The 63,884-nt window shown below is 32.3% G+C and overlaps 5 protein-coding genes across 15 annotated transcripts; 3 read left to right on the top strand and 2 right to left on the bottom strand.

Annotated features, from left to right (window-relative positions):
• The first annotated feature begins 1,105 nt into the window (after positions 1-1,105).
• LOC18108236 (putative H/ACA ribonucleoprotein complex subunit 1-like protein 1) lies at positions 1,106-3,263 on the top strand. The gene is made up of 4 exons (XM_006371098.3): positions 1,106-1,371; positions 1,627-1,775; positions 1,875-1,990; positions 2,839-3,263. The coding sequence occupies exons 1-4, from the start codon at positions 1,200-1,202 to the stop codon at positions 2,990-2,992; spliced, it is 591 nt and encodes a 196-aa protein (XP_006371160.3). The 5' UTR covers positions 1,106-1,199; the 3' UTR covers positions 2,993-3,263.
• Positions 3,264-4,007: 744 nt separating this feature from the next.
• On the bottom strand, positions 4,008-9,608 carry LOC7469881 (glutamate dehydrogenase 1). 9 transcript variants are annotated; one of them, XM_024591828.2, is made up of 11 exons: positions 9,447-9,608; positions 9,031-9,108; positions 6,944-7,069; positions 6,727-6,840; positions 6,287-6,508; positions 6,073-6,147; positions 5,646-5,762; positions 5,282-5,532; positions 5,022-5,097; positions 4,855-4,941; positions 4,008-4,554 (listed from the first exon to the last, which is right to left on the bottom strand). In XM_024591828.2, exons 3-11 carry the CDS (start codon positions 7,049-7,051, stop codon positions 4,369-4,371), a joined length of 1,236 nt encoding a protein of 411 aa, XP_024447596.1. In that variant the 5' UTR covers positions 7,052-7,069; positions 9,031-9,108; positions 9,447-9,608; the 3' UTR covers positions 4,008-4,368. The 9 variants fall into 9 exon arrangements, with proteins under 9 accessions (XP_024447596.1, XP_024447594.1, XP_052305497.1 ...); XM_024591826.2 differs by having other exon boundaries at positions 6,944-7,077; XM_052449537.1 differs by lacking the exons at positions 9,031-9,108; positions 9,447-9,608 and adding exons at positions 7,947-8,091; positions 8,222-8,410.
• A 31,113-nt stretch (positions 9,609-40,721) lies between these two features.
• On the top strand, positions 40,722-41,573 carry LOC7491039 (uncharacterized). The gene is made up of 2 exons (XM_024591178.2): positions 40,722-41,126; positions 41,263-41,573. Exons 1-2 carry the CDS (start codon positions 40,962-40,964, stop codon positions 41,365-41,367), a joined length of 270 nt encoding a protein of 89 aa, XP_024446946.1. The 5' UTR covers positions 40,722-40,961; the 3' UTR covers positions 41,368-41,573.
• Positions 41,574-42,369: 796 nt separating this feature from the next.
• Positions 42,370-45,374, bottom strand: LOC7469882 (uncharacterized). The gene is made up of 3 exons (XM_002325803.3): positions 44,891-45,374; positions 43,739-43,807; positions 42,370-43,259 (listed from the first exon to the last, which is right to left on the bottom strand). The coding sequence occupies exons 1-3, from the start codon at positions 45,281-45,283 to the stop codon at positions 42,645-42,647; spliced, it is 1,077 nt and encodes a 358-aa protein (XP_002325839.2). The 5' UTR covers positions 45,284-45,374; the 3' UTR covers positions 42,370-42,644.
• Positions 45,375-51,018: 5,644 nt separating this feature from the next.
• On the top strand, positions 51,019-57,178 carry LOC7491040 (uncharacterized). Of its 3 annotated transcripts, none has more exons than XR_002979232.2 (14): positions 51,019-51,410; positions 51,614-51,676; positions 51,838-51,924; positions 53,192-53,290; positions 53,839-53,934; positions 54,080-54,145; positions 54,251-54,341; positions 54,597-54,664; positions 54,765-54,830; positions 55,447-55,497; positions 55,660-55,724; positions 56,090-56,163; positions 56,256-56,338; positions 56,920-57,178. XR_002979232.2 is itself a non-coding variant. In XM_024590917.2 (14 exons), the coding sequence occupies exons 1-13, from the start codon at positions 51,225-51,227 to the stop codon at positions 56,311-56,313; spliced, it is 1,083 nt and encodes a 360-aa protein (XP_024446685.1). In that variant the 5' UTR covers positions 51,019-51,224; the 3' UTR covers positions 56,314-56,338; positions 56,920-57,178. The 3 variants fall into 3 exon arrangements, 2 of the variants coding, with proteins under 2 accessions (XP_024446685.1, XP_002325420.3); XM_024590917.2 differs by having other exon boundaries at positions 56,090-56,176; XM_002325384.4 differs by lacking the exon at positions 56,090-56,163 and having other exon boundaries at positions 51,021-51,410.
• Positions 57,179-63,884: the final 6,706 nt, after the last annotated feature.

Here is a 63,884-nt window from a genome sequence, read left to right on the forward strand (position 1 = left end):
ATAAAAAACCCACAAAAGTCACAAAAAAGCCTAAAAAAACCAAAAAAAATTAAACTGTTTTTTTTTTGTTTTTCCCTTCAATTAATCGAACCAAACCGAACTGAAACTGGTCAGTTTGAATCGGTTTCGATTTTGATTTTTTTTTTAAAATTGTTTGGTTATTTTTTTAGATAAAAATCGGACCGAACCGAAAATGCTCACCCTTACTCATTCTCGCTTGGTTCCAGAAAGAGAGAGGGCAAGGGGTGGGGAGATGCGGTTCCATTTATACTTTGTGTTTTAGTTAGTTTAAATTTGGTTAAACCGGTACTAATTCAATCAATTTCAGATTTTATATCTAAAATTGAACTAAATCAAGTAATTTTTATGGTTTTTAAATCGGTTTCTTCTGTTTTCTTCTCTTAGTTTGAGTTTTTAGCTAATTTATTTTTAGTTATTTTTGTTTTCTCGATTCTTCAGTTATTTTGAACACCTTTAAAAAAATCATGAGAAAAAAAAAAATCCTTGAAAGCAAGTTAAAGAATTTGTTTAAAGTTAATTTAGTAATTTTATCATGCTTTGAAAAAGTAAAAATACTAAGATGCCCATGATCTCTAATTAATTAAATATTATTTCTAAGAGTAATTTAATAATCTTATCATGCTAAAAAACTAACTAGAAAACACCTCTATACGTCTTGTTAATATAATAATAACAAATGAATCCTTTAAAAGTTCATTTTACTTTTTTAATAATTTTTTTAGTAGAAAGGATAATAAAATAATTTTATTGGATTAATTCACAGTTTTTTTTTTAATATAAAATAAAAGGTTACAATTTTTAGTGTATCGAATATTTACTCCATCTCTTAAATGCACTTTTTGCAACGAAAAGTTATTATTAAATAGTTTACTACCTATTATGGGCTGGGCTTGGACATTCAACGTCTTGGCAGTTATCGGGCCATATTTGGGCTTCTTCAAAAGGCTCGTAAGGTGAAAGGCATGGCCCGTGGTCACCTCTACCCATTAACCCCCACTTAATTACTATTGGATAATTACTAGCACAGTAGAGGGGTGATTTCGTCGTTTGCACTACATAAACGAGAACCCCCTAAAACCCTAGCTCTTAACCCCTAGACCATAAAGCCCAAAACCTCACTTTCCCCACCCTGTTAGAAAAAAACCCTCTACTTCTTTTCACGTAAAAAACAGCAAAAAATGAGGCCACCAAGAGGCGGCGGATTTAGAGGAGGGAGAGACGGCGGATTTAGAGGAGGGAGAGACGGCGGTTTCAGGGGTGGACGTGGTGGACGCGGTGGTCCTGGCCGTGGTGGACGTGGTTTTGGTGGTGGTGGGTTTCGTGATGAAGGCCCTCCTTCTGAAGTAGTAGGTGTGTTCCTTTTCATTCTTTTCCTTTAGTGAATTTGTTTTTTTTTTTTCTGTATTTGATTTCTTGTTTGTGTCAGCAAAAATGATGCATAAATGTGTTTTAAAGTTTTGAATTTTGAAAGCTAATGGTTGGAATTTATCTGTAAATGTACGGGATGGTAGTTGGTGAGTGAGTAAAAGATTACAACTTTTGATAGTATCACATTAAGGAGGGATTGGTTGTTGTTGATTGATTGATGGGTTTTGTGTTTTGTAGAGGTCTCATCGTTTCTTCATGCCTGTGAGGGTGATGCAGTGACAAAGCTAACCAATGAGAAAATACCATACTTCAATGCACCAATATTTTTGCAGAATAAGACCCAGATAGGGAAAGTTGATGAAATCTTTGGCCCCATTAATGAATCTGTGAGCTCACTAACTTATCTTTCTGTTATTAATATCTTGTAGTAGCTTTCTTAGCTTTTTAGTCTAATAATTTGATTTTTTGGGTGCGTATGATTGCAGCATTTTTCTATAAAAATGATGGAAGGAATTGTGGCAACTTCGTATGCACCAGGGGAGAAGTTCTATATTGACCCGAATAAACTCCTGCCTCTTGCAAGATTCCTTTCACAGCCTAAGTATGATTCTTGTTCTTTTCAACAATATCAGTAAAACTCCTTTGGTTTGCTTAATTTAGATGGATTCTAGTTTCCATTTTCTGATTACTTGTATTTTTGTTGGTTTCTGTGGTTATTTAGTCAGCTGACTTGGACAACGTGAAATTTCAATCTATATCTCATTGTCATTAGCTCATTAAGAGTCATTTCTCTACACAATTTTGCTTGTGAAATTATTTAGAAACATACATGACATGCTTTGGCATGACTTTGTTATATATATATCTCGGTTAAGGAATCCGTATAAGAGAATATAACTGCAGAGATAAACTGACCAAAGTTGTGGAATAATCTGACTATTACAGGTAGCTTTTTTAATTCTTTAGCAAGTATAATTATCGTTGGTTTGTTCAGGTGTTATTCTTTGTTTGTGTTAGCTGGTAAACCTGCTATACCCAAGTGTCAGAACCCCTCTAGTTTTGGTCAGGACAACATATAAACTTTGGTCTTATTAATGAGGATAACTAATTCTATGCATGGTTCTACCTCAGACCTTAAGGGGCTTTGGTCAGAAAGCGAAAGATGATTGTCATTCTACTATACTCCTGTTGTAGCTACATTTACTATTTACGATGATTCTTTTGCAAATTAATATGTTAACCGTTGAAAAAATTAATGGGAATTGGTTAAATACTTTAATATTTTGCTCAATGCTGACTCATTGAGTTTCTGATTCTATTGTTCAAATCATATTCCTTTGGTGGATATTTGCATATCACCTGTCCTGTTATCTGGTCTGGCTATTCTTTGTGTTAAGAATCTTGTGTTTGTTTCGATCAAATTATAACGGTTGTGTTTTATTAATGCAGGGGACAGGCACAAGCAGCTGGAAGAGGTGGCCGTGGTGGTGGAAGAGGAGGCAGAGGTGGTAGAGGCGGTTTCAGCGGAAGGGGAAGGGGCAGAGGTCCACCTAGAGGTGGTGGTTTTGGTCGTGGTGGTTTTAGGGGGAGAGGGAGAGGATAGAACAACTTTGTGTAATAATTTTGGTGCTCATGCTTTTTAAGTTGTAATTTTAAGATGCAATGGCCAAACAACAATCAACATTTGGATGCTTCCTTGAAGATTTTAGGCTTTTATGCAGCACTAGTTATCTCATATGTATTTTAGTTTAAACTAGTTTTTACTTGTTTGGAGTTACGGGTTGGATCAAAAAAATTTGTAATGTGAAAAAATGGTTAGTTTGTGAGGAACTATTAAATTTGTTTAGAGAATTAATCGTGAAACTTAAATTTCACTCTTTTCTTGGTCAATGTTTAAAATTAATTGATGTAAAAGTTATTTTTACGTGGCCAAGTTAATTAGATGATAAGTAAATTTTAATGATAAGTAAAAAATGTATTTTAGTTTTAAAAAAATTAAAATGAAATATTTTTTTAAATATTTAAATGTTGATATATAAGGTGATGAGTTTCATAATTTACTCTATTAAACTCATAATTAATTTAATATTTTTTTTATTTTAGAATATGCTCATAAAATTAAATAATAATTAAAATTTTAAAATAAATTATAAAGATCAATTATAAATTAATTAAATATTAAAAAATTAAATTGAAAAAAAAATCAATTCAAAAATAAATAAATTAAAAAATGATTTTAAAAAAAAAGTATAAAAAGAGAGCCTAAATTAGTGGGTCAATCTTGAACCATCATAACCTGATTTCTTACTTAATCCATGTTTAAAATTAATTAACATGAGAGTTACTTGGATATAACCTAGTCAACTTAACAGGTTCAGAGATAATTTAAATGATCGGTAAAAAACATGATTTGATTTAAAAAATTTAAACTGATTTTTGCTGTCTGGAGGCGCCATACATATTACCTGAAAGGCGCGGGATATTAGTGTGAAGGGTAAAGATATTATTATTACATTGTTCAGTGGAACAAAGCAAATATATTTGTGCCTAATTCTTGTGAACAAGTTGAATGATACCAACATAGGATCTTAAAATTGAAAGATATTTGAAAACTGGAATTATGAATAGGAAGTTTAAATTATTAAGAACCCATGACGCAATTTCCAACTTACAATGAACTTTGCCAACGAGGTATTGGGCAGTGATAAATGCCTCGAGGGTATCCAAGATCAAATCTTTCCACCTCAAAAGAAACTAAAAAGCTAAAAGAAAACACTTATTAGACCATAAAACCTCAGCAATTCCTCCCTACTTTCTGTAAGAGAATTTGCAGTTCATACGAGAAACACCTTAAGAGGTGGAAATTAAGGCAATACACATGAAAAGAAGTTGTTTAAACTTCCATAAGCAAGAGAGATCTCGACAAGTATGAGCGAGGGGCCTCGTTGAAGCCTATCTTTATTCAGAGCAGCCAACATCTCAGGCTCCCCAACCTCTCAGAACGGTAGCTCGTGCAACGCGGTTAACACCTAGAGTGAAGGCTCCCATACGCAGATCACAGTTGTGGGTTTTGCACATCTCTTTCACATCTTTGAAACCTCTGGTCATGTAATTCTTTAGTTCATTGTTCACCTTCTCTTCATCCCACATGAATCCTTGGATGTTCTGCAATGCGCAAGCAGCAAAAAAAGAAAAAAAATTATTACTTTTACCAAGCCCATATGGAAAAGGTACCAGTATTGGTATTTGCAGGAAGTCCCGATTCAATGTTACTTGTAAGAAGCAAAATAATGTCAGAAAATAGGGAAAACAATCCTAGAATTTCGAGTTCCTGTTTTCTCCTCTTGATCTTTCAGACATGCAAGCTTGAAGGCATCACAGCAGAAAATGCGAGTAGAACGATTAGCAGGTGCCATGCTGAAAGAAGGGCTAGTGGTTATCACAGAGCAATTTGGCATTTCATACCTGAACCCACTCAAAGTAGCTAACAGTGACTCCTCCTGAGTTAGCAAATATATCTGGAAGAATAACAACACCTTTCTTTGTCAAAATCTGTAGAAAGACAACAAAAAAGCAATTATTATTTCACAAAATCTTAGGTGGGCATCTATAACTCTAAACCTCGCACTAACCTCGTCAGCCTCAGGATCAGTTGGATGGTTGGCAGCTTCAATAATAAATTTGGATTTAATATCACTTGCATTCTCCCTTCAATCAGACAAGAGAACATTTAGTTCAGGATTTCAAGATCAATAATGTAAAGGAAATGGAATGTATCTTATTATTATCCAAGAAATATTATTTCATTTGCAGTTAAAATATATTTTAGAGGAAAGATCCTTGAGATTGAATATTTTGATGAGAAGAGAAGCTCCTGTTATGAAAAATAAACCTGTTGATGACACCTCCAAGGGCTGCTGGAATGAGAATGTCACAGTCCTCAACTAGTATTGATTTGGGATCGATCGGATCCCCGCCATGGAATCCTTTCACACCTTTGTGTTCATTGGCATGTTTGAGTAGGCTTGGAATATCAAGCCCTTTGTTGTTCTTTATAGCTCCAGTGATGTCACTTACGGCAACGATCTTCCCTCCCTGCTCACTGATTAGTTGGGCGGCCCAGGCACCCACATTTCCAAAACCCTGAGACATGCACCTCCATTTAGATCAGGTGAACTTTTATGTGTGAAACAATACCAAGACAAGCACTCTCTGCGCGAATGATCTGCTAAGCTGAAATAGAGTTCAGAGTGCACCTGTATGACGAATCGTTGCCCTGATATGGTCTTCCCGTGCTCCTTAAGCAAGGCTTCTGTAGCGAAGAGCACTCCTCGTCCAGTGGCGGCATCTCTGCCTAGAGATCCACCGAGATCCTAGATTTAAAACAGACAAGAAGAAAAACCAAAAGGACTGTGATATTACTGCTAGAATTTACAAGATAGACTGTGAGGAACTCAGCAGTAAGAAATATTTCAATGCTAAAACCTTGTGTCTCCCTCCCATCGAAACAAGAACATAGATTATTTAATGCATTAGATTAAATGCGAAAAACCATGAGCAAAGCAGAAGGAACTCCGGAATTTGCTGGCAAACAGCAGGAATGTGAGTTCAAGAAATTAGAAAAAGCTAGCGGAAGGTAACAGGAAATGACATTTATTACAATGAAGAGTTTAGTATACTTACAATTGGTTTTCCAGTAACAACAGCAGGTGAGTAGCCATGAAACTTGGAGTATTCATCCAGTATCCATGCCATAGTCTGCTTAACCAAAACACAAGCATATCTTAATATATTCAGAAATGTCTTCAAAACACACTTGGAAACTCTTTTCAGTTCATCTCTTTCATGATACTAAATAACATATCCTTTGCAACAAGACATGCTTTCAGTGCCGAACCTGTGGACCAGTTCCCATATCAGGAGCTGGAACGTCTGTGTGGATTCCGATTAGATCATGTATCTTTTGAGTGAACACACGGGTAAGTCGTTCCAGTTCAGACACACTTAACTCCCCTGGATTACACCCTATTCCACCTTTAGCCCCACCATAGGGAATGTTCGCTACTGCTGTTTTCCATGTCATAAGTTGTGCTAATGCATTGACTTCATCTGGATCAACCTAAAATAACCCGAACGATCATTAGAACTGGAGCTCAAACTATACTAGTAATCTTGGTATATAAATTTATCTAGTCCACCCATAAACTTATTGAGATTTAAAATAAAAAATAAAAAATATGGCATTCGTAGACATGCTGAACTTTGCAAAACAGAGAGATTTTTCTTGGCATTATATCTAAATAACGCCATGACTACACTGGTTATAATTTAAGCTACCTCTGGGTGGTATCTGATCCCCCCTTTCATGGGACCTCTGGCATTGTCATGCTGAACCCTGAACCCAACAAAAGACGCCAAAGTGCCATCGTCTTTGGGTATGGTACATTCAACCTGCAATTTTTTTATCCAAGTCCATTAGAACAGCAGGGCGTACAAAAATAAATCATTTTGGATGTGCTATTTAAGGATGATAATAAAAAACTTCTATAATCACCTTAATCTCTCTGAATGGAATCAGCAAACTTTTCTCAAGCTTGGAGTCCAACCCCAACAGCTTAGCTGCCCGCTTGAAGTTCCTGTTGGTTGCCACTAATGCATTCATGGTTGCTCCTAAAGCTTTCTGAAGAGCTAATCCCAGAAGTTAGTCCCTTGTTTGTGGATAAAGATGAGGAAAATATACCAATTTATAGGTTCCCACAAGAATAGAAAATGGGAGGTATATCAAGCAATCGGTCATAGTCTACCTCAAACAATAGTTTGAATACATTATGGAATATGAGACGAGAAACCGGCAAAGCAGGCAAAAATCTTTCTTCGTTCTCTTAATCTGACTAGTAAGTTTCATCCATCTTCCTCAGACATGTATAAACATCTTATAGTCATACTCTACTTGCCAGAACTATAAGCAAATTAACAAAAGAAGACATAAGCTGTGGGTTAAATATCATGGCCAAAAAGAGTTTATCTGAAGTATCCCATGCAATGAATATATGTGTATCTTACAAGGCATTCAAAATCATTAAGCAATTAATCTTGCCATGATCCCACTCCTCAACATGTATAACCAGTTTACCCTAAACCTGGACTTAGCTTTCACTACTCAAACCCTACTCTACTAACAGATCCTCTTTAGACAAAAAATTACTGTAAAGTATGTGTGCCATTAATCATCCAGCTTTCAGGACCAAAACTAAATCCACCTCTCTGATATGAAAGGGCACAGGTTCACAATAATGGCAACCTTGAAATGTGATTTAATTTGACTACAATAACTTTCGTGAAAATGCATGCTTGCTTGTTAACCTAGTGGGAATCTGATCTGTATCCAAAGTGCCATCCCTATCATCATCTACTACAAGTAAGAAACGCGTGTGGGGAAAGGGATCGGTGTGGGTGCTAAACACAGTAGATGGTAATTAGCTTTGCTAATAATTAAAACACTGTCTATCAGATAGTAACATATCAGTTCTGCCGAGGCAAAGGAAAAACTCTCATACTTTCTTAACGTTTCCTCCAAAAATAACCTTATCGCAACCTGTCTGGCTGGCTTAGATGCTGACACACAATCGACTATTTAGACTATGCAAGCACACAACCATTCTAGACCGTTGAGTTTTTCTGGAAGTTTATCACCATCATCACCTGGAAAAGGACAATCTTGAACTAGTAAAGAACTCACGGCTAACAAGCTCTAAGATGTTGGTTAACTTGGCAGAGTCACATATACTGTTAATGATAACCAGATTAAACAACAAAGAAACGGGTTGCTTACATGGAGTTGACTAGTGAGAGTTATCAAAGCCAAAACTCCAAGGTGATTAATCAAAAGCAAAAACAGCACGCTTCACAGCCATTATATATATATGTTTATAAGCTGAGGGAGAAGGAGTTCTTTGCTTTGAATCACCATAAATTAAGGGATGAATTTGGAGGTGGGCTACAAGATAGAAAGGAAATTAATAATGATGAACAGTACCAGATTATCAATATTTGTAATTCTCTGTGTTTGATTGGCTCGGACAACGTGATTGGGACTGGCTTCATCAAATTAATAAATGTTTGCTGATATGGTTGCAAGGTAGATAAGCACATACATCAATATATACACTGTTGATGGTAAAAAGAAAAGAAAATACCACAAATAGCCGTGCTATTCTTTGATATCAATGTCAAAATTATTTCTACTAAGTTGTCAAAATTATGGCCATCCAAAGGAGGAGCCTTCTTGAATATTTTTTTTTTCAATGAGGTTGGGGCCTTTGTTTTCATCAAATAATCAAAGCCAAAAAAAGGCAAAAAAGTGTGAAAGATAGAGGACCTAAACTCAAAGTCCTCTCCAACGTCCCTAGTCCTCGCATCAAAATAATAAGCTCAGGGATGTAGGGAATAAAATTACCAAAATTTTCTCAACACTTTAGCCCTTTTAGCTTCCTTTTTAATAAATGGCCAAGTGACAAAAAACCAAACCATATGTTCCTTTGCGTGCGGGTACACCAAGAACTGCATGGCATTTCTTGAACCAGAAAAACATAACAAAAATCACAAGACACATAAAGAGGATACTGTTAATGAAAGTCTTACCCCAAGATGTAGTGAAGAAGACAACTCGATCGATCTCTTCCCAAATTCAGCAACGATGATCCAAGTTAAGCACCAAATCTACGAATAAATAGTGTAACATAAAGAAACTATAACAGAATGGGAATCGAATTCCTTAAGAATCCAAGAAAGAAGATTTTATCTCCAAGTACTTGGCAAACCAAATCTAAATTCTGCTAACATATATATAAATTAGCCCCAGTTGGTGTGTCTCCAACATGCTGCTAGCATTTTCATGGAAGAATATGATACCCTCCTATGTGCTCAAGACAGCATCAAGCCACTCAGCATCCATTAATTAATGTTGTCACAGGTTACACACACAGTTGGTGATCGTCATAAGAGAATGTTTCAGGATAGAGAGAAAAGTAAGAGAAAGAGAGAGAGAATCATCATACGTGGAAAACAAAATCTTCAACTTTGGCAAGATTTTACTACATGAACGTGAATCCTACGCGAAACCCATCATTAACGTTGTTGAAAGGATTTATCAGGGGCTTGCCAGGTAGGGGGGTTTTATAGAGAAATTAAGTACTGCTACTAAGCCTGGCTTTGCTTTTGGTCATCGTGATCATGATAGTGTGTGAAATAGAAAGACTAGTGTCCATTAGAGGTTATTTAAATCTTTGCTTTTCATGAATAGTCATTTATCAGCCAGAAAGATTGTATAAAGAGAGGAAAGTGAACGGAAATGGAGAAGAACATGATTAAACAACAACAAATTAATGATCAAAGTTTCAGTTTCTTGTGAAATTATTATGGTATCATCTTTCTTTTCAGTAGGTGCATGCACGTCTTTCTTCTTCTTTTTCTTTCCTTTTTCTCATATATAGCGACGGCAGTGTGATTGAGAGTTCGGAATTTTCAAAATTTAATGAATTTTAATACACTTTGAATTGTTAATAGTTTACAATTTAATGTCTAAAAAACTCCCAAGCATGAAAATACTACTTCTAGTTCATATATATCATTTATGAGTAATATTCTCCCAGCTGCTCCCCCTTTACATATGATTATTCCTTTTCATTCCATTCAAGATTGGGTAAAATGGAGCTGGGTAATGAGTGCTTTTTGTTGATGGTTCTCTTCCATGCCCTCCTTCTCATATTATCTCATCAATCATGGTTGCTCCTATGGTTAATCCAGCGTTCTTGTCATGGAAACAAAAAGATTATTTGATCATGAGTGCTTTATCTACTGAGATTCTACACTTGTTCTTGACTGTCAAACATCACACAATATATGGCAAACTCTTGAACGATCTCTTACATCTTTATTGAACTCACAAATTATGTAACTTCACGAGTCTTTCCAAGAATCAAGACAAGGAGATGATATTATTAACAAAAAGCCAAGTCCTTTCTGATGAGCTTGTTGTTGCTAGAAGACCAATTACCTTGGAGAACTAACTCAATCTTTATGTGTTAGGGGTTTGCTTGGAGAATTTAAAAACTTGATCACTAGCCTCTCAACTAAAATTGAACCACTCATTTACACTGACTTGCATAGTTATTTTCTCACTTATGAATACCTTTACAAGAGTTCTCTTTCTTTAACCTATTGTCAGCTTCCACACAATGACACCATTATTGCCTACACCTTCTAGTAACGTCAGCCATATCAGTCTCATTATCATGATCCAATCTCCAGATCCATGAGCAGCACATAGACAGCTATTATATGAGAATTTAATAATTTAGTTTCAGAAGCACTTAATTGATGGACCTCAAAATAGCTCAAATTAGAAAGGGAATCTCACATATGATTCTGGAATGTTATGAAAAACAATGGCCTTCATTTGTTTTCCCGGCTGACTAAAGGGTGCCCAAAGGCCATCGTCACGCATGAGGAGTCACGAATTTGTAAATGTGCCTATACAGACAAGCCTCACCATGAATTTTTGTCAATTTTTTTTTGCTAGACATGACTATTTTTCTACTCATGCTCCATGTCGTGGCTTCGCCTCTTCTTTTCATAAGGGGTGGGGCAGGGAGTGGAGGGTGTATCTGGGGGAGGTAATATAAAATCCATGACATATCATAGAGTGACTGTCTTTAATTTGCCAGTATATAAAGCTCACACATGCATAAATTAGAAACAATGATGCAATTCCTGTAGAAAGCTTAAAACAGACTTCAGCCGACACAACATGAAAATTAGTTATTGTATTGCCCAGCGCTTCGCATTAAGTTAATAATGTTTTTTTTTTTTTTAAATTATATAAAAAAAATACTTTTTTAAAAACTTGAATTTGGTAATTATATCATACCCAACACAATTGAATCTCACAAATAACATATCTAAGAGCTTTGAGCCAGACCCAAGACTTTTGGGTCTGACTGCCAGCAATACCCAATACCCTTGGGTTTGACAACTAACCCAAAAGCATTAGGTGTGTCCGTTAGACCCAAATGTTCATAGTTTCTCTATAATAGTAATAATATGTTATTTATCTAATCTTAATATTAATAATAATAATAATAACAACAACAACAACAATGATATATGATGCGAGAGCCGGCACTTTTGCAGACGGGCAGGGAGTGGAGTGGAGGGTGCATCAGGGAGAGGATTAGTGGCGTAATATAAAATCCATGAGCTCATGACATATCATAGAGTGACTGTCTTTAATTTTTCAGTATATAAAGCTCACACATGCATAAATTAGAAACAATGATGCAATTCTTTAGAAAGCTTTACATTAAAAAAAATATTTTCAAATGAAACTTGGATTTGATGGTATGCTACACCCAAGATAGTTAGGTTTGGTGACTATTTCTAAACACAAGTGTCTTTTGAGTTTGACGGATGATAGACCCAAAAACCTTGAGCTTAGCTGCCAGCAATATCCAATACTCTTGGGTCTGACGTTTAACTTAAAAACATTAGGTGTGGCCGCCAAACCTAAGAGTATTATTATTAATAATTTTATCCTTCAAATCAAATTTATGATTTTTTTTCAATAGTAATAATATTTTTTTTCAAATTTATTAATAATTATATTAATAATGATAATAATAATGTTTATAATCTTAATAATATTATATTAAACATGTCTGACTCAAGTTCTTATAGTTTTCAATTTTACTCTTCAAATTAAATCTATGGTTTTTCTTCAATAGTAATAATATTTTTTTTCAAACTTAATAATAATAATAATATGAATAATACTAATAATCATAATAATAAGAACAATAATATTAATAACACCCATGTTCCTTGGGTATGACATCTCCTTCCAAACCCAAGTAACCTGAGTCTGGTGCCCTTAGCAAACCCTAGCTCCTGGGGTTCTGTCGTGTCACACTCAAGTTTATGGGGTTTGGCCAAGCCAAACCCAACTTCCTTAGATATGACATCACCTTCTAGACCCAAGTTCTTATAGTTTTTAATCCCTTCAAATCAAATTTATGGTTTTTCTTCAATAGTAATAATATTTTTTTAAAAATTTATTAATGATGATGATAATAATAATTATTTTTAATTTTACTCTTCATATCAAATCTATGATTTTTTTTCAATAGTAATAATTTTTTTTCAAATTTATTAATAATAATGAAAATAATAATATTAATAATAAAAATAATAATATTAAACATGTCTGACCCAAGTTCTTATAGTTTTTAATTTTACACTTTAAATCAAATTTATGGTTTCTCTTCAATAGTAATAATATGATTTTTTTTCAAATTTAATAATAATAATAATAACAACCATGTGTGATGTCAGACCCAAGCGCGAGGGTCTGCAGACCCTAGCGCGCGGGTCTAACTCGAGCGTCTAGGGTCTGGTAGACATGCCCGACCCCAATACTAGGTGTCTCGCAGCTATGTCATTCCCCATCGCCAAACCCTAAAAAACCTGAACGGACCATTTTGTCTCCAACCATTCTTTCAATGCTAAATGTATCCTATGAAAAAGACAATCGCACCTCTAACTGCATGTTTAACAAGTTTCTTTGGCAAGGATAATTAAATCATTACACTGCTCCAAACCACAATGATATATGTCTCGGTAAATAGTAAAAGGGTGAACAGTGAAAACTCCACGCCATTTAGTTTTCTTTATAATATGGTCAGATTTGATGATTTAATAGTTTATGGGAAAAAGATTCGAAAATTCCAATTTCCAAGAGTTCCTAAGGGGGTGCGTGCATATGTTTGTGCAACATGAAGTTCAAATTAGACCAGATACGATAAAAAAGGCACCTACATGTTAGAAATCATACAAGGATTAATAATCTAGCATCCATTCACTTCGATTATCAAAGAAACCTCACGATTTGGTCAAAATAGGTTTCGATTCAAAACCAAAAACCTATGATTAAATTTCATCAAAAACTTGTTATGGATGTAAATAAACCCTAAATTATCTATTAATCATGCATAATAAAGGTGTCTGTGCAAAGAAATTGGCCACAACTAGTCTGAATACTAAGGCTAAGACAATGTTCTTTCCAAGAACATGAAGAATATTGCCTAGAAAAGCTAGCAGCATGCCTAGAAAAGCCAGCCACTATAAAGCCCTAAAAATTGGCATTTTTTACCTCTAAAATATGCTTTCTTCACTCCAACAAGTCACACTACCATTCATAAACATGTTTAGATAAAAAAAAATAAAAACTAACAAATAACATCAAAACATCAAAATCAAGCATTGGATACCAAAATAAAAAACTATCAACTAAAAACAGACTACATGTTCATGCAATATGGATTCAAAATTAGTTTTCTAAACTTATTTTGGTTATGAACAGACCTAGCACAACCAGGAAGAACATACTTACTTAAAAATGCATTGTTTAAATTAAACAATAACTAAAACAACACTATATATATATATATATATATATAAACACCTCAAGCAAGCCATAAGAAGCTACTTTTGGATAAGAGAATATACTTAGAATAACTACTCTCTTTTACTTTTCTTTAGAAAGTTTTGCCTCTCACCAACCTACTATCCTTTCAAAACTTAGAAAATCTTTTATGTTAGGCTCTTGGACCTTTAAATTGGGTTTTTTTAATGAATATTTTCCTACCTTTTTTCTTCCGTATTTCTTTCTCTTTTTTCAGGTCTCTTCTTAAAGGGGTATTTATAGGGTTTTGCTAGAGTTTTGGGAGGCTTTGAATCCATTTCTGACATTTTAATCTTGAGGTAAATGTTGTAAACCCTTGAAAAAAAAAAACTCATTTAAGAGCCTTTGTGTATGAACATGTGAAAAGAAGGTCGATTCTTGCACAATTGTGTTTCAGTTATAGCTGACTGAATTGCCCATTTTTGAGGCCTCATCGAGCAATTTTGACTTTATCGTCACCTGAGACCACCTGAAATTCACATTTCATTTGAATCCAACCTTGTGCAATTTGGAGGTCTGTAGCTCCATATTTATTCGTTTGAAATTGCCAACTCAATTAGCCAAAATTGTCAAAACAAAGGCCAGTCTACCGAATGACGTGTCACTCACATTCTCTCTATATGCAATTTGTTTGAGTCCTTGTTCTCCCAGTTTCTTTTAATTCCATCCATAATTACCTCTAAACTTTTAATTTCATGCAATTTCACCCCTATCAAACTCAACTGTCAGCACCTCAGTTGACCGTTTTTTTCATTGTGGTCCTTGATTCTGAATTTATGCATTTTTATCCTCAATTGACCAACAAACTTCTAAGTTTTTCAATTTGGCCACCTATTTAGTCAATTTTAGCCTTTACATTCACGCACTTTTTTCAATTTGGTCTTTGGTTTTGGATTTCTTTAAACAAGTCTTCAATTGCCCATCAAATTTCAATATTTATGCAATTAAGGCTCTGATTTGACCAAATTAACTCGTCAAAATTGCAATTTGACCCCAAACTTTAATTTCTTCTAATTAAAGTCTAAATTGACTTTAAAAAATCAGTTTTTCTTGCAATTAAGTCAATTAAACCTTGAAAGATTCCAATTGAGTCCTTAAAAATTCAATTTTAAATTTCCCTCCTCAAGTTGAATTTTCTTTGCCAATAGGGTCTTCATCAATAAAAATACATTGTCAAATTTTTCAATCTTGTATATTTTGATCTTCTTCAACCAATATTCGACAATTTCCTAAATGTTCTAATATATTCTTCTTACTGATATATTTTTTGATTTTCTTCCAACATTTTTTCAATATTTATATCTTTTTTTTTCTTTTTTTTGTTTATTTTTTGTTTATAAGGCTCCAAAAATGGGTAACAACAGATGTCCATTCTTTACAATACTTACAGAGTAAAGACTTGTCAAGTGTTTTACGTAGTAAGTTTGCAAAGACAAACGGACTATTCTTCAAACCTAATCTTCTCAAAACTTTTATTTCTGTTGACCTGAAACTCTATCTTCATAGTAATCTCCTTCAACCAAAACTATGATCCAAATGTTTCCATTAGGAAATGAATTTTTCCATGTTGACAACTTTTGTTCTCGACTTAGTTGACCTGAAAACCCTGCATCTCAGTGATTCCCTTTAATCCATAATCAAAATTTATATCTATCGCTCGGTTAACCTAAAATTCCAATCTAATGATTCCTTTTAACCAGAACCAAAATTTCTTTCTACAACTTAGCTAACCTGAAATCATAATCTAGCGATTTTCTTTAACTAGAACCAAAATCTATGTCTATAGCTTGGTTAACTTGAAATCCCAATATGATGATTCCCTTTAACTAGAACCAAAATCTTTGTGGATAGCTTAATTAACGTAAAATTCCAATCTAGCGATTTCCTTTAACCAGAATCAATCTCTATCAATAGCTCGGTTAACTTGAAATCCTAATTTGACGTTTTATTTTAACCAAAACCAAAATCTCTATTTTCAGCTCGGTTAACTTGAAATCTCAATCTGTCAATTTTTTTAAACTTGAATCACAATGCATGTCTTCATTTTCAACTCAGCTAGCCTGAAACCCTGAATCCAAATGATCCACTTCAACTGGAGCTTTCCAAAAACTCCTTCTTTGTTAGTCTTTTGACTCGTCTAAGTCTGATTTCAAGAAATATTTCCTATAAAATATAACCTTGTGCAATGTTTTGGGGCAAATGCTCACATCTTTGCCTGGTTTTGAAACATAGGTCCCACCCTTTGTTTGGTTTTCTATAACTCCTTTTCTGGTTTGAGCTTGTCCATTTGTTTGAATTTGTATACTTGAGCTAGGATTTGTTTCTTGTGTTGCCTCTTTTACCCATCTCATTCCTGGAAATAAGTCTCCAACTTTTGCTCTTGTGGGGGCCATTTCTTGCTCCACTTAATATATGATTTGACAATGCTTTCTTTTATGATTTTGTTAATGCTTTAATTGCTTTTTCTATTTTAAGGGCTTTTTGGTTTTGTTTCAACACGTGAATCTTTTTTAAAAAGAAAATCTTTGAAAGACTTGGTTTTGTTTATGAAAATTGAAACTTTTAATAAATGCATCAAAACAGTTATTTAAGCAACCCCGCTGATGGTTTTATCGAATCTTAGAGTGTGGGTCATCTTAGGCAAGGTTTTTACCAAAGATGACCTTTTATTTCTACTTTTAAAGAGGTTTCAAGTATTTACTTAAAGATCTATATAGAATCAAAGTTTTGCCTCATATTAGAATTTACATTTTTTTTTGTATGAATAAAAGCGAGTCACTACTTATTTATCACCTTGCATAAACGATAATATCGTTGTTTATCAACCCAGGTTGTGTGTGCTTGATTAGAAAAGACTTCTAAAGGTATTAATGTAGGTTATGGCTATGAAAGAAATAGATGCTTTTGAGGCTCAAAAAGTGTTTAAGGGTTTAAAGACTTAAGATCACTTTCCTTCTGCCACTTTTCTTTTGTGAAGTCGTCTCATAGACTTCATTTGGATAGACTCTCTTTCTTAATGAAGAGTCTCGTTTTAGGATCTTTGTCTTAGTCTTAGGGCATCATCAAATCATCATTTTTTTTTCTTTTCCTTTCTTTTACTTCTTCCTTTTCTTCTTTCTTTTTTTTTTGCTTCATGTTTCTTGTCTTTTTTTTTTTTGTTTTTTATGATGATGCCTCCTTGTGTTGGTTTATGACTTTCATAGATCAATGTGTGCATTTCAGTAGTTTGCTTACATCTCCTTCTTGCTCCAAATATGGGATGTGATCTTAGTCAAGGTTTTTATAAAGAAAAACTTACTCAGACTCAAATGGGGACCATAAGGGATATATTATTAGAAAGTGGGGGGATAACAAAAATGACATTTTCTCATTCGAAACACACATTGTTAGTATCGATAAACTTTGCCCTTTTCTGAAAAAACATGCGGGTGATAACAGAGTTGTTACCAACCATTTACCCATGCCATTTAAAGACAGGTTTTATCTCATAATTAGCTTTGGTTTGTTTGGTTTGGTTACCTCTTATTCAAGAATTCTTTAAACCTCTTCTTGAGCATTTTATGATTCATTTCTCGTGATTATGCACAAAGCAAGTTATTTCAAGATTTTTCTTTTAAGAAAAGGATTTGAAATGTTATGAGATCAAGCAATTTATAAATAAAGGTTCTTTACACGAAGAATTCATGGCCCAACTTCATTTTATTGATTTGGAAGAAACTGAATACATCATACATAATATCTTTTTACAATATCAGAATTCACAGGTCTAGCTAGATCTTCTCCATCCATTTTAAACAACCTTATAGCTCTTATTGAGAAAGCCTTCTTCACTATATAGGGACCCTCGTAGTTTGACACCTATATGCTTTAATCTTCTCCTAGTAAAGATAATATTTTCCTCGGCACTAAATCTCCTTCCTAAAACACTCGAGGTCGAACCTTCTTGTCATATACTTTAGCCATTCTTTGCTAGTAAAATTAGTGACGACAAATTACAACTATCCTTTTCTCAATGATTAGGTTTAGTTGATCATCTCTAACTTTAGCCCACTCGGCCTCTTATAGCTCAGAATCTCAACGATGGGATTTCCACTTCTAAAGGCATCACTGCCTCCATTGCATATACCAAACAAAACATGGTAGCTCCTGTTAAAGTTCTGACTGCAGTGCGATATGTGTGAAGGATGAATGGTAACATCTCATGCCAATATTTGTAAGTGACCATTATTTTCTGAATATTCTTGATATTTTTATTGGCGGCTTCTACAACATCGTTCATCTTTGGCTTGTATGGTAAGGAATTGGAATGCTTGGTTTTCCATTTGGCACAAAGCTCCACTATCATCTTGCTATTGAATTTATGAGCATTATTAGTCACTATTTTTTTTGGTGGACCATATTGGTAGATCAAGTCTTTCTCTATAAACCTTTTCACCATCTTCTATATTACATAAGCATATTAACTGACTTCTATCCATTTTGTGAAGTAATCGATAGCCATAAGGATAAACTTATACTCGTTGCTGGCTTTTGGATTGACAAGCCCAATCATATCAATTCCCCAGATCGCAATGGCCATGGAGATGTTAGATAAAATATAGGAGTTGGAGGTGTATTGATCTTATTGTTATATACTTGACACTTGTGATATTTTTTTGACATGGTTAATACAATCTATTTCTAATGTTATCTAGAAATAATCAGCTATTTATATTGTCCTTGCCATGAGTTGAGCAAATACTTCTTACAATGCATTTCCGGCCTCAGCCTCATCCAAACACCTTAGCAAGGTTATGTCGAATGATCTTTTATATAAGACCTCCCCGTCTAAGTAGAAGTCCATAGCCAATCTTCTGAAGGTTTTTATATCTATTTTGGATGCTTACAGGGGATATTCCTAATTTTACATAAAATTCTTGATATCGTAGTACCAAGGGTTTCCATCTATCTCACCTTTAATTAAGCAACAATGAGTTGAGAAATTTTTATGTCTACCGGTTGTACCTTATACCCGAAGTCAATTCTAGCCATGACAACATATATGTCCAAATCATTAGCAAATTGGTTCCATTCCCTTTCTAGATGGGTGAACTCTAACTCTTCAAATTATCATGCCAGTTTGGACAGATACTCTTGGTAGCGTCTCAGCTTTTCTTTCTTAGTTTTCCACTCTCCTTTCACCTGATAGATAATCAACATTAAGTCACCATACATATCTATCTTTTTTTTATTTTCAACTCTAATGCAACTTTTAAACCAATAATGCAAGCCTCATACTTAGTTGTATTGCTGATGTATTCAAACTACAGCTTAACTGAAATTAGATATTGTTTTTTATTAGAAGAGATTATTATTGTGTTAGCTCCATTACCATATACATTTACTGCCCCATCAAAGTACATGGTCCACCAATCTGTCTTCTTGTTTTTTACTCGATTAACAATACATTTTCATCAGGAAAGTCAAAATCCAATGGCTCATAATCTTCAATGGCTTTGTCAGCTAAATGGTCAATAATTGCTCTCCCTTTCACAACTTTCCTTGTCATATACACTATATTGTATTCTACTAACACAACTTGCCATTTTGTAATTCGATTTGATAGATAGGGCTTCTCACATATATACCTCAAGGGATCCACCATTGAAATCAACCATATATTATGATACAACATATAATATTATAATTTTTTCCCACCCAAACCAGTGCACAACATAGTTTTTCTATCGTCATGTATCTAGACTCGTATTTTATGAACTTCTTACTCAGATAATAAATGACCCTTTCTTTTCTGGTTTCATCATGTTGGCATAGTACATATCTCATAGTTGCTTCAGTTACTGTTAGATATAGTATCAAAGGCCTTATTGATATAGGATGAACAAGTAGAGGTGGGTTCTGTATATACTGCTTGATTTTATTGAAAGCTTCCTGACACTCCTCATTCCAAGTTCCAGGATTCTTTTTTCTCGATAGTTAGAAGATATGTTCACATGTTGTTATTAGCTGGGATATGAACTGGGTAATATAGTTTAACCTCCTTAAGAATCCTCTCACTTTCTTCTCTATCTTAGGAGATGACATAGATTGAATGAGCTTCACTTTATCAGGATCCACCTTTATCCCTCTGTCACTTACCATGAATCCTAATAACTTCCCAAACTTAATTTCAAATGAATATTTTGCAAGGTTGGGCCTAAGTTTGTACTTCTTTAATTTGTCAAACAACTTCTTTAAACCCTGGATATGACTCTCTCCTTTCTTAGACTTGGTAATCAGTGATTGGAATATATGCCGACGAATCCCTTAACTATTAGTAGCAAAACCGGGGCAAGAAAAGCTCACCGCTAATCTACTTCAATCTGAACCCACCAAGCAAGTATATAGCAAAAGCTAACACAAATCGAAGGCGTATCGTGAAGGCTCGACCAGAGGGAGAGGAGTGAAGCTGCTTGACCGAATAAGTGAAAGAGTGAACCACAACTAGACCTGATAAAAACCGAATGCTTTCCAGCTTTACTGGTGCATGTAATGTTCTGCTGGTTTCCAGCTTGTACTGCAAGCTTGTCTTGCTCCTTTTTGATCTATACAATTCTTACATTTGATCAAAAAAAAAAAAAAAAAACTAAATGCTTTCCCCTAATAGAAAAGTATGGCCTTTGGTTCTTCAAATTAATTTCAGCTGCTCTTTTAGGGAGGAGAAACTCCTAAATCTAAATAAAGAATTAGAATGCTTTTACTATTTGGGAAATCTCTCTAATGGGTTAGGCCACACAATTCTTGTTCCTTGCACACAATTCAAACTCTAGACCAAAGTCTGCAGTTCTTATTCCTTGCAGTTTTATAAGCTAGGCGTAACCACCTTAGCACAATATTAGATTGTTTGTTTTAAGTTTGTTAATTAATGAAAATCTATGAACATGAATAATTGTATTGTATTTTTAAGTTACTTCAATTATGTACGAATTTTTATTTGAACCTTGTATTTTAAGGTGCTTGAACTATATATGAGTTTTTATTTGAATCTTGTATTTTAAGATACTTGAACTATGTAAGAAAAAAAATTTCCTTATGATTTTACGATTCATTTTTATGATTCAAGTTTATATTGTATTTTTTGTGCCGTGTCAACAATGGGTTTTTGACAACCTTGTATGTAGCATGGTTAGGTAACAGATTTGAATTAACATTGGGTGAATCCTTGAAAGTTACCCATCCTATCTTGATAAGATTCACCAGTCTTTTCTTGAAAGCATAACAAGTTTCAATACCATGGTCAGGATTGCTAGTGTGGTATTCACAAGTCAAATTTGGCTTGTACCAAATAGAAAAAGGTGGTTGTGATGGTGGTACAGGGATAGGAGCTATATGTCAATACTCAACAATTTGGCATACAAATCTTTCAAAGGCATATGCAAAAGTGGTAGTCGTTCTAGGGTATTTTTTATGTTTGGTTTTTGGCGATTGTTCTGGTTATTTAATTGATTGGTTTGATTTAGGGCAAAAGGCTTAGCGAAGTTAATGCTGGTAATTTGAGAGATAAATGCTTAAGGGTTATGATAGTTTGCATTTTTTCCCCTTATACCTGTCTTCTAGGCTGTTCATATCACTCTCCCTTTTCTTCTTGGCAAAACCTTTCTTTTCCACCGCCTCAGCTATGCATCCAGACTTAATCCCCTACTTTATTCTTTCATCAATACGTATAACATCGTATAAATGTTAAGACGAGCTACCCATTAAATGTTCATAATAAGGGGACTATAAGGTATTGGCGAACAAAGTCAACATCTTTGTTTCTATCAAAGGAGGCTAGACATGTGTGGCCTCAACTCACCACCTTTTCACGTACGCCTTTACAAACTCTTCGTTTCCTTTCTCCATTGTCATCAGGCTGGTTTTGTCAGGGGAAATTTCAAAGTTAAATTTATACTGTTTTAGGAAGGCCTCGACCAAGTCTTTCCATTTCTTGATCCTAGTATTTTCCAGTCTTATATACCAACTTAGAACGGACCCTATGAGACTATCCCAAAAGAAATAGGTCAACATTTTATCATTATGGATCATTTTAGCCATCTTGTTGTAATATGACTAAACATAGGTGTTCGAGCATTCTAGTTTGGTATACATAAAGTCCAGCATTCTAAAGTCTTTTGGCACCAAGCATATTTTAGTTGCTTGTATAGGGGGTCAAACAAATAACTCCCCTCAACTACTCTCAATCTCTTTTCTATAGCAGACAACTTGTCATAGTTTATAGGACCAATAGATCTATCATCAGAGAGTACTTCAACTGTTAAATCCACAATAACCAAAGCTTAAGTTGGTTGGATAGGGGGAAAGGGGATAAAATACTGCTCAATTGCTGAATCTACCCCTAAGTGCGAAGATGTATGAGGGATATAAGTTGTTGATGCTTCAACAGGAGGCTATGTAGATGTCCCCCCCCATTATTGGATCTTAAAAGTTGCTCGAGTGGATTGGTCATTTGAGCAACTTTATTCTTCACAAACTCTAACTCATTATGATAATATGATTTCAGATGAGCTCTCTCATTGTTCTCCATTCTTTTTCTTAGTCGGGTGTAGTAAACTTTAGACGGGGGACTTATGTTTCACAATATGTAATGTATGTGATAATTTATAAGCAAGTATGATTAAATAAATGACCATGATGCATGTGTCAATTTATATTAGATATGGATTAACCTTTTCGAACTTATTCATGACTTTTATAATTTCTTGGGCAAGATTTCTCGAGCTCAATTGGTTGTTGTAAAGAAGCATTTACCAAGTTCTTATCATGGTTGAATCCCGAAACACATTAGAAAGAAAGATGGGTTATGACCCTCTCATAAATAAAAGAGTTTGGACATCGTTTGAAAATTTTCAAACTTCAAAAGCCATATGCATCACTACTCATAAAAAGCATCTCATCTACTAGCTATGTTTCTAATAAAGAAAGTGATGGCACTCATGTGTTCTCGGCACTTCACATCATCATTTCTAATTTGGGTGGCTTATTGTTGCACCCTTTCAGTATGACGGGCTACTTGTTCAATCTGCTTTGTCATTTGTCTTTTCTTATCATGGAACAAGGTATTATCGGTGATCAATACTTTGTTGCTGGTTGCTAAAGTCTCATTGCTTTTTTCTAGTACTCGTACCATAGTCTCCAACTGTGCTACCTTAGCCATTGCCCTTCACAATTCCTCCCTCTCAATGTCAAGTTCAGCTTTTTTAGAGTTAATTTGAATTATAAAGCTGTCAATATAGTCTTGATATCCTTTATGCTCTTGCTAAGTCCTAATTAACTCTTTCTTCATCTCAAAGTAATGGCTTCTCAATGCTTTCAACTCCTCCTCTCGGATTTCTAGCTCGGATTTCAATACCATAATTTATCCCTTTGAAGACTCAACTCTCTTCTGGTAGTCTCTTTTATTAGACTTAGCAGCTTTCCTAATGCTTCTCTCTTCCTTGGACTGTGCTATATATTAGGACCAAATTCTTCTTTCCTATTCTATGTTAATCTTGGTTAACTGATTTTTATCTTTCCCAACCTCTAACTTCTTCCAAAATTAATCTCTTTTTTTCTTTAAGGAATCTCCTTATAAGTATTTATCCTACCTTTGATTAACCTCTTGACTTTGGCCAACTCTCTTTCTATTAGCACATGCTTATTAGCCAAGCTCATCGTATTTGGTCATTTGAGTTCTCAATTCATCTAAGATACCCTTGGCCATTTCTTCGGCTACCTCGACCTTTTTCTGTCATTTTTTTATTGCCCCGTGATCGTTTGTCAAAGTTTCTAGTTGTTCATCCTTCTTTTCCAACTCCTGGTTCAAGTAATTCCTCATCCTATCTTCCTCTTCCAACATTTTTTCCAAGAGTTGTCATTGCCCTTTGCTATGGCCAAGGTCAATTTCATACTTCTTTAGTTACTTCTTAACTCCTCCTTATTACCAATCATTTTTCTTTTTGGTTGCTGCATTTATGGTTTTGAATTTTTAGGCTTTGAGAACCCTATCATTCCAGAAAGCTCTTCATTTCTCTAAATCATCTAATTTTGACTGAATGAGGATTCAACCTTATTGCTTTTTTTCTTGTTCAATAATAGAAGTCTTTCCTAATCTTGTCTAATAAGTTCATCTCTTTGAGGGATGACTAGTGCTTGAATAGACCAGTGAAACATGTTAATCCCAGAGTTCTCAGTACATACTTCATTCCACATAGTTGTCTTGTTACAAGAACAGGTGTATAAATGTTGTATCTAGCTACACAAATTAGGGGAACCCATATCTTGCTTCCACAACTCATTATATAGAGACTGCGATGTTCATCCATGGTGTTTTCCACTTGAAGCTGCTTTATGGTAATGCGATATATTTTCATATCCATGCTTTCTCATCCAAATTCTTGCAAGTCTCATCTATAGTAATCTTTAATGGTCGAAGATTAAACCACTAAAAGTTATTGAAAATATCCTTTTGGTGTTTTGATATGACTGATAATCCATAAATAAGACATCGGGACATAACATCCTATGGCTCCTTTCCCATGCATCTTATAATGGTTGTGTGATAGTATGGTTTCAACCAAAATTATACCAAAAAGGTTGATTCGATCATGCTCATACTCCTTGAACGCATTTGCAGCTTCTAAACTGATGACTCTAATTTTAGATAGGAACAAAATTAAACTAGATATGGCAAAGGCCACTAGTTGGTATCGTTCATCTCCCAACATGCCTTCCTCAACATTTTTCTTCATTCTAGCATCAATGATTTTCCACTTGAATCCTTCATTAGCTACCTTACACTAGCTGATTTTTCCCAAATATAATAAATTGACTACCTCCGAAGCTGTGTCTTCAAATTTTCATTTGAGATAGATCTTATGATTGTTATTTGGAAAATCTAGGATCATTTCACACTCCTCCAAGGTGGGTGTTATATCGATGTTCCCGAAAGTAAAACACCTATAATTGGGATCCCAAAAATTCAGTAAAGCTTTTACAACTGGTGTTTGTACTAGAAGTCTTATTAGTTGTGCAATCCTCTCATATCGCCTCTCAAATAGAGTCTTGTCGACATACACCATTATGGTTAGCAATTTCTCCAGGACATTCACCATATGATTTATCTTAGTAATGCATGGCAATCCACTAGCATTGATTTTTTGACAGTTTCCTTAAGCTACTTGTGCTAACTTAGATTCTTGCCTAAATTCTTAAAAAGATGGATATTTATAAAAGTCATTATTTTAGTTCAGAATCCTACAATACAGGATTAGCATGGCCAGACTTGCCTTGATTCAAATTACAAGTAGCACATACAAATTAATGACATGTTCTATTCATTAAGTGAGCATAGGTAGGTCTTCTACCCATTATCAAAAAGGTCTCAAATCTGTCCAGAGATGTTATTTGTAAAGATAGTATGGGGGCATTGCAATGAATGGTTAAGGCACGTATGCCTACCACTCAGATATGAGTTGGGGGTTTCACGCATCTAAACTTTGACTAGTAGTCATAGGGCAAATCGTTAATCCCCCACCTAACCTAGAAGTTTGTGTGTGCTTTCAAAAATTGAAGCAAGTGATGCATAAGGCATTAATCCATATCCAATATACAAATGCATGTGTGATATATAAAAAAACAATAAAGCATAAAAAGAATGCACGGTGATAATAAAAAAAAAATGATGGACAAAATGCAATATAATTTAAAGCATAAAAAAGAAAAAAAGTACACTAAAAAAACACAACAATCAGACAAACAAACAAAGCTTAATCCATAGGTTCCTAGTGGAGTCGTCATTCTGTCACACGGGTGTGGCGTTGTAATGATCATCCTCCTGAATCCTTGTCCTTTCTCAATAAAATAAGGGAATAAGAGTCGTTACTTAGTAATTTGGTCACTAGAAACCCTAATTGGTCTTAGAGTATGGGTAAGTGGATTAATTGCGTAAAAGGAGGGTATCAACACCCTCAATACGTCTTACCTAAGGTAAGCTGCATTGTTTATTTGCTTGATATAAACTAAAGTACCGTTGTGTTTTCTAACTATTGATCTATTTAGGGTTTAAGAAAAGTCCTTCTTAGTAAAGAGATTCTTATCCTATCAAGTTAAAACCTAACCATTCTAGTGCCAAAACATAAAAACAAAATGAACTGTCTTTTCTTTTTATATTGAGAATACATTTTACATATAAGTTTATAATCTCGTATATTAAAATAAATAAATAAAAAATGTGTTTTTGAAGTGTAGACAAAGTTCTAACAGATAATCATAAACTAGTTATGATACTTTGTGATTGATTCTTGTATTTGTTTTTTCAAAGTATGATAAAAATGCAATTTAAAAAAATAAAATATTTATGAAAATTTTAGAATTTGGCCATATGCAAGGGAAAAAAAAAGAAAATATATTTATTATTATTATTATTATTTTAGGCTTTATTTGGCAAAAAACAACTCATTTTTTCTTGCAATAAAACTACTAAAATAGGCTTAAGGGGTATTTTTCAAACATATCCTTAAACCAAAAAACCTTTAACAAAAAAAACATGGCAAACCAACAGGGTTTTAAACCTTGACCCAAATTTGACTCAACATTTTTTGTTAGACCATAATCCGAAACCAAGATCTTTGTTCGACCCAAAAGCAAACAAAAAAAACAAAACCGAAGGGAAAAAAAACAGATTAAACACCAAAAAAACACAAAAACCTAAAAATTCTTGAACAAAACAAATCAAGCACCAAAAAAATAAAGAACATCGAAACCCAAACCCAGCAATGTGGAACCCAAAATAGACCAAATATGGTAAAAAACAATACACATACATGTTGGAAATTATGCAATGATCAATAATCTAGCGTTTATTTACTTCAATTATCACTTTAAACATCACAATTTTATCAAAATAGGTTTCACTTCAAAACTGAAACCCTAGGATTAAATTGCATAAAAATTTGTTATTGATGCAAATAAACTCTAAATTATTTATTAATCAAGCATGACGAAGGTGCCTATGAAAATAAATGGACCAAAATTCATTCAAATCATGGGGCCAATACAATATTCTTCCCAAGAATACGAAGATTATTGCCTAGAAAACCAAACAACATGCCTAGAAAAGCCAACCACTGTCAAGCCCCATAAATTGGTATTTTTGACCTTTAAAACATGTTTTCTTTAGTCCAACAAGTCACACTACCATTCACAAATATGTTTAAATAAAAAAAAACTAACAAATAACATCAAAATATCAAAATCGAGCATAAGATACAAAAAACAAAAACTACCAACTTAAAATAGACTGCATGTTTATGCAATATAGATTCAAAATTGGTTTTCTAAACTTATTTTGGTCATGAACAGACCTAGCACAACCAGGAAGAACATCCTTGCTTAAACATTTATGGCTTAAATTAAACAAAAACTAACGCAACATATATATATATATATATATATATATATTAAACAATAACATTATTATATCAAAAACATCAAAAAAATTAAAAAAAAAACTTCAATAAATAAAGAAAAACAGCATAGAAGAGATGGATATAACATTATTTACTGAGCATTTCAAACCTTTTTTCCATGCTTGAAAACGTAAATATAAAAAATATAAAAAAAAAACATCTCAAGCAAGCCACAAGGACCTGTTTTTGGACCAGAAAATATACTTAGAACAACTACTCTTTCTTTTTATTTTCTTTGGAAAGTTTTGCCCTATCCTTTCAAAGCTTAGAAAATCTTTTATGTTAGGCTCTTGAACCTTTACACTTGGGTTTCTTATGAATATTTTTCTTTTTTTTCTTCCTTTTTTCTTTCTCTTTGTTTTGATCTCTTCATAAGGGAGTATTTATAGGGTTTTGTTATGCTTTTAGGAGGTTTTGAATCCATTTCTGACCTCTTGATCTTGAGGTAAATATTGTAAACCCTTGATAAGAACCTAGTTAGGAGCCTTTGTTTATGAACACACAAAAAGAAGGTCGGTTCTTTCATAATTGTGTTTCAATCATGGCTGATTAAGTTGCCCATTTTCGAGACGTTGTTGAGCAATTTTGACTTCATCATCACCTAAGAACACCTGTAGTTGGTAAAGGAGATTTACACTTTTTATTTGGATCCAACCTTGTGCAATTTGGAGGTCTGTAGCTCCACATTCATTCGTTTAAATTTGCCAACCCAATTAGCCAAAACTGTCAAAATAGAGGCTAGTCTATCGAATGATGTGTCACTCACATTCTCTTCATTAAGTCTGAACGACACATCGTTTAGGGTTTTTAATTTGGGATTGAAAATTTTTTATTGAGTCCTTGTTCTCCCAATTTGTTTTAATTACACCCATAATTGCCTTTAAACTTTTAATTTCATGTTATTTCACCCATGTCAAACTCAATTGCTAGCCCCTAAGTTGACCACCTTTATTATTATGGTCCTTGCTTCTGAATTTGTGTATTTTTACGCTAAATTGACCAACAAACTTCCAATTTCTTCAATTTAGCTCCTCATTTGGTCAATTCCAGCCCCTACATTCGCGTGTTTTTTTAGTTTGATCTTTGATTTCGGATTTCTTTAATCAAGTCCTTAAATGCCCATCAAAATTTAATATTTATACAATTAAACCCTTGATTTGACCATATTAACTCTTAAAAATTACTATTTGACCTCCAGACTTTAATTTCTTCCAATTAAAATCTAAATTGACTTTAAAAATTAATTTTTCTTACAATTAAACCCTTAATAAAATCAATTGAACCTTGAAAGATTCCAATTGTATCCTTAAATATTCAATTTTGAATTCCAATCTAAGCATCCTACCAAGCCACCAACATGTAAGTCTTTGATCACTTTCTCGTAAAAAACAATATGGGGCACAAAGCCGAGAAACCCCTTACGTTTGCAATATTCATCAACATGTTTCTTCTCCTAACACTGGTTCTAGAGCTCTTCATCCTACTCATACAACTCTTTCAAATAGTCAAAGCCAAAGACCTCACCCCCACAAGATCACCTACAATGCAACTCTGGTGCTCAAAACATCAACTACCTTATTCTGAAACCTGATTTGTGCTCGAAAGGAACCCATCGAGCATACATGTCTTTAAAAATCTTCCAATGGCTATTCAATAACTTTAATTATTCATGATCTGAATATAGAATGAATTATTTATAAGGCTGCATTTGATTAATATTTTAGGATTGATATAAAAGAGACAGAAACATATTTGATTGAAGAAATTGAGATAGAATAATTAACATTATTGTAGTTTATTTAGAAGCTATAATTAACTAGTTTTATATGATAAAGAAAATATTCATTCAATATGATATTTTAAATTCCACTTTCATCATTAATTTCTTAAAAATATTTATTTAATTATTTCCATGTAAAGAGTTACTAGAAACTATGACTAGATATAAATATGATAAAGATTTTTTTATATAAATGAAATACACAACACTGATCACGATCGAGAATTATTGTAAAAGCTAGTTAAGAATTTCTATTAATTTAATATTATTTTTAAAAAAAAGGTGTTTAAGAGTATGATAACAGTTATTTTTTAAACTGTTTTTTGCTTGTAAATGAATTAAAATGATATTTTATTTTATTTTTTAAAAATTTATTTTTGATATCAACACATTATAATGATCTTAAAACATAAAAAAAAATTAATGAGAAATAAAAAAACTAAATTTTAGCCGACCTCCGTTTTGGACTATTGCACTCCTAAACAAAGACCAAGACTGAAATTAAACTACTGGGGATAGACATTGATGTTCAAAAAAGTTGGGATTCCACTACTTCAGCTCATGGAGAGCTATTGCCTTGAAAGTGTTTTAAAGAGACAAAGGAAAATGGATATAAAGTAATCACCACTAAGCTTTTCTTCTCTATCCACAAAAGCTTCCTGTTTGCATTCAATTAATGATATGACGACCCAGGAAGAACAGAATTCTAAAAATAATTAAAAAAAAAAAAAGGTTGCTCCCTGATTTTTTTTTAATTTCTTATATTCGTTTTAGAGGAAGCCCTTCCTGCAACTATTTTCCTCTCTTTCTTTTTTGCCCTAATTTCATGAAAAGCAAATTATTCTTACAAGAGAAGACAACTTGTGAGGAGGCTTGAACAAACTGAGGCTGTTATTTTGATGTTCTAGTTCCCATCAACTGGGGTCTAAAACAAAATGTATTCCCTGTAGGAAAAACACTAAAAACCAAAGGCATAAAGTGGAATTCTCCTACAAAAGGTGGGATGCTTCCCTTTCTTTTTGAATTCTTCAATCGAAATGGCTACTAAAATCCAAAACTAGTAGTGAAATTTAAATGGAAAACCTTGAAAACCACTTTGGAAAAAGAAACTTTCAATGGAACTAACAATAAGAAAAAAAAAAATGGGACCAAGATGTTGAAAACAAGAGAGACATGAGCTTATGGGAGAGGCCACTAGGGAGAGTTTTGATGGAAATCCGTCTCAGAATCTGTGACATCCCACCACTTCCATAAGCACAGCTCATGTAAATCGATTCCTTCTTGGTTGGGAATCTCGTAGATTCCACTACGCTAAAGAAGCACTAACTTTTGTTATGGGATCTTTGCCAAAAATAAAAACTCTCTCCTTTTGTATTTTCCATCGGCTTATGTTACATAGCCTCCAGTTGCTTCAGTGATCGCCATCGTCATTGATAGAGCTTAAACTGTTTTCATTTATTAAGGAAATCTCTTTTCATTTGAAGGTGTTTGTTTCCGTGGTAGCTTTAATTTTTAAAGCAAATCGCTTGAACTAAGCGTTTGTTAATATGAAAAAAGTAATTTATTGTTTGGTGGGATCCATAATTTTTTTTCTCAAACCACTGTTTCGCACACGGCAACTAAGAGCTGCTTCTCATGCAATTCACCTGGGCAATGTTCACTTCTTGAAGTGAACAGTGCCCATGCCAGGTGAATTATTCACCTGGCAACACGAGAAGCAACAGTGCCAGGTGAATTTCACGTGGCACTGTTCACGTGAACAGTGTTCATTGGACCGCGCCTGATCCGGTAAAAAAAATTATTTTTTTTAAAATTGTGTTTTACTCAAAAAACTAGTATTTAATATTATTTAATAACACTATATAAATTAGAAGAACATCGCATGATGACGTAGCATTTGTGGAATTAGATCGCAATTCCAATTTTGTTTTTAATGATATTTTACCTGCTTTTGTTACACGCTCAAAAAAACAATGGAAACTATAGTCCTTATCAGATGAATTTCATACGTGATGAAATTGTAGATAAGTTAATAGAATAATAAAAAATATTTGATATAAAATATTATTTATTTAATGATGTAATAATGGTAGTTAAATCTACAATATTTGAATTAAAAACCATCAATATTAATAAATATCTTTTTTAGTTATTTTATAACCTAAATTTAAAAAGAATGTTTAACCAAATATATTAAACTACTTTTTATTTAATCTCAATTTCAATCATAATTTTAACCAATTATATAAAAATACCAAACCAATCTCAATAAAAAATAATTTTTATAAAACAACTTTTTTTTCCGGCAACGTTAATCGAGTCCCAAAGCCCTGGTGTCCTAGCTGGCTTATGCATCTTATTTACGATGCCCAATGTTTAGTGGTGGGAGGTAGAAAAGTCTAAGAATTGAACGGCCTTTGCCTCAATAAATCTCAAGCCGCATCAAATTTCTAAAAGTCATTTATTAGATAACTCGGTTTTTAGTCATACTAGCATTTATTTCTAAGTCGAAAGTTTTGACAAATTATTTACAAGACATGAAACTAGCATAAAAATACTCTAATCATTAATAAATAAATAAAAAACTATAGATTCGATTAACCTTTATATGAATTAAAAAGTCAACTTTCTTGATTTAAGAAAAAATCGAAGTTTCATTAATTCTATAAACGAGTTCTTAGCTAACCATAACCTATTTCTCAAAGTATTCTACCTTCCAAAAACTCATCTATATTTCTATTTCAGAGTGAATAATCAATACTAATGTTGGGATTCCCTAACACGTATAAAACGTTTAGTTTTATACTTGATAGGAGGCACACACTATGCCAAGGACATAGTCGGATTTTTTTCAAACATAAAAAAAAATAAATCGGGCAGTGATAATTTGAATCAAGTCAAGTTAACTAGACAAACTCATGATTTAGACTAAAAGATCAGGATAACCATGCAAAAGTAAAAACAAAAAAAATTATAGAACTCTATACTCAATAACTTAATATCAATAGATTAGATTGAATAATATATATATATATAAGAAAAAAAACATTAAAGAAAAAACCCTAGTCAACCCTGGCTCGCTCAACTAACCCACAACCCGCAACATGAGAATGGGAGAAAAAAATAAATTTTAAAAAAGACCTAGGAAAAAAAATACAAAAGTTAAATCAATAAAAACAAATGATAAAAAAAACAAAGTCATCCCGAGTTAACTCAACTAACCCACAACTCGAGTTAAACCCACATAAAGGAAAACAAAAATAAAACCACAAAACTCAAGGCCTAATAACTTAATGTTAAATGATGCAGTTTAAAAAAAAATCGATCTCAAAAAAGTAAAAAAAAATCCTGAGTCAATCCGAGTAAATTTGACTAATCCGCTACACTAGATATGAGATTGGGATAAAAAAAATATATTAGTTAAAAAAAGACCATAAAAAAGACTAAATTTAAATAAAAAAACATCAAAAAAAAAAACTTGCATCAATCTAGGATAACTTAACTAACTTGCGATCTAGGATAACCCCACATAAAAGAAAATAAAAAAGACCACAAAACTCAAGGCTTAATAATATAATTTCAATCATGAAATTGAAAAAAAAAAAAAACCTGAGACATGGGATATGAGATTGAGATAAACCCATTAAAAACAAATTAAAAACAAATCACAAAGCTCAAAACCCAAAACCCAATAACTCCATATAAAAGAAAGTGAAAAAAATCACAATGCTCAAAACCTAATAACTTCATAGAAAAAGATTGAAGTTAAATCTATCTACTCTTTGAGAATTGTCACCCTGATGATCATGAGATCGAGATTACATCATAAAAGACAAATAAAAAAACCCACTAAGCAAAACCCTTAATCATACAAAATTAAAAAACAAAACAAATACCATTCAAAACAATGAGGACCAAATATGATATAACACTAAAATGAAAGAAAATAATGAGGGACTAAATTGAAATTTTAAAAAAATATAAAAAATAGCAATCAAAAGAATGAGGATTAAATTAGATATAAAAATTAAATGAAATATAATACCTATGGAAGAAATTAAAAAATAAATGAAGTTAAAAAAGCATCAAAAGCAAAAGAAAGAGCAATTAAAAGAATGAGAATCAAAATTAATATAAATATACATTGAAGAACACAATTGATTTTTGGATGGGCTGACATGAAAATCGAGGCAATGAGAGAGAATAGAAAGAGCGGAAGAAAAAAGGCTCACCGGAGCCTAAGTACAGTTTCATCGCTAACACGTGTCACACCACCATGAAGAGGATAATACATCACTTCAATTGTCGTTGTAGACAAAGGCATTTCAACACTGGAAGGCGTCGTATGCTTGCCTAAATAGCGTGGGCACCTTCCACTTGGTGGTTTATGTGCAACACATGTCAACCACCTTTTTTAATTAATTTTATATACGCAAAGACTTAATTGCCCCTCATCTTAATAGATAATTACAAAAAAAACATATCAAAAAGTCTGAAGTGCCCCTAATCATACACTTTTTGTTTTTTTTCTTTCAAGGGAAATGTGGTCAATTTACAATGCATCCAAAGCATGAAATGACCTGAAAGGCCTTAACCCTAGTTATGTTTTTATTTTATTTTTAGAGGTATTAAAGTCATTACTTTGTGCATCAAATATGTAAAAAGACTTCTTTATCCTCATGGAATTTGAAGTTTGTGTATACAGTAAAAGTCTAATGTCTTTTAGTGTTTTTTTATAACTTTTATGTCATTAATTTACTCCATATTTAATAGTTGTTACTAGTTATTTAGTCTACGTTTCGTCGTGGGTTAGATAATTTTTTTCTCCAATAAAAAAATTAAATATGAGGATTCTCTAACTCGTTTTTGGATATAAAAAAAATAGCAAAAAAAAATAAGGACCAAAATTGAATATAAAAATTAAATGAAATAAAATGATGAGGGATGAAATTGAAAAAAAATCAAGAAAATGACAAAAAAACAAAAATAAATAGCAATAAAAAATGAGAATAACATTGGATATAAAAATTAAATTAAATAAAATACTTATGGAAGAAATTGAAAAATTATTAAAGTTAAAAAAAAACATCAAAAGCAAAAAAAAAGAGCAATTGAGAGAATAAAAACTAAAATTAATATAAATACAAATTGAAGGACACAATTGATTTTTGGATTGGCTGGCATGAAAATCAAGGCAATAAAAAAGAATAGAGAGAGTGGAAGAAAAAAGGCTCACCAGAGCCTAAGTACAGCTTCATCGCTAACACGCACCCTATCACCATGAAAAGGATGATGTGTCACTTCAATCGTTGTTGTAGACAAAGGTATTTCACCACCAGGAAGCATTGCATACATGCTTAAATAGCGTGGGCACCTCCCACTCGATGATGCATGTGCAGCACATGTCAACCACCTTTTTTTAATTAATTTTATATATATGCAAAGACTTAGTTGCCCCTCATCCAAATAGATAATTACAAGAAAAAAAAAACATATCACAAATTTTGAAGTGCCCTTAATCGTAAGCTTTTGTTTTTTTTTCTTTTAAGGGAAATGTGGTCAATTTACAATGCATCCAAAGCATGAAAATGACCTAAAATCTCTTAACCCAAGTTATGTTTTTTTTTTTTTAACTTTTAGGGGTATTATAGTCATTACTTTGCGCATCAAATATGAAAAATGACTTCTTTATCCCTATGGAATTTGAAAATGACAAACATATACTATGGAAAAGACTTTTACATCCCTAGAGCTATGTTAACTGAGTTTTTTAGAATGGGAAAAATGGTCAATTTACCGTAGGAATCCACAATAAACTGAGCGTATATGTGTGCAGTAAAATTCTAATGTCTTTTAATGTTTTTTTATAGCTTTTAGATCATTAATTTACTCCACATTTAATAGATGTTACTAGCTATTTGATCTGCGTTTCGTCGTGGATCGGATAATTGTTTTTTTTAGTAAAAAAATTGAATATGCAGGATTCTCCAACTCGTTTTTTGATATAAAAAATTCCAGATCATAAATCAAAATGTTTACACACTGACCTAATTAATTAAATCGATAGTTTTTCAAGAGTTAACTAAGATTAAGCTATTTGATTTCGCAACATAGGCTATGTATCCAATTATGTTTAATAACTTTTTTTCTTATTAGAAATTTTTTATTTAATCAAATGATTATTCATACCAGAAAAAGGTGAAAAAAATCATTAATTAAAACAAATTGAAGAAAACTACGAAGCTCAACTATAAAATAACCCAATGTTGTTTGGCAAGATTGGAAAAAAAAAATTAAACCAATCTAATGTTGAAAGAGAAAACCAGAAAAAAAATAATTTAAGAAATTCAACAAATAAAGAAAAATAAAAAGAAATGTGATAACCTGGGTCTTTTTTAAAATTAGTGAAAAACATTTATAGAAAGAAAATAGATAAAAATAATAAAGCTCAATGTCCAATTAAATAAATGTTGATGTCTGAAACCTAAAAAACATGAGTTTAAAAAAAAATCAAGACAACTCGAGTGAATCATCTAAACCTGGGTTAATTTCTAAAACTCGCACCTTGTGAAACTCTAGACCCAGCTCTATCAAGAAGCTCAATTCAAAACCAATTTAATGTTGGAGGATGAAATTGAAAAAACAAATAATTTAAAGTGAAAAAAATAACAATCAAAATAATGAAAATCAAATTTGATGGGGAAAAAAACCTAAAGATATTGAAATTGTAAGAAAAAAACAATCTAAAAAATTATCTCGAACAAAACAAATACCAATAAAAAAAATAGGGACCGCATTTGAAATATGAAAAAATTAAAGGGTCGAAAATTGAAAAATAAAACTCAATTTTATAAATTAATCCAAATAAAATCAATAGTAATAATAAAAAAAAGACCAAACCTGAGGAATAATAAATTGAAAGAATACTTTGAAAATTTGAAGAGTCAAGTATAGAAATCAAGGAGAAGAGAGAAAAGGAGGGGGAATAAAGAAATGATCATTAGTGCCAAATCAAATGTTCATTGGCCACACACACCACCTTCCCATATAAGGGACATTAAGACGAATCCAACGCCATCACGAAAGGCAGCGTCTGACTAATGAACAACCCCAAACATGCCGCCTGAAAAGCCCAAGGATCGTCCACCCACTAACACGTGATTGCCCGTGTCAACAACTTTTTGTAATAATATTTATTTATATTAAATTACAAATTTTCCCCTAACCCAACCTAATAATAACAACACCAAAAAACCCATGAGTGAAAAGACAATAATGCACTTGAACATAAGCTATAGAAAATCCCACTTTTAAAGGCATGTATGTAAGTCATTTTATTGTTCTAAAAAAAATGAAAATATAAAAATGGCCATATGTGCAAGCTTTGCCAAATTTTGAATCTAAATATATAGTGGTCATTTTACTATGTATTTAGAAATAAAAAGACTTAATGTGTCCCTTAAATCAAGAAAGAACAAATGTGTCCCTTTTATGATTTTGCATTTTAAAGGCAAAAAAGTACTTTCATCGTGGACATACAAAAAGTTCAAAAAAACTATTAATTTTCACTGTGTTTTTCACTTTGATCCCCTGTCTTTCAACTCGTCATCTCGTAACAAATAAGCCTAAATTGACCTATAAATTTGTCCAATAAAAGCTAAATGAAAAAAAGAAAAATGGATAAAAAAAAATATTGTGAACAATGAGTCCACATTGTCTTGTAATAGGTACCACAATGAATTTCCCACACCATCTAGATTTTATTATAATTAATCAACATGTCCAACACTGAAGGTAAAGTTCTAAGTTAATTTTGAACACATGAGAAGAAGGCAGTAGAATTATTGATGTGTTTTCTGATATCATGAGATTTATTAACCGGTGAATGAAAAGATGATATTTGTGTTTAATACAATAAATTAAAAATATATATTAAGCAATAAATAAATAAAAATTGTAAATGTTAATTAAAGACTAAAGTTAGAAGTTAATTTTCCTTGGAAAAAGTAAAAGATAAATACAAATAAAAATATTTTACTTAGTTTGTCCTTTTAATTTTATTCGTTTTCTTTTTTCTTTTCTTTTTTATGTTGGAGAGTTACTATGATTGCTAAGTATATATGTTTTTTATTCTTATAAATAATTAATGCAAATACAATTGATATATTTAAATTTAACAAGAGAAAAATTTCATGTTATAAATTACAATAATCTCTTAGAGCTATTGTCAGATTATAGAAATCATCCAAAAGATTTATTACAATTTAAAAATAGTTATACAAATAATTTTAAAAAATTAATTAATTAAAAATTGAATATAATCTTGGTTTTTGTTCTTTTAATTTTATTGAACAATAATTCTAAAATATTTTATGACATCTCACATGTGCGAAAGCGTGCAAATCAAAATAAATCACAAAATATAAAATGATGCCAACATAACTTTGATGGGCTAAATTAAAAAAGAAAGTTCAATGATCAAAATAGAAAGAATTAAAAACTTGAGGGGCCCGGAAGAATAATGAATGAAATCGGTTCTTGATGAACAAATCTATTGTGTTTTGCCGATATTCTTGAGCAATGAAGTCAATTTTTTTTTTTTTATATTAATGACATTTCCTTTTCTCATATAGTATTTCTTCATTATCCACTATAAATCTTCCTTTTTTCAACTTCATCGTCCCTATATAAAGACGATTTTCCATTCTTTTTTTGTCAAATTTTAAATTCAAATAACTCAATAATAGGATTTTTTTTTTTTTTAGAATTTAAGTGTTGATGAATTATTCTTTCAAGAGGTTACTTGATTTCGGCGGGTAGAGTTGAGAAGGCAAAATATTAATAATATATTAGCACCTAATTGATATAGGAATATTCACATAATACTTTAGACAAATACATATTAATAAGAACTCTAAAACGCGTAGGTTCTTCACTATAGCAGCAGTTTGTTTTTTTTTTTATTTTATTTTGTTTTTTTTTTAACATGTTTTTTTATGGTTTTTTTTTACCCAAAATTGATTTCTTCTTCTTTTTTTTGTTTCTTTTCTTTTCTTAATTTTTTTGTTTCAAAATTATCTTTGCTAAATTTTTTTAAATATTAAGCTGGTTGAAAATTTAACTATGTAGTTTTTTTCTTTAAAACATTATGGATTGCTATAATATTCTCATACATTGTTTTTTTTTAATGATTTCTTTATTCTTTTTTTTTTCAAAATGGTCTTTGTAGATTTTATTTTTTTTATATTAAGTTGGTTGAGAATTTAGCTTTGTAGTTTTTTTAAAAAAAAAACATTCCCCAATATATTTTTTTAAAAAATTATCTTTATCGAATTTATTTCTTCAATATTGAGCTGGCTGATAATCTAGCTTTGTAGTTTTTCTTTTTTTTCCAAAATTATCATTTTTTACATATTTTATTATTATTATTATTATTATTTGTCTTTTTCTTTAAAACACTGTAGCTTTCCTCACGTGTTTTTTTTTCGCTTTTGTTTCCTTTTTTGTACATTTTTTTTCATTTCTTTTACCCAAAATTGACTTCTTTGTTTTTTTTAAGATAGCCTTTGTCGGTTTTTTTTTATATATTAAGCTGGTTGAGAGATTAGCTTTGTAGCTTTTTTTGAAATAAAAAAAAAACACTATGGATTACTACAGTGTTTCCCTTACATGATTTTTGTTTGGCTACAGTGTTTTCCCCATATGTTTTTTTCAAAAAATTATCTTTGTTAAATTTATTTTTTTCAATATTGAGTTGGTTGAGAATTTAGCTTTAGCTTTAGCTTTCCCCACTTTTTTTTTCATTTTTTTAAATTTTCCCCACGTTTTTTCATTATAATTATAATTATAATTATTATTATATTGTATTATATTATATAATTGTTTTTTCCTTTTGTTTTTTCCTTTTAATTTTTTTATGAATTTTTTTTTATTTAGTTTGTTAATGTTATTTTTTTTTTATTTAGTTATCAGATTTTCATGATACGAATCTCGGGTTTGATGGGTTAACCTGATTTGACGAGTTATTTTTTTCATTTAGTTTAGTTTGTTAAAGTTAATTTTCTTTCTATTTAATTATCAGACTTTCATACTTTCATGACACGTATCCTGGGCTTGACGGGTTAACTTAGTTTGATGGGTTAACCCGGTTAATTCTAGGTAAACCCGTCATTTTTTTTTCTATTTAGTTATCAAACTTTCATAACGCAAATCCCAGGTTTTACGGGATAACCTGGTTTAAAAGGTTGACCCAATTAATTCAATTTTTTTTTCCTTTTCTTCATTAGTGTTTTCCTTCCAATTAATTTTTGTTCTTTGTTTTTTTTAATTAATCTATTTAATTATCACACTTTTATGACACGACCTTATAGCCAGACCCACATCCAGTATTCTTGGGTTCGGTGTTACAGTCAGACTCACTTAAACTTGGGTCATACAAGTTTAATTTTATTATTAATATTATAAATATTACTCTTAGGTCAGGCGTTGTAGCCAAACCCAAGATTCTTGGGTATAACTTTGCAGAAAAACCCAATATTTTTAAATTTTTATTTTTTTAATATTTTTTATGCAAAAAAAATAACCCGCGGCATCGCGCGGGTATCAAAGCTAGTTATATACTATGGTGCGTGATATATAGGAAAATCTCCATTGCTTCTTAACCATTAATCAAACCAATTTTCTAGAAGTTTTTTTTCTTTTCTTTTACAGGCATGCAAGTGGATCCTTCTCTTTTGTTTTTTAAGCAACATAGTCATTGAAAAAGCACAACGAATAGTACAAATGATTTTTAGGTTAATTTAGCGTAATTGTTGCGGTTGTTTTTTAAAATATTTTTCATTCAGAAATATATTAAAATAATTTTTTTTATTTTTTAAAAATTATATTTGATATCAGCGCATCAAAATGATCTAAAAATACCAAAAAAATATTAATTTAAAATAAAAAAAATAAAAAATTTTATTTTTTTTCAAAAACGCTTTTGAAACGCAAAAACAAACAGGGCCGATCGAACCATGATTAGATCATGATTTTAGGTTTATTAATTTCGTTGTTTAATATTGTGATGGAAAATATTTTTAAAAATAATTTTTATTTAAAAATATATTAAAATAATAACTTTTATTTTTATTATTTCTATCATCATATATAAAAATCATCTAAAAAATCATAAAAATATTAATTTAATATTTTTTTAAATTAAAATAAAAAACTTTAAAATGCATCAACACTCTTATCAAACTCAAATTTCAAGTAAAATATATCATCAACAAATAATTAAATTATGAAAGATAACAATCCATCCAATTTAACTCCCCATCATTATAAATTATCATTTTTTGTTGACTTAGGAAAAAAAAAAAAAGAGGGCGTGAAAGAACATTTGTTCAATCTTGAATTGATACAGGCTTGCTTTGACATTTAAACCATTGACAACGAACTGGTCACTTGAGATAATCAAATTATTATTTTATTATTTTATTATTATTATTATTATGAGAAAATGGGTTCCCACAAATGTAAAAAGGAAGCAATGGATGGCTATCATGGCGAAAGTCGTAGGTGAAGCTGCCATTGACTTGGTAAGAAAAGGCTTGTTGGAAACTTCCTTCAACAAAAACGCGTTTTTACTAATTCACATCTGCAGGATTGCCTTAATAAAGCAAAGCCTCTCATCCTTTGCTTCTAATCTAGAAAAAAAAAAGGGAAAAAAAAGTGCAAAAAGCCTCTCTTTGATCGATTGCTGCAGGATAGACACAAGGGTTTCTTGTTTTGGTGTTTCTCAGAAGATATGTGTCCTTTCAGGTTTATCTTGGTGTTTTTGTCAGCAGTTTTGGCTGGATATTTTGCATGGAAGACAGTGCGATCGTCGCCAGAGATTGACGACATGGTTTCCGATGATTCAACGGCTGAAAAGACTTCATTGGAAGATAAACAAGAATTCAATTCGAAAAGGGTATCAAGGATTCTTTTCTTGTTCTTTATCTTTATGATCCCTTGGGTTTAATCTTTCGCTTTCAAAGAAATCTTGTTTTCTTTCCTTCTCTAATTACAGGTCTTGAATATTTCTTGTTATTTGATTTTCTTTTCAGATGATTCAAAATGGATTCTGGGTATTTGTCGACATGGCCAGTGGGAGCTACTTGTGGAGGAATTTGAAGGAGATGAAGAAAGATGCGACCTTGAAAAGCTCGTAAGGTTTAATCAATGGGATCTGTTTGGATTTCCTTCTTCTTTTTTGTAAATAATAAGATCTCTGTATCATAACAGTGGGGGGAATTTGTGCTGTTGAGGATGGGAGGAGGGGGCTGTGTTTTGCTAGTTGCTAGTCAAGAGATGTCAAAACATGCTGCAACTGTAGAATGTCAATTGAGAATCCTTCGATTAATGGATATTAACTTTACCACCACATTTTGAAATCCCATAGATTCCATAGAAAAACTCTGGGTGTTTGTAAGTGTAGTGTAACTTTGTTTTTAAAAAATTTTAATTTTTAATTTTTAATTATTTTTATTTTTTTTTACGTTTTTAGATTATTTTGATATACTGATATTAAAAATAAATTTTAAAAAATAAAAAAAATATTATTTTTAAACAAAAAAAATATTTGAAAAACAACTTTTATAGTCATCCCAAACACTAAGTAAGTAATTGAATATATAATGAAGGTTATTTTTCAAAGTATTTATCAATCTAAAATATATTAAAATAATATTTTTATCATTTTTAAAAAATTATTTTTAACATTTACACGTCAAGATAATTTAAAAACATTAAAAAATTAATTTTAAATAAAAAATTTAATTTTTTTAAAAACATGATGTAAATTTCATTCTCAAATATTATCTAAAAACCTGTTTAGTATTGTGATAATAGATGTTTTTCAATATATTTTTTACTTGAAAATATATTGAATTGATGTTTTTTTATTTTTTTAAATTTATTTTTTATATAAACATGTTGAAATGATATAATAACATAAAAAATAATTAATTTTAAAAAAATTAAAACGAAAAAACAAAAATGCTATAAATCTCCAATACCACAAAGCTTGACTGAATCCTGTCGGTCTGTCAAACGTGATAAAAGCATAGCTACACCTGCCGCGGAAAATTTAATCTGCCAACTTGCAGGGCTTATACTTAAATATGCAGCGGCAAATAGTCCAGATCCAACAGTTACATTCGCAACTCTCAAACTGAAGGCCTTAAAATTTGATTTAATTTCTTGACAGCTCTTAAAACGAGAGGAGCACAGAATTATTGGCATTATATAAAAAGAGGGCAAGCTAAATACAACCTAAAAGGGAGGGGGAGGAAATAAAGAAAGAAAAAGAAAAAATCCCATCTAACAAACTGGCACTGATGCTATACTGTGCATTAGAACATATGTACGAGGATTTTCAGAGAAGAAATATCATTAATGCAAGGCTTATGTACAACCAGTAGTGGCAGCAACACCAGCAGGAAGAGCTTCAGTTTAGGTCCGCTTGCAGCTTAATAGACATGTACAAAAGTGTGACAAGAGCACCGTGTGGGAGTGGAGCGACCCTCGCAAGATTTGAACCAACACACAGGGCCACCACCACCAGAGCAACCACACTGCTGCTTGTCTTTCCACAGGCCCAGCTAGCAAATTGGAGACACAGAACAAGCAGAATCCCACCTCTCCCACCCAAAATCCATGCAATGAAATAACCAATCTTATACCCAGCATCCAATTGTCTGTCGAACAAAGCCATGAGACTACTGAAGGTAAGAGATGATAGAGATCCAAGAGTCTGCAGTAAAAAGAGGGATAAAAATGCAGATCTTAGCACTTCGCTAAAGGGTCCTCTTTCCTGATCTAGGCTTCCTTCTTCAGCCTCCTCTTCTGTGTCACTGTAGAAGGAAGGGTCCTCGCTCACGTTATAGTGCTCCCAATGTGCCCCACTTCTCATTTTCCGCTTCATTTCAGCCCATTTGTAGATCCTTCCCCAGTCTTCAACTTCGGGAGTATAATAGTGTCTTTTACTATATGACCTGCCAGTATCTTCTTGAAATCTAAGTACTCGATCATACCGAGCCCTTGTCACTTCATTAAAGAGTATCTATTCCGGAAAGAGTTTGTAAGAAGGTAAATATATAGTCTGGAAAATGGAAAATAAGATGATATGACACCCAAGAAGCTAAAAGCCCCCAGCAAAAGGAGCAAGAGAAAAGGAAAACAATGGCAACTTCTACATTGCACTTGGTCAAGACCTTAAATATCATCAACTCACACACTCACTATATCCAAGTGGGCTTGGGAAAAAATAGATATGGAAAGTCAGTTTTCCAATGCTAAACTTCCTTTGCCTCTTAATTTTTCCATGCAACGAACTCACTGGCCGTTGCTAAAATTTTCAATCAAGATCAGTACACCACTTGAATTCTTTCAGTCCAACAAGGCTCACGATTCTATCCTACTGAACCCAAACTTGTTTTTCTCCATATAGGAACATAGACAGAACAAATTAAGTTGTTATCTTTCTGATAAAATCAGTAATTAGCAGAACAGAAACCATGAAGGTTATTAAGGATTACTCACTTCATATGCATGCCGAACACTCTTGAACAGCTCACAAGCTTGTGAATGCTTGCTAACATCAGGATGATACTGTAACCATAGTAAAAAGTTAAGTGTCAAGGACAGAATCATTAGCGATCAAAATTTATGGCAATCTTTAATGAAACTTCCAACAGAAATGAAATTGAGAAGTAACTATTTGTGGTAAATGACAGTCAATATCCAAAGCCTCCATCACAAGGCTGAAAGAAGGTATAGATAACATGAATCATAGGCGGGGTAGAGAGAGACTTGCAAGAAGTTAAAATGTATCATCATGAATTTAACAAGTGATGCTAAGCGCAAGGACATTGGACCCTAAAATATTGCAGCTTATGCGAGCGCGTGTGTGTTCATGCCAATGCTTGGAGCCCCAAAGAAAGCTCGAGCACTGAAGTAAACCGTGGAGAAACAAATGCGCAGAATTCCTTCTATCATGTCTTGCAGCATATCTGACAAGCAATATACCACAACAACCATGGAAACCCTAAGAAATTAAATTATTAACCAGCTACATCTCCTTCAAATCAACACAATATTCTGACGAAACAAAAGTGAACCTAGACATTCTAGATCATAGCCACTATTTCTAAGCACATCCTAGAATCATTTTCCGACAATCCCATCCATCTATTTCTAACACAGCACTTCAAACTCTTACTCCATAACGGCAAACCAAACCAGAAGTAGCCCTTTTTAAGCACATTCCAGATGGTTTCACTCAATTCTGTTACAACTTTGCCAACACATTTCAAAGAGAATTAACATAACAGACGCGGGCAACAATTAGCAACTCTGCTCACAAACTTTTGAGTTCAGTTATACCTTCTTCCACAAAGCAGTATGGATTAAAGACAGTTTTTTGCACACATTTCTTATTCAAAACCTCCATGATGCTGTTTTAACAAGTTAACAACTCAGTAGAATACCTTAGCCAGCATTAAACCCACAAGTTGTAATTTTAATCAAGACCCCTTCTTTTTTTTTTCTTTTTTTTTTATTTCAACCCTATAATTAATTAAAACACTATTACATAAACTCACTTGTCCTAAAATTAGATTCATGAATCAAGTTCTTGAAATCAAACTAAAACTGTAGTCAGTAATCAGTATTCAAATCAAATAACAGAATCACCTTTCGAGCAAGAAGGCGATAAGCTTTCTTAATATCGGCTGAAGTGGCGGTGCGTTCGAGTCCCAGCACCGCATAATGGTCTTGCTCGCCGCCGTTGAATGCTGCCCATGATGATGATGATGATGATGCAACTACCACTGTTGTTGGGCCCCGCTTGTTGTTTTTCTTGTGATGGTGGGATTTATTGCTACATTTACGGTGTCGGCTCCAGCTACGAGTCGGGGAATTGTGGCCACCCCTGCTGATGGAGCTGGAGGAGGAGGAAGCAGAGGCGTCAATTGTGGCGGGGATGGGTCCCACCAGGAAGAGGTGCGCCTGCATTATCGTTCGTTTCTCAAATGATGCACATGCAGAGAGGACATCAAGTGAGCGCGACACTTGTTTTTCTTCCATTTTTGTTAAATCACAAAACTACTACCTGAAGCTTGGAAGATCTTTCAATTGTATCCCCTGAGCCGTAAATTAATTTAGAGAAATGTTAAAGATTTATTTTTCCCCCCAGAAATCCTGCTCTACTTGTTTCGAGTTTTCACTAATTTAATGGTCTTGTATGTAGTCATAAAGGCCACAAATCACATAGCAAAATCTTCAACAAGTTACATTTTGTCACCAACAATGAGATAAGAAGGATCACAAAGCTTGATAATGAAAAAAAAATAATCTAAAATACTAAAATTAAAATCTAAGAAGGATTTTAGAGAACTTTTATTAGGTTTCACACAATTTGACTTGGGTATAAACTTAACTAAATTAAATAAATTAGTTTATTTTAACTAGATAATAAAAAATAAATAACAAAAAAAATTTGATCAAATTAAAAAAGAGTGATCATGATAATCTAGGAAAAAATATTTTTTTTCAAAAATAAACAAATAATATAGCTCAATTCCCCACTCATTAAATATGGAATGATAAAGTTATGTAAAAAAAACCTAAAAAATTAACTCAAGTCAACTTGAGTTAGTACAACAAACATGTTACATCGGTAATAAAAATTAAGCTAACCTGGGTTATCTTGTCATACTTACAGTCTAGGTCATGAGTTTTTGGATAACCTAATATAAAAAAAAACAATGAAAATCACAAAGTCTGTTTAAAAATAAAAAACACAACGTTAACCCACATTAACTTTTTAAATTCATGATCCCGGTTATTAGACCGAAAGCTATTTAGAAAAATTATGAAACTCAATTATCAATCAATCAAATATTATAGAATGAGATTGAAAGAAGAAATTAAATCATACTAAAGTAATCAAAACAGAAAATAAATATCAAAATTGAAATACAACATAAATTTTATTTTTGATTGAAGGGTGAAATTAAAAAGAAAAATCAATTTAAATAAAAAAAAAGGATCAAAATAAAACAGACAAACAAATTTTTTATTGAAATGTGAAATTGAAAAGAAAAATTAATTCAGCAAAAGGCTCAAAAAAATCAAAAGAACAAGAATCAAATTGAAAAAAAATAATATATGATAAATTGAGATTGAAAAATGAAATTGAAAGCAAATAAAACTTATATAAAAAGGCCAAGAATAAAAATTAAAAAATCAAAAGAATACGAATTAAAATTGAAATATCAATAACAAAGAGAGTTAAGCTGTAATTTTCAATGAAAGAGAAAGAAAATAAGAAAAAAAAAGTCACTTCAGCAATAAATCATCCCTTCAACGTTGACACATGTCGCACCAACAAAAAAAGAACGCAGCAGTATTTTCAACGACACGATTAAATGGTATTTTTGAACTCCGACGAGTGTATCACATGTGATTATATCTTTTTATTTTCTTATTATTTTTATATATAATCAAATGCCAAATTATCCGTAAACTAACTTGATAATAAATAAATAAAACATTTGACACTAGTTTTAATTTTTTTTTCTTTTAAGATCACTTTAATTATTTCACTATATACTTTGTTTTATATATATATATATATATATCAAATTGTTTCTGGACTAAGATGATGATAATAAAAAAAATTCATTGTGAAAAATATAAAAATTCCCCTTAACATCTATTTTAATTTTTTTACTTTCAATTTAATTATTTCATTGTGTTTTAAAATAAAAAATAATATGTTTGTCCAAAAACCGAAGGGCTTGTGTAATAACTTTCACTTCCCCGATAACAAGTGTTAAGTTTTGTTTTATGAGAAGGGCCTTTGTTAATGCTAGATGATCCAATGTAACCTTAAAATGGAACTGTTGACAGTAATAGAAGGCTGCAGATAATTATTTAAATTCCATAATTCTTTGTAAGCATATTTGAGCTCCTGTTAAATATTGTATCAGTAGCAGAAGGAGAGATTGGCTACCAAGAGAAAAACCAAAGAAGAAGAAGAGAGAGATGGCAATCTGATGGTGACTCTAGCCAACATATCAGCAAATCTGTGCCAATGGCAACACATAGCGTGCCATCCAGAACGCCTGAGCAGCGACCTAGTCTTGCTGCATCTGATCCACCTTGGCCGCCTTCTTGCTCTCTCTTTCCGGGCCTATCTCTGCTAGAACCCCAGCCCTGCCAATCTCTCCGATCTTTATTCCGATTCAGATAATGATTGATGGATTATTGTGCCGTTGCCGTGAAATGAAGCCGGTCCTTGTGTCTTTGTTTAATAAACAGGAGAGGGATAGATTGTATTGCCAAGTCTTATCTGATTACTCCACCCTTTGCTCAATCTGTGGAAGGACACTTCCCTCGTGTAAGGCGGTATTTGGTCATATGATGCGTGGGCATCCTAAGCAGAGGGTCTTTTCCACCGACCTGAGAAGGAGGAAGAAGAAGGTGAGCAGCAGAATTTACAGAGACAGGTTAGTAGCTAAGAACCCACCCCCATTGAATCCTGAAACAGAGACCTTGCAGGAGAGGCACAATGATCCAACGGGAGTTACAATTTACATAAACACATGACATGGTGGTGATTTCTTGATTCAAAGACAGGAAGTGAAATTCTTTACCTCGTGAACAGCCACCCTGTGGCGGTAATGTCTGTCTGAAATGCCATGGACAACGACCTCGTGCAAAATGCTCGTAAATATCCGCATCAAACTAAAAACCAAATCCTTTTGTCTTCGATCGATGGTGTCTGTGGTTTACAGAAGCAAGTTGGGTTTATATAGATGCAAGAAAACTCCATTCAATATCTTTGTTTTTGCTAGATAATTTCGCCATTAAAACCTTTCCCGAATTCTCACATATTTTTGCCATGAATGACTTCTCTTATTAGACTATGAAATCAAGGATTTTAATTCAAAAGGAAACCTGCAGATATTACCTTCTCTGTTTGTGGATTTGTATCCTCTTTTGTTTTGTTGTTCCTTTTTTGACCTGATCATCACCAATTTATATTTTAATGGTTTAGATTAAATGAGATTAAAAAAAATTAATATTTACATTTTATGTTATTAAAATACTTTAGATTCTCATAAATATGTTGTATAGAATTAAGCATCTTTTTATTAAACATTTTGATTGAGTATTTAAATTCATGATCTCATGATAATGTGTTTTTTTACCAAAACATTTAATTGTAAATAGAAAATATAATGCAATAAAGATGTTTAATTTTCATTTAATTAGATTGAAATAAAAATATTTCTTGCAAGAAAATTAATAATCCTAACTCCATTGAAAAAAAAATTCTAGTATAATTCTTTTTTTTATTAATATTTTTTTTCAAAAAAGTTTTCCTTTCAATTAAAATCTCGTTATCTCATTAATGCCTTCCTTTTTCTTTGTAATTTTTTTCCAAAATAATCATTTAAAAAAAAACTTATCAAAACCATAAATGGCAATTTTAGTAAAATAATGAAAAACATATATTTTGATATTTCTTACACGAATGTATTAGAAAAGAAAAGAATGATATACTATACATGCACTATATTAAAAAAAAAAACAATTTGAAATCAATTTTTTTAACTAATTATATGATTATAAAAAAGCATTCGCGAACAAAACAATAAATAAAATCAAGAACTAAAAATATGTTTCGTTTTTAAAAAGTATCTTTATTATTCACGCAATATTTCTTGTTTTTTTACCTAATTTTTTTTTTATAAGAGCCATAATCCGCTTAATAAGAAATTCAAAAAACATTATTTGTAGCAACTATAATAACTTGAACTTTATTTTCATGATGGAAAAAAAAAAACTTCATGAAAATTCACATAAAATAATTAACACAAAAAGGCAAGAATCTCATTTGAAAAATCAATATTTAATTAATTGATATCTAATAAAATAATATCTCAAATATAATTTTGATCAAACTTTAAAAAAAATTAAAAAATCATGAATAACTATATAAAAAAGTGTCTGCTAATATCATAAAAAATTGTCATAATCTTATTCAAAAACAAATTTTAAAACTAAATGGTATTTAATGGAATAATTTTAAAAAATAAATGGTTGACCTAAGGGTTGTTTAGTAATTTTAAGAGATTAAATATTATTAAAAAACTATTGACACGTGTAATGCAAATATCAACTCGTGATGATTCTGCACCATTCAGGAGGCATATGTTGGATCGATTAGTTATCAAAATCAAGCATATGTGTTGGTGTTTGAAGCGGTGCATCATCCTCTTCATGTTAGTGTGGTGTACGCCCGTGGTGGATATGCAATATCTTTTTTTTTTCTTTTTTATAACCTAAAAATTCTTGCCGGCCCTTTAAAAAATGATTAAGTCCTTTTTATATTTCTACTAGTTTTAGCTTTTATTTTTTTTATTACTATTTGTTTTGCTTTAATGTTTTTTGAAGTTTTTTTTTTTTTTAGTTTCGTCCCTAGGCATTTTATTTCATTTAATTTTTTTTATCTAATCTCATCCGTATTCTTTTAATTGTTTTTTCTCTGTGTTTTACCTTTTTATTGATTTTGTTTCTCAATTTTATCCATTGTCATTTTATTTCATTTATTTTTTTATCCAATTTTGATCCTCATTATTTTGATTTCTATTTTCTTATCCTTTCTTGATTTTTTTATTTTGTCCCTTACATTTTATTTAACTTAATTTTTTTAATCTAGTTTTGGTCCTTATTTTTTTAATTGCTATTTTTTATTATTTTATTAATTTAATTTATTTTTCAATTTAGTCTGTAATTATTTTTTCATTTAATTTTTATATTAGATTTGATCCTTATTATTTTGAATACTATTTGTTGCATTTAAAAAAAATTTACGATTGAAAGTTTTACTTAGTGATTTTTTTTTGTGTCTACCTTTCTATAAAGTACTCATGGTCTCATAACCTACACTAGTTTAAAATAATAGCCCAATTTACTTTTTGTTTTTATAGGCCCTTTATAAAAAATTATTTTTTTTTAATTTTATCACTTGACATTGGGTAATTAGACCTCGGGCTTCATTATTTGTTCTACTTATCTTTTTGTATGTTTATCTTAATCTCATATCCCGGCTAACGAGTTAGTCAAGTTAATCTGAATTGACTAAGATTTTTTTTTCTCGATTTTTTTATGAAATTGATTTTATTTTTCCAGTTTCATCATTTGACATTAAATTATTGACTCTTGAGGTTTGTAATTTCTCTATTTTTCTTTGTGTCGAGTTATCTTGAGTGCATGTTAATCAAGTTAGCCCATAGTTTTTTTCAATATTTTTTTATTTAACTTCGGTCTTTTTTGCCACGTTTTTTTTTAGAATTTTTTTTTATCTTGATCTTATATCATGGGTGACGGGTTAATCAAGTTAACCCATATTTACTTCGATTTGTTTCTTCAATGTTTTTTTTTTAAAATTTTTTTTTCAGTTTCATTCATTGATATTAGGTTTTTTATTTTCTTTCAATTTTTTTTAAAAAAGTTGTCTTGATTTTATATCCTAGATATTATGTTAGTCAAGTTAATCTAGAATAACTCAAATTATTATTATCTAAATATCTTTTTTATATTAAAAAAAATTTAACATGATATACAACAACCTAATGGGTGAACTATCTAGTCAAATAGAAAACTGATGTCAAAGTGTTTGGAGTGCATTGATATCAGAAAATACCACAATGGCCCCTTAAGATTTTATAATCTACTTATATAATCCAATGGACCTGTCCTATTTTCATTTTCATCCCTCCTTCCTTCAATTTAACATTGGCCATGAAATTGAAAAATCTAGTTCCATCACTCCATGCCTCTTAAGCAGCTGAAAGCGTAGCTTGAGCTCATCTATTTTCCTCATCCTCTTCCATTTTCAAGCCATAACCCCCCTCCAAAAATAAAATAAAATATACTCGGAGTGATTAATTGAATTTATTATTAAGAATATAATAAAGTGCCTGTGGTTGTTGGGTGCTTGCAGTGCGCGGCAATGAAGACCATGGCAATTGCCTACTCGCCCCCTCTGTTTTCGCCCTTTTTAAATGTCAATTTAACAAGGTTATCTTCTTCTCTTTTATTACCATTTTGCCACTCCTCTTTCTCTCCGACTCTCAGTCGTTGTCGTCGTCGACCTCGCTTTCTTTCCATGGCTTCTCCAACCCAGTCTTCCAATCAGGTGAAATGAAATACTTTCACTTTTTTCTTTTTGATAGTAAAAATCATTCCTTTTTGTTCATTCCTTAATGGGTTTAATTTTCTAAGGGATTTTATACTTGTTAGTGCAAGATTTAAAAGCCATACATATTAGAAAGTTGATTTTTAACAGTTTTTGATTAATGGGTTCTTAATTAATAAGTTGTTTTGTTGCTATTTGATCAGGCTGTGTCAACTGGGGATGTTAACACTGATGCCGATGTCTTCCAGTTGATCCGAACTCACCAGGTAGCTTTCTTTTATATCTGTGTTGTGTGTGTTTGTGGGTTGACGTGTAAATTCTTCGATGTTGATAACAATATCAGTATTAGTGGTTATGATCGTATGTGAGCAGAATCACAGATAGTTTTTGAATCTTACTGATTGGTTTCGTGTTTGTGTTATTATAGGAAAATGCAGCTCGGCTTCCCCCGGTTGAAGAAATTAGAACTTTGCTTAATCAGAGCACGCGTGGCATGCTTTCAACTTTTTCTCAGGTTTGTTGTTCATGCAATAGTTAAATATTGGAACTTGTTAATTATATGAGAAAAAATGGAATTAAATTCTTGATCCTTGAAGTGGGCACAACTGAAGGGTGTTGTTCACTTGTTCGTGATGCTAGTGTACTATAATTTATGGTTGTTGTTATCAGCATAGTACGGCTTTATATTTAACATTTCTCATGGAAGGGTGAGAGTTCATAGTCCTCTGAGGGAATCCTTTCATTTTTGTGTTTGATTTGTCTGTTATATATGCATCTTAAATCTGCTTGTATTGGAATGAATGTTGGTGGTCTAATTTGATATTACCAATCCAACAGTAGGACAAAAGGGAGGCTTGTGGTAGGTTTGTAGTTGGTGCAAACCTTGTCACAACCTTATCATGGTACAAATCATGATAATAATAATAAAAGGATTAGAAAAGAATGAGTGCATTCAGAGGAAAGGTGGAGGTGATACCGATTAATAATAAGTTGAGAAAGTGTGTTTTAATTTAGTTTGACATCTTACAATGTAGACATGCAAATACATCAGTTTTAAAAAAGTGATTGGATTCAAGTAGTACGATCAAATTAGGAGAAAAGTGGAACAGAAAATAAGGTAGAATGAAGCAGTAAAAACAAAGAATCGAGTATCATGATAGCTCATAAATATTTTTGTCGTAAACAAAAAAGAAGAATGGAGGAAAAAAAGAATGTAGCTTACTGCAACTATCTGAGACTGGATTTGGTTAAGCTGAATTCAATAATGTTAGTATGCATCCTGCTGAGCACCCCTTGAAGTGTGGATAGTGCTCATCAAACGTTTTTTGCTTGTGGATTTAGGAGAACAATTAAATAAAATAGCTGCCCTTACTCATTTGATTTTTTCCTTCAATTTGTTTATCAGAGACTTTTTTTTGTCCAACCTTTAACTAGTTGCTATGATATAAAAGGATAACTAGTTGTTGTTTTCTGTTGCTTAAACTGGTGAATTAAGAATGGACACTGTAATATGGCTGCTTCCCTTGTAACCCTGTTCATAAATCACAGAATAAAGGTTAATCTGCTACTTGCATAAAGTTCTCTGAATTTAAGGCTGCTGTTATAAACTATATGGTGAATCCAAGGTAAATTATTATCAAACAATGAGTTGATTAGGTACTGATTTTTTAAATCATTGGCTTGCAAAACAAAGCAGTTGGTTTACATTTAAGTGTCAATTCATTGCTTAGACTACTTTCTCGTATGTTCATGGACTTGCTGAAATTTCCTTGATATGACAGAAGCATGAGGGTTATCCATCAGGGTCAATGGTTGATTTTGCATGTGATGCTGATGGATCTCCAATATTAGCAGTCAGCAGCTTGGCAGTTCATACAAAGGTATAATCCATTCACTGTATATCTTGTTCAAATATGCTTTAATTATGAAAACACTTCATGTGATTATAAAATAAAGAACAAATCCAATTGTGATGAGTCATACAGGTAAAGAGATTTATTCATTGATGAGAAAAAGAAAAAATGTGAATGGTGATTGGATTGGTGATAAAATAAATTTAGATTTTAGAGATATACTGCTGTGAAAAATGACAGGTGTGATTCTCTTAGATTGTGAACTTATATATCTATCATTTTTTGTGTTCTTGTACGCTTAAAAATCTGTGAAGCCTTTTGGTAACTGTTAGCTCAAACTTGAATTTTACATAATGATTTTGAGAAATAAAAGTCTGATCAGCAAGATTGATTGATCTCATACTGTTCAAATCTAAATATTTATTGTAACAGTCTTCTGCATGTGCATCTATGTGTGCCATGGAGCCACCAGACTAAGCTGAATTCTCCTTGCTGAATTCTGTTCTTTAACCTATCTGTGGTTCTTTTGGAGGTCCTTGTGTCCTATATGTTTGAAAAATTGCTGCTTTCTGCAGGACCTATTAGCCAATCCTAAATGCTCATTGCTTGTTGCCAAAGATCCTGAAGACAGGACAGATTTAGTAATCACCCTGCACGGTGATGCCATTCCTGTAAGTGTTTTCTCTTTTTCCTTGTGATAATTTCCTAAATGTTTCTGCTTATTAATTTTTACTTTAGCAGATATTGTACCTTCACTGCATCATAATTGTTTTGGGGCGATATGAGTTTTGAACTTTTTTTTGTTCAATTGTTTAGGTTTCTGAGAAAGATATAACTGCAGTTCGAACAGCATATCTTGCAAAGCATCCTGATTCATTCTGGGTAACTTGTTTCCTCTCATTTTCTATCATGCTTCTTTTTTTCCTCAAATGTATTTTTATTGCTATTTATCAAGGTAGAGACTTAATTATCTCTTCCACTATCAAGGTTGACTTTGGTGATTTCCAATTTATGCGCATTGAACCAAAAGTTGCGCGATATGTTTCGGGAGTTGCAACTGCTTTGCTTGGATCCGGCGGTGTGTATACTATCCTGCTGGTTTTGTTTTTCTAAAACACATCATTGTCTATAATTCGTTTCAAGTCATTGGGAGTGGGTTTCGATAATCAAAAAGTCATGGTCGATAGCTCATCAATGGGTTTGCTGTTTTACTGTTGTATACTATTTCTGGCTTACCATGCTTTATTGCCACTTAGAAATTTGTTTATAGCGTTGTTATTTTTTCCACTTCAATTTATTTCATTTTTTTACTTACAATTGTTAATAATGACAGAATTCAGCAAAGAAGAGTACCAGACTGCTAAAGTTGATCTAATTGCTCAGTTTGCCAAACCTGTTGCGGTATATTGCTTATAAATTAGATGCCGTAAATATATGACATATGCCCTGTTTATTATTTCTGTTTCTTTCTTTTCTAAATGAAATCATATGGCTTTGTCAGTCTCATATGAACAGAGATCATGCTGAAGATACAAGACTCATAGTGCAACACTCGACATCAATTCTGGTAATTTTCAATACCATAAATATCATCTTATATATGTCTATTTCATATAAGAAACAGGACAGGTCATTAATTATAAGCCAGAACACGGCGGTTAATTTATTTCGAGGTCAACAAATCTAGTTTTGTGGCTTTGAAATTAGCTGGTCACAAGGGGTCAATAAACTAATTTATGCGTTTGTGAGGAAGAATGAGTTTGATAAGCTTGGTGACACTTTAGCTACTGAGGAAAGGGAGGGAAGGCAATTGCAAACTCTTTCCTTCACTGTATATGATATGCTGTATATGCATGATTTTTTGTTTCCCTTGCGTTTTCTCTGTTTGGGCCAAAATTAAAGAGGGAAAAAAGTATAACTCTTCCTTTCCATTGCATCGAGGATATCTCTTTTATGCATGTTTTAGTATGGCATCTAGACTCATGGTTAAAAGTATGATCATGCTTCTCTTTTGGTTTTCTTTCTTTTTTGTTATTTGATGAACAAAAGAAAAGGAACTTCATGAAAGATTCTTTTATCTAGTCTCTCTGTTTCTCTGTAGTCCCTTCTGTTTTTCCTTTCCCTTCAAAATTGAGCAAACACAGCAAGTAAGATATCTAGGCTGATTTCTTATATTTTATCAGGTGGACTCTGCTTATATGCTGGATATGGACAGTCTTGGATTCAATGTTAAGGTATTGCTATTGAGTGACCATGTAAAGGCCTCTACATGCATTAAAAAATTGCATTTTCTTTATGAGGTTTACTTTCTTGAGAACTGTTTTACCTAGAACTCAAAACTTTTTGGCTGACTCTTTCTCTTCTTAACTCTCAAAATGTTTTGATCTCTTTTGCAGGCTGCATATCAAGGAAAAACTTACAAGCTTCGAATTCCTTTCCCTAGACGTGCAGAAGATAGAAAGTAAGAGTTCTATATTATGTCCTTTTCTTGGTTGGTGGGGTTGACTTTTCAACATTTGCTTCTTCTGCTTCTTCCATTCTTCTTCTTGTTTTTTTTTTTTTTTTTTTTTAATATTCATGAAAAGGTATGTGGGGTGTCTTGTGTAGATATTGGCCAAGCTAATTTGAGGATTTGATTGACATATTTATGGTCATTTGTTCTTCCTGACTTCCTAGGCATTGTTATTAAACCCACCCCTGCCTACTGGAAAACTGATCTTTTGCTTCATAAATTTTTTTACTGGCTTTGATGCCCTGTTGCCAGGGAATCTGAAGGGACATCATCTCCTGCCTCTGTTGAAATCCTTTTGCAATAAAATTATGCAGGTCTATATGTTCTGCCCTGGTTTTGCAGGCCTCCTGGATGACGGAATCTTTCAAACATGCACCATTTTCATATTGTAAATCACAGATGTATTAGTACCTATACTTCCTGTCTGACTGCGTTAATTTATTTTGAATTCTGATAAGTTTGTTTTGTTGTATTCTGTAGGGATGTGAAGACTCTGGTGGTAGAAATGCTTCAAGCTGCGAAGTCTCAAATTAACTGATACCATGCTGAACAGATAGGAAGAGGTTTGTTTAATCTTATTATCCGGCAATGAAAGAAAATTTATCACTCTTGAGCATGGAAAGCTCGTCTTGTTTTCAATGTGACTTTTAATTAAAATACAATCTTGTAAACATGTTATGAGCTTGCATTGCATATCCTAACAACTACGGTTTATTGAGGGAATCAACAAGAGGTTTTTTTTGGCATACTCGAATTTTTTAATCTTCATTTTAAATTTCATATTAAATAATATTGAGCTTGATTTATGTCCTGTAAATCTGAAAGTATTTGCACAAATTTCATTTTACTTTCTAGAATTCCATGTTGATGAAGTTTTTGGAGGATTTGATTTTTTTATATGTCCATCACTACCATCATCACCATTTTTGTTCTTATACTGCTTCTATTGCGCATCACAGTCCTGATTTATTCCAGAATCAAAGCATTCCCAGTACTGAATCATTCACTCTAGTCATTACATTGTATCATCCTGTACCTTGCATAAAACCTTGGGATTACCACATGCTATGAATTCATCTTGGAAGTCATCTTCCTAGTGGGGTGTACCATTCTTCTGAGATGTTCTTTTGTTGTGTCGGTGTAGGATTCTGCACGATGTCAGAAAGTGGATCCTCATGTGTAAATGATGTGACTGTATACGATGTTTCTGGAACACATCACAGACAAATACAAACATCATATCTGTGAACTATACAATCATCTGGCTTTTGGTTTGTTCCTCTCTGAACTGTTGACATTTATCATGTTTTCTAAGAGGTAACATTGTAGAGGGTCAGAATAGAAAAGATCTTGTGTAAGTTTGTAAAGAATGTCCATTTATAGTTGTTCGACACTTTTATTCTTCTTCTTCTTCCTTCTCTTTTGGTTTGTTGTGTGTTTGCAATGCATTGTATTTTGAACAGGAGAGGGAACAGTTTCTTTGCTGAAGAAAAAGGATTGAGCTTCTTAACTAATAAATTGAGAAATCCATTAGACGAAAGAAGCTGCCTCCCTAACCTCAGCTGCCGAAACAGCAAAAGTTCTGATATGCAGAAACAACTAGCTAGACTAGATAATAGCTAGTTTTTGTTGAGTGCCTGGCATTGAAGTCCACCCTTCGCCCTCCCTCTATTCCCCTCGACAGATTTCAATGTTTAAGAATATATTAGCATTTATTTGAGATCTCAAACATTTTCGTATTTATTAATATATAGTGTTTTCGAAGCTAAACTAGTTTAATCTTTGTTGAACTTTATGTCATTTCGTTTGTCCTTCCAATTTTGAATTTCAAAATTGGATTTTTATAGTATATTTCCATCCATTTTAATGGGGGAAAAACATAAATTTCTTTTCATTTCTTTTTTCCTTAGCTTTCTTTCTCCTTTCTTTTCTCCACCCTCCTATTTCCTTCTTTTTCACTCCACCCCCGCTGCAACCACCACTGTTCTTCTCCCTCCTCCTTCCCTTTCTTCTGTTGTTGGTTGTAATCTTCCGTATAAATATTGATCTTGGTCTCGTTAAGGCCATGCCTTTGATGGTGAACAAGAAAGGGTGGTAGTTGTTGATGATGATAGTGGTGCTTTTTGAATGATAGGCGATCTTGTTCTTCTCCTCTTCCTCCTACACGTCTTGGATTTGTAATTGTTTTGAAGCCGCAGATAATGGGATCTTCTTGGGAAATATCTTAAAGTTCTTTCTTTAGTTTGTATTGAGAGAGGAGAAAGAAATTCATATAATAAAGGATAAAAAAGAGAAGGAAAAAGAAAAGGACAAAAAAAAAAGAAGATTCTATGTTTATTTTTTGATGCATAACTTTGATTCCTATACTAACCCTAGTGTCACATCATACGACTTCTCGTGGTCCCAAGCTGTTCTTTTGCATCATAGATGCATGATTTGTTTCACAAACTCTTAAACTTCCCGGGGGTAAATAGAAAAGTAGATAAATTATTTAGAGAAATAGCATAGTTTATAGCATAGTTTATATAGTGTAATACTGTTATTGGTTTGATTAAAAAATATTTTATTAGCCATGCCAGCATCAATATCGTAATTTTTGTTTATTAGCATAGATGCCTGGGTTAACTCGACTAATCTCATGAGTTCTGAAGTTAACGATCATGTAAGTCTCTAGTGGCCTTGAAGGGACTCAAACTCATGACTACTAGGGAGTAAATCCAAAACTTGACCAATTAATTTACTCATTGGGATTTCAATATCGCAACTTTCAATTTTATTTTTTTAGTTTAACGTGGGTGTCCGGGCTAGTTTGCGCGCACCTCGACTAATCCCACGGGCCCTGAAGTTAACGACCATGTAAGCCTCCAGTGGCCATCATATGAGCAACCACAGGGCTCGAACCTGAGACCACAGAGGGAGCAAACCTCTTGGTCCTAAACTCTTACCACTGGGCCACCACCTAGATGGTTCGCAACTTTCAATTTTAATTTTAGAAGTTGTGGTATTAACATTGTCGCAACCATTAAAATTTAAAAGCTGCAACAATATCAATATAACATCCTTAAAATTTTAATGGCAATGTTATTTTTCCAGCATTTTTACTCTTGGCCAAAATTTAACAAACAAACTCAATGCTCACTTTTATTTCTCAATTCACATAAAAATTAGAAATTAATAGACTTTTATATATAATGCATACCAATCTATTATATTTTGGTGCTTCCGACTCATAATACAGACGTGAGTGTCTTGAAATATGCTTCCATGCCGGTGTAATAAATGGCCATGTTAAATTTATGTACCAGTTCATGAGGATGTTTAAATCAATTGTAGATGAAAAACAAGTTGTTATACAATTGAGTTTGAGAATTTTTGGGCTGTGATCAAGGTTTGATTTGAAGAAGAACTTGAGAAAAGGGTTTCTAAGATTGAAAGAAATTAGAAGTTTAAAGATTATTTTGAAACAAATAACAATGTTAGAAATTAATTAAGTATTTAATTGAAGAAGAAAATTGAAATTGGGAGTCAAATCAGCCTAAAAATAAAGAATTGAAGAAACAATGACTGAAATGAAAGAAATGAAGAAAGCAAGGGATATATTGTAATTCGGACAAGGGAAAAATTGAAAGAAATTAGGAGACATAGGTGAAAATCAATCAAAATAAGAGAATTGAAAGTCCAAGGACCGAAGAGTAAAAGACGCTAAAATGGAGGGACAAGTTTGAAGTTTGGTATAATTCCAATTAAAGAAAAATCAAAGCAAAATGACGTTGTTTCACATTAAGTGAGATGGTGAATTTTGCCTGGAGAGTGGAAGAACAAAGATTGAATATTCAAAGGAAATGACGTCGTATTGGCCTTAATTTTCCAGAATTCCCGAGCTTGAAAACACGTACATAAAAAGCTGATCTTCCACTAATATTTTGCCATAATTTTAGATCCTAACTGATTCATTTGATCCCATGGAAAGGAAAAAATGCATTCTCTAGTATGTTAGTCGCAATTATGATGCAAAGAATCAAGCTTTAATTCCTTAAATTCACCTAGAATTCAAACAAAAAACATACTCTCAACTAGTCTTTTAAGCACTTTAAATATAACCCTTTCATCTCTGTAAAAAACCCAACTCTTGATTTTCGCCTCACAAATCAAGCAAAGAGAGGTTGGTGGCGAACATTTAAATAGTTTTCAGTCTAGATTTATGCATCCTTCAAAGATCAAAATCAAGAAACTGAAAACTATTATGGAGAAATATTTGAGACAAAATCCTCTCCTTCAAATACTGAAATCATGAAAGATTGATAGCAAAAATGGTGGCCAAAGCAAAAACAGAGAAAAGGTGGAACATGAGAAGAGAAAAAAAGCTATAAAAAGGGGATAACATTCACGCTTTGTTTCTAAAAATAATAATATTTTTTTGGGTTGCTTTCTAGAGTTATGTTTTTTAGGTGAAATCATGATTAGTCATTAGGGGGGATTTTGTTTTCCATGAAATTTCAGAAATAAACTGACAGTAGCAATCCCAAAATTGATTTTTTTTTTTTTGGGTTTTTGTTCGTGGGATTTAAGAAATCCAAAGTCAGAAATTAGAAGATTAAAACTTTAATTTGGCTTTTTTTACAAGTCTTTTTTTTTTAATAATTGATATCAATTTTTTTTCAAGAATGACATTTGTTTTGACAAATTTTATTTTTAAAAGCATCAATAATAAAATTTTCACTTATAGTAGAGACCGATATCAAATGATAGTAGAGACCGATATCAAAATTTAAGTGAATAATTAAATTGATGAGTCTCTTAGTCTTATGGACCGAGCATCAAACTTTTTCATACATGACCTAATCGATGAGTCTCTTTTTTTTAGGGACCGATGTCAAACTTTTCACAAAATGATTGAAAATTTAAGAACTAAAACTAAAAGCAATTAGGATAATTAATGGCAATCACAAAGATAAATTTACAAGAAAACACATAGTAATGGTAACATTTTGTAAGAAATGATATAGTAAGGGTGATGTCGTTCTTCTCTTAAACATAATTAACCCTTTGCCTGAATCTCAGGAACCAGTATATATTTTAGGTTCCCTAGTTTCCTTTAATTACTAGGTGACGATTCTAAATTTCCTTAATATTCTTTTTCCCCTCGATCATTAGGAGTCTCAGTCGACGCCATAGTGTGACAGAACGACGACTTCACTAGAGAACTTAGGGTTGAGCCCAATTACTTGTGTTTATTCTCTTAATTTTTGTTATTTTGATTGTTATGTTATCTGTCTATGAATTTTTTTTGTAGATTTTTTTATAGATTTTATTTATTGAGCATTATTTATCTATGCCAATTAATTTTTGCTTCACATTCATGTTGTTTCTATGAATTATTCACACTTCATGAAAATCTAACAAAAGCACTAGATCCAAGCTTGTCCCTTTTTATGATTAGATAATGAGATTCGATGGCGAGTGTGACTTATATCCACTAATGCTCATTTGAACTCCCGCTTAGATTGGAACTCCCTCTTAGATTGGAACTCCCTTTATGTACCTTGTACCGTGAAATTTTTTCCATACCCATAGTACATAATATTAAGAAGTCAGGTTACTCCACTGGTAATTCAGACAATTTGATAGCCTGAAAAATGTTTAGGTTTGGACAAGCTAAGCCTGAAACCTTTATGAGTTAGATTTTATCTTTTAAGATGGACCCTTTATAGGAAATGAACAATAACGTGTCATATCATACATCTTTGTCCCATACTATTATTTTATCAGATCTCCACCGATCTTATAGGAAGAATGAGATAATGGGTACATTATTATGGAGGATATAAGGACTAGTTTGGAAAAAAAATAGCAATATGATGAGGCGATGATTCTTTTCTCAAAGTTGGTCGAAGTTCTCATGGCTATAAAGTCTTTAATGAGAACTTTCCAAGAAAAGTTGATAAATTCCATCCTCACATTCTAAATAAAATAAAATAAATCGACAAATAACATACATGCATAATCAATTATGTATTTCCACCTATTTGCACTTTATTAATTTGAAGGTGAAATATAGGCCCTCTTAAATCTAATTTTCCTTTGAAGTTCAAGAACCAGAAGAAATGAAAAGAGTGTAAAAAGTTGTTGAAGGATTGATGAATTTATTCTAGGGTTCATTCAGGGGTGTGAATCTTCAATCTAGAAGCATCATTGTGGTGTTCTTCAAGCCCGAAAAAACCTTTACTTTACCAAGGACTCAGCTTGTGACCTATGCCCATATATCATCTATAAAGTTTTAACATATTTATCAATGAAGAGTTTGGGAAGATGTATCTTTTTTATAAGAAATACAACAAGCTCACATGTGAATCCACTTTTGCCAAACTATACAACCAAAGAACCAACATTGTCTCTAGTTTGTTTATGTAGAGCATGATAAAAAATGAAACCATGTTTTCTTTGTATTAATTGACACCCTAAAAGCCCTATTATGTAATGTCCTTTGATTTCCTACCTGAGCATATAAAGATTATAACATCAAGAAATCAAGGTGTTTTATTTTCCCATGCATACAATGGATCACAAATATTATGTGCAACCATTCTACTAAATAATGATAGAAGATCTTGAATCCAAAGACATGATACGAAACTATAGAAATTAGAATGATGGTGAAAAGATCAAGACTTTTACACTATAAGATTGTAAGATTCTCGAAACCCAAGTTTTGCTCGTATGATAAAAAATTAAATTTATATCACTACAATAAATGTGAGTTGTTTGACTCAAAGGCTTGGAAATAGAAGCAATTGAAGGAAATAAAGTTGCCATAATAAAAGTCACTTTATCGTATGACAAAGACATCCGTAAATGACTCATTTTATTAGGTTATATGGAAAAGAAACATGTGTATTTGATGTAAAGATGGAAAGCTATAGCTTATTATCACTATCTCCACCAGTTTTTAAAGGCAATGATAGCAAAGACATGAAGGTTGTCAAATACAAAGAAAAACTTGTTGTAACCTGCTTTGATGGGGAAAACATTTCATGAAACTATAGGTCATGGAGAATTATATTAGAAACGAATGAAACAAGAGGCATTACATAAATATAGAGGTTTAAACAAGAAAAAAACATTATGTAAGTCATTTTGCTTTCTACAATGCTAATATTATGCTAATGAGAGAATATTTTTCTAATTTGATATATTTCAACTTTAAGATTGGAAGTATTAATATGCTACGATTAGAAAAGGGTTTATTTTATATATATATTTCGATTCACCCGTACTGTCTAGGGAAAATCCATGGTTGAACACAACATTAGAAATCATTATACTTTAAAGAACAAAGTCCTCCATTTGATTGCATTAGTTCCAACACCAATGTTAAGGTGTAAATGGGTCAACTTTGAAGTTGGGATACTTAATGTGAAGATGAGATAGATATAATAACTCTATTTCTAAAAATTTAAAAGCTGTGGCATTAATGCTGCCGCAGCTTAGAACAAAATTAGTTGCGGCAACAAGTTCGCCGTAACCAATGTTACATCAGTAATGTTGCAGCAACCTATAAATTTTATTTATTTATTTATTTATTTATTTATTTATTTTTAATGTGGGTGTCCGGACCAGCTTGCGCGCACCTCGACTAATCCCACGAGCCCTGAAGTTAACGACCATGTAAGCTTCCAGTGGCCATCATATGAGCAATCACAAGGCTTGAATCTGAGACCACAGAGAAAACAAACCTCTTGATCTCAGGCTTTTATCACTGGATGACCAACTAGATGATTTTCATAAAATATTTTTGACCGCGCCAATGATGACGATCTATGTGAATTTTTCAATTAAGTCTCCTACTGTGCTATTTACCCCCAATAAATTTAAGCACGTCGCTAATTTGCCAAAAGACTCGTAGGTGCTTGCTGGCTTTGGTGCACTATTGCTATGCCCCTCCATCTTCTGCCTCTGGCCATAAAACCATGGAGGGCTCCCCCACCTTCTGCCCAGGTTTAACCAGCATTCTTGATGACTTCTTATTGTAAATCACATATTCATTAGTGCCTTCGCCTTCCTTTTCTTACTGCATTATTTGATTCTGAATTCTCACAAGTTTATTTTGTT

This window comes from Populus trichocarpa, chromosome 19, assembly GCF_000002775.5.
Source record: "Populus trichocarpa isolate Nisqually-1 chromosome 19, P.trichocarpa_v4.1, whole genome shotgun sequence".
Lineage (NCBI taxonomy): Eukaryota > Viridiplantae > Streptophyta > Magnoliopsida > Malpighiales > Salicaceae > Populus > Populus trichocarpa.

What these genes read in the sequence shown, in the direction of transcription:
- LOC18108236 (XM_006371098.3), top strand. Translation starts at nt 1,200, where the DNA reads ATGAGGCCACCAAGAGGCGGCGGATTTAGAGGAGGGAGAGACGGCGGA. An exon ending in CCCTCCTTCTGAAGTAGTAG is followed by an intron (nt 1,372 to 1,626) that starts GTGTGTTCCTTT and finishes TGTGTTTTGTAG; the next exon opens with AGGTCTCATCGTTTCTTCAT. An exon ending in AGATTCCTTTCACAGCCTAA is followed by an intron (nt 1,991 to 2,838) that starts GTATGATTCTTG and finishes TTATTAATGCAG; the next exon opens with GGGACAGGCACAAGCAGCTG.
- LOC7469881 (XM_024591828.2), bottom strand. Translation starts at nt 7,051, where the DNA reads ATGAATGCATTAGTGGCAACCAACAGGAACTTCAAGCGGGCAGCTAAG. An exon ending in GGCAACGATTCGTCATACAG is followed by an intron (nt 5,533 to 5,645) that starts GTGCACTCTGAA and finishes TGCATGTCTCAG; the next exon opens with GGTTTTGGAAATGTGGGTGC. An exon ending in CTTGGAGGTGTCATCAACAG is followed by an intron (nt 5,098 to 5,281) that starts GTTTATTTTTCA and finishes GTCTGATTGAAG; the next exon opens with GGAGAATGCAAGTGATATTA.
- LOC7491039 (XM_024591178.2), top strand. Translation starts at nt 40,962, where the DNA reads ATGTGTCCTTTCAGGTTTATCTTGGTGTTTTTGTCAGCAGTTTTGGCT. An exon ending in AAGAATTCAATTCGAAAAGG is followed by an intron (nt 41,127 to 41,262) that starts GTATCAAGGATT and finishes TTTTCTTTTCAG; the next exon opens with ATGATTCAAAATGGATTCTG.
- LOC7469882 (XM_002325803.3), bottom strand. Translation starts at nt 45,283, where the DNA reads ATGGAAGAAAAACAAGTGTCGCGCTCACTTGATGTCCTCTCTGCATGT. An exon ending in ATCGCCTTCTTGCTCGAAAG is followed by an intron (nt 43,808 to 44,890) that starts GTGATTCTGTTA and finishes CTATGGTTACAG; the next exon opens with TATCATCCTGATGTTAGCAA. An exon ending in GTGTTCGGCATGCATATGAA is followed by an intron (nt 43,260 to 43,738) that starts GTGAGTAATCCT and finishes TTTCCGGAATAG; the next exon opens with ATACTCTTTAATGAAGTGAC.
- LOC7491040 (XM_024590917.2), top strand. Translation starts at nt 51,225, where the DNA reads ATGAAGACCATGGCAATTGCCTACTCGCCCCCTCTGTTTTCGCCCTTT. An exon ending in CAACCCAGTCTTCCAATCAG is followed by an intron (nt 51,411 to 51,613) that starts GTGAAATGAAAT and finishes CTATTTGATCAG; the next exon opens with GCTGTGTCAACTGGGGATGT. An exon ending in TCATATTGTAAATCACAGAT is followed by an intron (nt 56,177 to 56,255) that starts GTATTAGTACCT and finishes TGTATTCTGTAG; the next exon opens with GGATGTGAAGACTCTGGTGG.